General features: G+C 32.1%; 2 protein-coding genes across 2 annotated transcripts; one reads left to right on the top strand and one right to left on the bottom strand.

Annotated features, from left to right (window-relative positions):
• Window positions 1-15,155: 15,155 nt before the first annotated feature.
• On the bottom strand, window positions 15,156-16,014 carry LOC108466221 (uncharacterized). The gene is made up of 2 exons (XM_017766565.1): window positions 15,402-16,014; window positions 15,156-15,343 (listed from the first exon to the last, which is right to left on the bottom strand). Exons 1-2 carry the CDS (start codon window positions 16,012-16,014, stop codon window positions 15,156-15,158), a joined length of 801 nt encoding a protein of 266 aa, XP_017622054.1.
• A 14,102-nt stretch (window positions 16,015-30,116) lies between these two features.
• On the top strand, window positions 30,117-35,949 carry LOC108466220 (uncharacterized). Its single transcript, XM_053021418.1, has 2 exons — window positions 30,117-30,221; window positions 33,642-35,949. Exons 1-2 carry the CDS (start codon window positions 30,206-30,208, stop codon window positions 35,792-35,794), a joined length of 2,169 nt encoding a protein of 722 aa, XP_052877378.1. The 5' UTR covers window positions 30,117-30,205; the 3' UTR covers window positions 35,795-35,949.
• Window positions 35,950-72,089: the final 36,140 nt, after the last annotated feature.

The raw sequence follows: 72,089 nt of genomic DNA, 5'->3' as shown, positions 1-72,089 counted from the left end.
TGGGAGACGAAACGATCACCCTTCAAGCTCGTAATTCTGGCATCACATCGAACAGTGAAGGTAATGGTCCACACTAGTCTACTAAAACTGACAATATGACACAACCTACTTTGCAGAAATTGAGTTTCAAAGAAGTTCACGAGCCATGTTCCAGAAATGATAGAGGACACACTCATGAAGAATGAAGGCTACGGATAAAGGAGCTAGCGAGCACATAAACCAAGAACACACGATAAACCAAAATTACGCCAGAAGGAGTTCAATACCTCTCCAAATCAACTTAAGGTTGGCGATAAGGTCTTATTAGATGCCGCAGATTCCCACATTGTCACTACCACACCGAATAAGGAAATTCCTCTTACGGTACTCAGTATTTTTCCATTCAGTACGGTGGAGGTGAGTCATCCCAAGTTTGACACTTTTAAGGTAAACAACACCTGATTAAAACCTTATTTTGTCAGGACTGATAATAGGAACGAGGAGTACAAACTCCTTGAACCACCATGATTTTTCAACCGAAGAGGTAAGTCGAGCTTAGACTATAAAGAAACGCTTCTCGGGAGGCAACCTGAGTACTAACATTATTAATTTCTTTAAATTTTGGTATTTAACTCCTAACCTACTACTAGAGATCTTGAATACAGGTGTTTCCATAGAGACACGGCCAATCACACGGGCGTGCTTAAGGCCATGTGACAAACACAGATGGAAACATGGCTGTGCGACATGGCCGTGCAAAAATAGGGTAAAAGATTTCCCCAAACACGGGCTAAATAAAACGCCACAGTCGGGCAACATAGCCGTGATCGAATCTACCAATTAAACACGGGCGTGTGTCTAGCACCCTTGGACAACACTGTTAGAATGACACGGGCATGCGCAAACCTACACGACCGTGGGAGAAGCGAACCATGCCAAACACGCCCGTGCGACACGATCTTGTAGCGACATGGCCTATATACACGGGCGTGCGAGAAGTCCGTGTGGTGACATCTTAATTCGCGACAAACACGGCCAAGCTATGGCATACACAGGCATGTGCCCCATCCATGCCACTTGAAAAATTAGAATAATTATCTTATTTTATTTTTCTTTTATTAAGTTTTTAAGATTCATTCGTTTTTAAGATTCATTTGTTTTCCTTTTCAAAAAAACACGACTTACCTTTAGAGTCAAGCTTACCATCCAGAGTTATCTCCAATACTCGATCTCGCCAATCCAAGGATATCATCCGTTCTTAATACAGGAAGTCTCACTCCTCCCCCTATCTTATTTTTATACTCTAATATCTATCTTTGTACATTTAGGGCAATGTACATCTTAAGTGTGGGGGGTATTTATTAATGATTGACTTGTTCTCTTGAAAAGCTCTCATATCATATTTAGGATAAATTTTGATTGGTTTATGATTTTGATTGATATATCTTAAATTAAAACATAGGCATTTATGCATTGATTGTTTAAACTTTAAGACATTTGAGAATCAAGCATGATAAGTTGATTTTTAAGAATTTAAAATTGTAGGTTGTTTCCCTAAGTCTAGGTATTACTTTGAATTGGAATTCACGAGTCTAAACATCAAAAAGCCATAATTCTTGTGAGATTTTTGAGCCTTTTGAGCATCTATTAATCTTTTCATGCTCACTTTTATTATTGCTATGAGTGCGTCAGTATTGAACTGTTATTCTAGAACTTGCTTGATTATGCATGTCGAGACAACACCATTTGATTTGATATGTCAAAATGATTAAGGGACTTAGGATTAACCCACTCATGCCATGAAAAGCCTACCTCCACGATTAACCCTTAGTAAACCCCTATAGCCTAACAAGACCATTTCTTGTATTACCCTTATTGCTAACCCTTAACCTATTATTGTTGAAATCCTCTAAATTGATCCCTATTTTTGTCGAGATTTGAGTTGAATGAATTGCTTAGCTATGTCTTGTTCTTAATAATTAGTTTATGTTTTTTATTTAACTTGTTCCTAAAAAAAAAAAACTATGTATACATATCTGTAATTTCGTATTCTGAGAAGAAGCTCTGTTGTACACAAGTGAAGATTAACTCTTTTTCTAGTTAGGTAATTTTTCAATTCAATCTCGATTCTAACCCTTTCTTTCAGCTTGTGACCACACCCCCTAACCAAGCCTCGTTACAACCCTCTAAAGACCTTTTGATTGATGTATCATCTTAAATTATAGTGGTGGAGATTTGATTTTCATGCAAGCCTATGGTAATGACTTTTCAGTATTGACTATTGAGTGTTTCATTTATTGTCCTTAAACACCTCGAGTGATTTGAGTGAACCTTTAGTGAGGGTGTGAAACTCTGTGATATTCTGAATCAAAGGTAATTACTTAGATGCGGAGAGACACCTATGTTTGCATGGTTAAATATTCAACTTGGAATGTTTGAAACTTTTAGGTTCTTTTAAGTTGAATTCTCAATGTATGATTACCTATGGATTAATGTGAGATATTATCGATAGAAATTCTAAGTTAAGAAGAATTTATTTTGATTATGAGTTGAGAATTTTGCTTGAGGACAAGCAAATGCTAAAGTGTGGGGGTATTTGATAAACTGTAAATTATACATATTTTTTACCCCATGTTTAATGCATTTTATGGATGATTTCTCATTAAAATTAGTGAATTCGATGCTCCTAATGCTTTAATTTCATGTTTTATACTTAAAAGAGCATAGGAGAGCAAAAGGAACGAGAAACGGGCCAAAAACGAAGAAAATGGGCCAAGGTACAAAATCAACACGGCCTGGACCTCCTCACATGGGCAGACCACACGGCCGTGTCAATCTGGAAAAATTGGAGCACGACTCACACGGGTATAGCACACGCCTGTGCCATTCTAACAAGCTCGAACACGGCCTGAAGTAATCGCACACGGACGTGTCATACTGGCGTGTCCCTGTCGAGCCCAAGTTACATCCAATTTAGAAAAGGCCACTTTTGAGGGCCTCTAGGCATTCAAAAGCCTATAAATACACCCTAGAGGAGGAAGAAAAGGGAGACGGAGAATAGGGGTAAGGAATTACTCCAAGGAAGCCGATTGATCCATCTCAGAAGCCGAATTCATCATCAAGACTGAAGATCTCTCCTCAATTTCCCTTCAGGAGTTTTGGGTTTTTTTTATGTTTTGTATTCTTTATTCTTCTGAGATGTTTTCTTATTTAGTTATGAACTAAAACCCCTAAATACCTAAGGGGAATGAAACCTAAGGCGAATCTTGTTATTATTTTCTGAATCGTATGATAAATATTTAACTTGTTCTTACTTATATGTTCTTAATTCTTGTTTTTGATATCCTAGGATACTGATTCAAGACATGCTCTTATTCAGAGGAGGAATAGACCCTGTCTAAGAGTACTTTTGTCATAATTAAGCGGAGTTGATTGTACGCCTAGAAATAGGGTGACAAGATTTTACTGGATTAGGGTGAAACCTAATAAGGGGATCCATAGATCGAGTTAATGCAACCTTAGAGTGTTAATTAGAGAAAATTATCGGTTATTCAATCTAGGGAATAGACGTTATTAGTCTTGAATAGGGATAATAACATAACTTAGGGATCTCTACGGAACAAGTTGAATGAATAAATCGTCCAATTCGGAGCCAGAATAACAAGTAAAATCTAGGTGGATTTTTCCTTAGGTATTGTCTTAAGTCAATCGATTTTCCCCAAAGGCAGTTCCCCAATTCTTTTCTCTGTGCGTTCTTAGTTTAGATAATTAGTTAATTAAAACAAAAACCTCTTTATTTTTAGGCTAGATAATAGAAATACAGTATTACTAGTACTTTTAGTTCTTTTGGGTTCGACAATCTGGTCTTGTTGAAACTATACTACTGTTTGATAGGTACACTTGCCTACATCGCGATAATAGTTAGTTCAAGAACAAGTAATTATAAATTTTTAAAACCTATCACGAAACTCGCGATTAACTGGTTTCATTAGTAAAAGTCTTGTGGAGACATTATAATTCAAAAGAAGTGGCATTGGAAAGAGAGGAGACGATGTGACAACAATATTCGTAGTTGTTTACGTCAGGTAAATTTCGAGGATGAAATTTATTTAAGGGGGAGAGAACTGTAACATCCGCGTTTTAACTCAAGGTTAGGTACAGAGATGGATTGGGTCAAGAATTAGTGCAAAATTCTTGAAATATAATAAATAGGAATTTTTAGTATTAAATTAGGAAGTATTTAGATCCAATAAGAAACTAGAAAATTGTAACATCCTCAAAACCCCCTTGGTCGTAAATAATATGAGATAAAATTTTAGCGAAATAAGGTGTAAAATCAAAGAAAATGAAAGTTACAATATATCAAAAGAGAGTTAAATCAAGAAGCATGACATGATGTATTAAGGAAGGGACTAAATTGCAAATATGCAAAAACTTTTATGGAACAAGCATAAATGTAACATCCCTACAATTGATATATAATAAAAGTAGTAATAAATTGAATAATGTATAATTGATTTTTGGTAAAATGAGAAAATGATATAAAGCGGATAAAAGAGAATATTGAGGAGTAATAATAATAATAATAATAATAATAATAATAATAATAATAATAATAATAATAATAATAATAATCATAATAATAATAATGATGATGATGATGATTAAGAAGTAGATTTTAGTATATTAATTTAAAGTAAATGCTAAATCGTAAATATGTGGAAAGTTTTTGGCTCGTGTAAATATCCAAAATTTAAGGGATCGAAGTGTAAAAACAAGAAATTTTAAAGACCAAAAGTGAAAATAATTCAATTTACTAAGATATGGAATTGGCATGCAGGGACCAAATTGAATAGGTGAAAAATTGTGAGGGACTAAATCGTAATTTTTACCAAATTAAATGATGATTCAAGGATGAAATTTTGAAAGATCATAAAGGGAAAAATGGTCAATTAGCAAGAGGGAGAGTTCTAGAATGTAATGATGATGTTGATGATGTTTTGGTAATTTTTTAATTAATTAGTTAGTTAAATATTATTTTATTAATATTTTGCTTAGATATTTATTATTATTTTATTTAGAAAAATGATAGTATAAAAAGAGAGGAAGGATGAAGGAAATGGATCATCCTTTTAACATGAGTGAAAGGGTGAGTAAAAAAGTTTTCTTTTCTTTACAATTTAGTCATTTACCAAGAAAAGCTTACATTTTTTTCCCAAAATTTTTGAAAAATTTCCTTAGATATTAAACAGAGAAGATGAAGTAGAGATTTTAGAGAATAAGCTCATCAATTTATAAGCAAGAAAATAGTAGATGAAAGTGGAGAAAATGAGAAGAAAAATGAAGGAAAGTGGTGAAGATGAGAAATGCATGGAAATAAAGAAGAAGTGAAGAAATTCTTGACAAAGGAGGTAAGTTTCATACTAAACCTACTTGTATTTCAATAGATTGAGTTAAAGATGTTTTGAGTGAGATGTATGAAACATGTATTTAATCTAAATACTAGAAATAGAAAGTATTTTGATGAAGGATAGAGACTTAAAACACTAAATTGGTAAGAGAGAATGTGATTTGTATGGTGAAAAGTACTAAGATTAAGAAATGAATATGTAATCTACACATAAACATAAGTGTCTAAATTGGATAATAATCAAAAGTATAGCAATTATGTGTGAATGAACGAAAGAGCAAAGAACCATGGAAAACAAAATATTTTTTTCATTAAAACAGTTTGGACAGCAGCAGTGACTTAATTTTGAAAATTCACCAAAAATTATAGAAATTTAGTTAGAGATTGAATTAAATATATAATTAAATCTTATTGAGCCTAGTTTCATATAGAAGAAACGACAAATTTTTGTGAAACAAGGTCGGAGTGGATTAGGGTTCCCCTGTTCTAACTTTGGAAAATCATAAGAAATTGTAAAAAAAAAATTATTAGGGTTTTAAATTTATATTTTTAAATTCTTAATGAGTCTATTTTCAACAGAAAAAAATGGAAACATCATCCAAACCCCGTACTAAGAGATAATTAATTTTTAGTAAAGAAAGGTTGAAGCTGTCAAACAGCAGAACATGGACAAATTTGAAGAATTTACTGTACTTATTTGCTAAGTCATTAATTTTGAAATTTTTATGATAAAAATATATTTGAGTCTAATTTCAAAAACATCAAGCGGATCTTAATTGACTCAAGTGGACAACTTTGATATGAACACATAAGTAAATAGTGAAATTATAGATAATGTTACATATAAGCACGTTATTTACTAAAAGTTAGAGATTCTAACAAATATATACATAAAGGATGTGAAATGGAGAGGAGGAGGAGAAAAAAATATGAATATATATATAGTAGATGAATTTGAAATGTTTCAAAATGGTTGTAAGTGATGGAATGATTAATACATGTGAGTATGGTTAAACAAATAGATAAAATAATAAGTGAATAATTGTTAATTGGTGTGATATTGAATTCTTTGTTAAAATTTTATGAAGAAATAAATATGAAATATACGTAAAGTGGGTAAACTACTTTGAAAGTGCAAGTCCTCCAATGGTCTTACTTGAAAACTTTAATATTTGTGTTAATTTTATATACTTTGTTATCTTTGATTGAATATCATGTTTTTATAAGGACTTGATATTAAAAGTAGATGTAAGTGGATGATATGTAAAATGAAGTGGCGTTATGACACTAATTTGAATATATATTTAGGTAATGATATATAAAAATAAATAAATAAAAATAAAGCATGGAACTTGTAATAAAATAGAGACGACGTCAAGATGGCAAGTTCGCCATGTCACGATGTGGAAACCCCAATGTTGCGACGACAATTCAAAAATTTTTATGAACTTTGTAGTTTGGCCTTTGATTAATTGTGGATATTTTGATGAGCTTCTTTAACTCATTATTAGTTCTAACGTAAATTCAATTATTACTAAAATGAGTTAATGATCTACATTAATTAAATAATATGATAAATGGATATAAAATTTTTAGTAGTTGCTTCGGCAACAAATGTGACATCCTGATGCCTTGACTTGACGATCAGGTCGGGTATGGGGGTGTTACAAAAATACTCCTTAGGTAGGAAAATTTTAAATAGATAAATTGAGTTAATTGAAAGAATAGAGAATTTGTTGTGGCCAAAGTAGGAAAAATAATAGTTTAGGAGATATATAGTAGTAGAGGAAATGAAGGAAGGATAAAAAAATTTTAACCAAAGTATTGTATGAGTCATCCTAGTAAATATGAAAGATGAGGAAGGACAAAGTGGTAATTAGCCAAGTAGATATTTATTAGGTGTAATGATGATGGGTAAAAGTAAAAATATGGATGACTTAAGAACTTATTAGCAATTTGACCATTTTAATTAAAACGGTGAGATATTTTAGTGAAATGGTGTAGAAAGTGGTAGAAAAGATGAAAATATATCATCTTTTCACCAAGCCAAACCATCACTTCTCCCCCCAATTTCCATCCAACTTTTCTTTTAATTCGCTTCATGTCCTTCCTCCATTGATGAACTATCCAAGCTTTAAACCTTCATTTTCTTTGAAATTTCCTTAGTAAAAACCAAAGAGAAGGCTAGTGAACAACTTTATTTCATGAGAAAATTTTCATAGATGGGTTAAAAGAGAGAAAAGCCTGAGTTAGAGTTTTTGATGTTCAAAGAACTAAGGTAAGAGATGATGAATTATCATGTCATACATGTTTATTTTTATTAACTAGCATAGAAAAGTAATATGATTTTAGTTTTAACTTATAAATGATATATGTTTTATATGAAATTGAAGAGAAAGAAAAGAAGGGAGAGGATAAAATTGAAGGAAAAGGAAAGGAGAATGCCAAGGAGTGAAGGAAGAAGAAAATACATCTCATGCTTTTTGTTGTAAGTACTACAAGATTTTTAAATTATTTTTATTTAAATGCTTATATTGTAATATGGAATTACTTAGAATAAAAATGTAGAATATATATTTATATTTTAAATAGATAATAAAAAGGAATTAGATTATGAAATTGTGAAATTTGTAAAGAAAATTATTGGTGGAGAATATGAAATGGTATATTTGTTTGAGCATTAAGTAATGATGTTGTGGCAAAAGTATATGTGTGAAAAAGATGTGATATTTGTGATTTGTGAAATTGGGACTAAATTGTAGATGATGGAGAAATGTGAAATCTTTTCTAAAATACTTATGTAAAGTATTTAAATGCATGAAATTCAAATTTTACGTCCAAGTAGACAAAATTAGAACTACTAGGATATCAGTGGCATGCCATTAAGGGACCTTAGTGCGATCTCCAATTATTAGCACATTAGTGCTCTCCATTTAGCACATTTGTGCTTTCTGTATAGCACTTTAGTGCTTTTTTTTCAATAATGCATAATAATGCACCTCCGTATTTGTTATGTATATCCGGTGTGTTCTATAAAGCCTATTATGGGCTAAGAATATGAGTTGTGAATAAAAGTGAAACATCAATGTGTTGATTAAGTTTGATAACTTACAAAAGGTAAGTTAAAATTTATTAAAGGTATAGTTGAAGAAACTTGTATGTGTGTAAATATGTATTAATTGAATAAGTTTAAAATATTATGTTATGATTCATTTACCTATTTATTCTTGTAGTGCTTACTAAGCCTTCACCGGCTTAATGCGTTTATTTTAACGCGTAGGTATAGTTAGACTCGAAGAGATAAAGTTGGGCTAGGAGATCTCTCATCTCATCACATCCTCAAGAGCTTCAAGAGTAAGTACCATATTTTGAATTAAAATGACATGTACATAGGTAGACCAAATGTGTTCCCATGTGTTAGGGACTAAAATACAAACTCTTGAAACTCTATCTATTTTGGTTTTACTTGAAGTATTTTGATTATATATGAGTGAATTATTGAACCTATAAATATGTTTTCAAATGTGGTTTGTTAATATGATGATTATGATTGATTTGGAGTGGTTTTAAGTAATTTTAATATATTTTGAATTGGTCATAAGTGTTGAGAGGAATATATATATTGTAGGCGGTTTTAGTGAAGTTTTAGATTGTTTTTTGCCAAAATTTACCCAAGGTATAGATATCAAGGGTATAGGTATCGATACCTAGGCTTTGAAATACAAAATTGCCAAAACAGTATGTGATTTTGGTATCATTTTTGTTTTGCTATCGATATTTTTCCCCTGTTTTGTGTAGAAACTGTGTTAAAATCATTTCCAAACATAATCTAACATCCAATAATGACCCCACACGTTTATATCAATAATTTTTTAGTTAAATAAGTTAAAATACTATGTATAAATGTTTAAATTAAATAGTTTCTAGCCAAAATTATTTTGACACCAAATGTCATAGTCTTATACCGGGTCCATACGATTGGATCGGGTATAGGGGTGTGACACATGTATAACAGGTTTTCATTCAATACTTTTTATGGCATTTTACCCAACAAGATTCAGGCATTCAATACTTATTCCAAAATAACACATGCTATAAATACATCAATCGCACATTACAGCAACAAGCCTTTCATATTAGTACCAAACAATTAGCTATTCGATCAACCAAACAATTTTGCAAACATGCCATTTAGTTAAGGCCAGTAATGTACCTAATTTAGCCACTTTAACACATTCACTTAGTAAATTACTAAGCCCGACCAACAAGCTTATTTTTTCATACAAGTTAACAAGTTAAAAAATATTAAAAAATCCAGGTTAACAAGTTAGGACCCACACCTTATTTTTTTGCACTATTGCAGCACACTGATGGAACTCGTTGTTTAAGACATTAAATCGAGCCTAAATTAAAAACCAATATTTTATAAAAATTAATATGCCACCTAAACATCCCTAAAACACCCTCTTATGGGTTCAATCCAAACAATATAAACCATAACGAATTTTCATATCTAAATTAGCTAGGTTTCTTACACTGGTTTGATGCGAAACGTACATGTGAGCATCTAACAGCTTCACTATTGGTTTGGAGCATTTAAGTTGACACCTAACACCATTAAATATTGAAAAATCAGTAGCTATAGAATCATCAAATTCTTTAATCCAATCAATTATCAATTTCCCCATTAATTTTTCATCTTTTGACAAAAGATTAACTTGTAAGTGATATATTGGTGTAGTAAAATTTTGGGGAAAATGAATTTAGTGTAGATTTGGGGAAAAATGGGAAGGAGTAAAAGTTTTCGAAGAAACTAAAAAGGTTTTTAGGGTTTGAGGTAAAAATGTAAAATATTATTGTCGAAACCATTTTTGAAAACGAGGTCGACTTTAGTTTTGAAAATGATAAACAAAAATTGGGAGTCGCCACCAATCGTTTTTGTTTAGGTGTGATTGGATCACCTAGAAATTTACTCACTTTAATAAAACATTTTGATTTACTAAAACAACGATTTTGGTCCACGAAATTTGAGAGAACGGGTTCGGGATTCGGTTACGTACGAGGAAGGATTAGCACCCTCGTAATGCCCAAAATTGGTACCTAATTGAATAATTAATGTCTTAATGTCGAAAATTGAAAAGATTTAAAATAAATTTTGAAATATGATCCCTTTTTTATGAATGTTTGGGTAACTTGAAGTGGATATTAAGATTCTCTTGTTTCGAAGAAATAAAATATCACATCCAGCACATAGGACACAACATTTCAAACCTTCGATATCAAAATCATCTCATAATTTCCAAATTTATGTATTGAAATTTTAAGAAAGATATTCGGTCGTTCGGTCAAACGATAAATCGAAACCCAACACGTAGGGCACAATTTCTCAAAAATTCCAAAAAACCGAATATTTCCCCCCTTTTTTTAAAAAAAAAAGTCTTAAGTAAAAATGCAATAATATGAAACGATCAAGATTCTCTTGTTTCGAAGAAACAAAATATCACATCCAACACGTAGGACACAATATTTCAAACCTTCGATATCAAAATCATCTCATAATTTCCAAATTTATGCATGGAAGTTTTAAGAAGGATATTGGTCGTTCGGTCAAACAATAAATCGAAACCCAGCACGTAAGGCACGATTTTCTCGAAATTTCCAAACAACGGAATTTTTCCTTTATGTTAAAAAAATCCTTTTTTATGTATCGGATAAAGGTTATGGTACGATTTTATTATGCTATGCAGAATGCAATTATAATAGTATACATACCGAAAAATGTAGTAAATGTAATGATATAAATGACGATAATGAGTACAAAATAATTGATAAAATAAATAAAGAATCAATGAAAACAATAAGTAACAAAATTACTTAATAACACCAAAGGAAGCTCAAATGATAATGATAAGAACTAATTAAAAAGGTGAAAAAATGTTGGGCAAAACAAATAAAAAAGGATGGTGAGAATAATAATGATAATAACCATATAATAAGAATGACAATAATAATATTATAAGTGAAAACCTAAGTGAGTTGATTTATAAAAGTATGCAAAGAATGGGTAGCAAATAAATGAATGATTACATAGTAATAATAATAATAATAAATATTTTAAAGTTTGAAATTATTTTAGAAGGTATAAATAAAATGAATGATAAAATAATAGTAATAAGAGTAACAATGTAAAAATATATATGTATATATATTAATTTAAAATATAAAGATACGTATAAAAATTTCAAAATAAATGTTACATATGATAGTTTAAAAGAAATTATCGTATAAAATATTTAAAATTGATAACAATTTAAAAATACGTGATATGCTCAAAAGTAATGACAATAATAATAGTAATAATAATATAAATAAATGCAAAATAAAAAATAAAAATATATATATAATATGACAGGATCAATATAAAATTAATTAGCTTAATAATATGATGATAGCAATAATAGTAATATAATAATAAAAAGTAGAGAATGATAACAATACATTAATAGGAATAATAATAGTATATTGATAATAACAATAATGGAAAATAATGATAAAATAATAATAAACTAAGGAATAATAATAATGCTAACAATAATATAATATAAATAATACAACGTGAGAAATAACAACAACAATAGTAATAAAAGAATGAAAGTAGTAATAATAATAATAGCAAATAACAAGCATGAGAATAAAATATAATTAAGAACAATGATATTTAATTAGTTAATAAAATAGCAAAAGGAACGAAAGTGGACCAATTTGAAATTAAAACAGAAATTTGTGGCAAATTTGAAAGAAAAATAAAAGGGAGAATGACCAATTTGAAAACGCAAATAATATGGGAGGACCAGATAGGTAATAAACTCGTTCTCCAAACGCGTCGTTTTATCAGAGCGGCCGAATGAAATAGTAAAGAAGTTTCAGGGGTAAAATTAAAAAAGAAATGAAAGGGAAATGGGACCACATTGAAACTGGCCTCAAAAGCGGAAGGACTGGGGGCGCAAATAGACCCCCAGTCCAAAAATGCACAGATCCTTGGCGGGTTAGGATCGGATCTCGGGTCTGGGTCGCTAAACGACGCCGTTTTGGAGCTATTGAACTCAGCCCCAAACGACGCCGTTTCAACAGCCTATAAAAGGAAAAAAATTTAAAAAAAAATTCATTCTCTCATGGTTTCTGAAAAAAAAAAGGAAAAAGGGGAAGGGGTTTCTCTTTAGGGTTTCCTTCTCCGGCGATCGGACCACCGTTGGTCTGTCGCCGGTGACCACCGTACATGGTGGCCGGAGGCACGAAATCGCCCCCTTTTCAACCCGGTTTCCTTCCCCAACTCAAATCTAGGTTTAAAAAGACCAAAAACCGCTAGAGAACCGAAAAAAAAAACAAGGGAACTCTTCGGTTCAAACTTCTCCGACTTGAAGAATGTGAGAAAAATCCCCTTTTTATTTAAAGTATGTATATATGTATGCGTTATTTGGAATAAACTTATAAAAAAAAATCACCTTTTCCTCTAAAAAATTCTCTGTTTTGATTGATATGTATCGTAAAAAATTACATTGTTTGTCTGAAGCCTCTTTATAGCCGAATACAATGACTATTTGTTATTGTTTTGCTTTGCTTTCTTCTTTGCTTTCTCTCTTTTTTTTGCTTCTGTTTTGCAGGCCTAGGGGGGTCAACGGCTGTGAAAACATGCTATTTTGGTGTAAGGTCGAAGGCAAAGTCGAACTTTGGGCGGTGTGCATGCCAAGGGCGCACATGGAGGGTGTACGGCGCAAGGGTGATTCAGAAACCCTAAGGTTTCTGAATTGTTTTAGGCCATTGGGCCTTTTGGGCCTGTAGGAATTGGGTTAAATGTGATTTGGGTTTTTGTAAATAGATTGTAATAATTTTGGACTTTTTAATTCTTTGGGTTTTATCATTACTGTTGGGTTTTCTGACGGGCCGGGCAAATTTGGGCCCGTACAGATAATTTGATATTCAGTTTATTAGAATTTGAAAACTCAACTCAATTTGAACTTAAAATTCGAAAAAAATTCGAATTGACTTGAATAACTCAATTTGTTTAATTTAAAATTTAAAATTTTTTCAATCTTTTGAGTCAAATTAAATTTTACTTACGTGTAAATTAAGACAAGATGTTAATCCTTCAAATGAGCTTATGACTTAAAAAGGAGATAATAATAAGTAAATAGTTCTACTAAATATGACTACATATAGGAATAGTCCTCTAAAACAAAAGAAAAAGTAAATTAAAGAAAAGATTGATACATTTTATATATTGTAGATTTTTTCAAAAATATTTTTCCAAAATCATAAAAAAATAAATATTTTTAAAGTGTAACTTTATTCTTGATTTTTATAAAAAATAAATTATCCATTATTTTTAAGGATGACAAAAAAATCGATAAATTCTAATCTACCCAACCAACTAAAATGATATTTAAAAATTAAAATAAATTAAATTTTGATATAAGCCATTTTTCATAAAAATTTCGAGTTAAATTGAGTAATTTTAAGTCTACCCTAACATATCCCTTTTTTCTAATTTTAAAACTATATTTCATAATTTTATGATTATATAAATATATTTAATAAAATTTAAAATGAATAAAATAGATTAGAAAATTAATTTCAAAATCAGATGTAAAAGTCAAGTGGTAATGTATTAGATAAGATTAGAGGCAGGTGGGCGGCCACGCCCATGCTCAGTCTTACTTATTCCTTTGACATTTTTCTTTGTTGTTTTCAAGTTTATTTTTTCTTTTCAAGCTTAATTTAGATGGGTGATGTGTTTAATTATGATTGTATAAAAATAACAGTGATGATAAAATTAAATATTATAACGATACTATAGTGTGGGATAAAAAATAAACTAAATATACTGTATCATACTTAATAACTATGGCTAAACTAAACTCTACCTCAATTAAAAAATAGAAAAAAATCGTAAAAAAAAAAAAGTGGGTTGATTATGTTAACGAGTAACATATAGATATTACAAATATAAAAATTTTATGTATGATGAAACCAAATTTTCTTCTAATCTTTCTTTTCTCCATTGATTTAACAATTCTCTTCATCACCCTAAGCTTTGATGCCATCTCCTTCATTATTACCCTTTTCCCTGAATACTCAATCACTGATCTTAGAGTTAATGCTAGTTCCGCGCTTTTAGCTTTCACAAGCCTCCACCTTCTCCTCATCCTCAATGAACGTATTGCACCTGATTTTTTCTTTTTATATGATTTCCAATAACCCTGGAGTTGGATATTTACTCTCCCTCCAACACATTCGCTCTCTAACTTTAACTTCAAACCTCGTACCAAATCGACAACTGCTTTACCCTATTCTGTAATAAACCGTTTAATGCCTCGCGAATTTTCTAATTCTTGGTGCTTGTCTGCTTTGTTGGATTGTAGTTTGCATCTGGCCTGGGACACCAATTGTTTTAACTCAGGGTGTTGGGCCATGACTGTCGGAGCTGTTGTTTGAAGAGCTGTCAATGCTCCTCCTTTTATCAATACATTGCTATTGCTGTTGTGGTTTGCAAGATAGCAGATGAGAGTTAATCTATGGCACTGTAACTTTTCATCACCATCGTTAAGTAATAGCTTGATTAACAATGGTACGCCGTTCGATTCGATTATCGACTTTGAATGCTCACAAAAGAGGTAATTATTTGGGCAGATAAACTTTTGCAAAGCAATAGAAGCTTACATTGCAACTTCCCGGTCCATATCGCCTAGTCGGGCCACCAGTGGACTAATTACTTGGCACTCTTTCGCTGAAAAAGTCCTTGCCAATGAACCGACTTGATCGCCGGAATTCTCAGTTTCATTTTGTCGAATTCTTTGATTACCCTCAATAGCTCATCGACAACTGCCTTTGCAGCCGAAGAAGAACTCTTAAAGGTGGAATGTCTAAATTCATTATTTGATTCAGGCTGTGATTTCTCTTATAATAATTAAGCAATTGTATTGTAATTCATCTTTTTCCGTTATCAACAACTTACCCAAGCATAGCATTCCTTTTGTCTCCGTCAATGTCTTACAATTTGAAATGCTCCCTTGAACAAGCATCCATAAAGCCCTGGAACAACTAAGTTTCAATTTCGGATTCGGTTTAGTATCACCTGCAGGTGACAACAATGTAACCAGCTGCCATATCACATTCTCTCTGATTAAAGCGTATTCCTTCAATTCTGGGTTATGCTCAGCAATGCCGGTAACCAAATTGGCTGCTTGAATTTGATCAGACATCGCTGATGTTCTTGATAAATGACTTAAGATTGTAGAAACCATTTCCTTCATAATAACCCTTTTCCTGTCCTTCTCGTTAGCTAAAAGGCAAAGTGTTTTGACAGCCATGATTTGAGCATCCAAAGATATTTTCTCTTTTAAAAGCCTTTGTAAAGACGGTTCTCCGTCTTCTTCATAAATAATGTTCTTATACTCATCGTTTTGCTCAGCAAGTGATGCCAGTTGTTTCACCGCCCGGACGCGATCTTCCAATGCACGCTCCATTTTGACGGTGGCGATGCAAGACCACACCTTAACCTTAACTGATTTCTCGTACGTCGGCGTCGACCAACTTTGGGGCATGTAGATGGAAAGCAGCCATTCCATCTAGCTGATAGAAGCATTTAAACAGTTGAAGAGCTCCACAAATTGGGTTGCATTGCTGCAGGTAGTGAAGAGTTTCCACAACAGGTTTCCGCGCTTGCATTTGTGGACAAAGGAGAGGGCGTGCTCAAAGTCAACCTTAACCTCGGCGACTATGCAATGAAGTGGGCGCAAGTAAAGGGAAGTATGAGGTGAAGTAACAAACAAAGCAGGGTTTTCAGCATTTGCTATGGTTGATTAACTAACGATACCAAATTGGAGACTTCCTTCTTGAACGACTTAGCCTTGGTAGCCGCTGTGCAAACATCATCCCCTAACGATATCAAATCCCAGAGTTGCTGAATCTGTGTTTTTGCCTCCCAACTCAACATTGTTTCAGTTCACATTGCTGACAAGCTTTTTTTTTTTTTTTTGGTTCGACATGCTGGCTCTCTTTGTTACCGTTTCGTTTAAAATTAAGCGCCTAAGTAAGGTCAAAATCAAGCAATAATGTTGCTTGATATTTTCGCCACCAGTCAATACCATAGCTAGTCGGAGATGATCGCTCAACAGCGTTCGAGAAAATTAAAGAAACAACAAAAACCCACTTTTGTTTTTTCTGGTGAAGTGAAAAAGGGCCCACTTGACATGTCTCCATATGATTTTGTCTCATTACTGTCTTGGTATATGCCTTCTGGAAAGTCTGATGTTCGATCGCGCGATTGTTAGGTTGCGAGATTGCTAAGGTTGCGTAGTATAACTAAATGTTTAATTTGAAGAAGTTGCATCAGCCGTTCATTCCGATTAGACAGCTTCTTTTTTTTTGTGTTTATCAACAAAATACTAATACGTTTATTTGTCGTCATGGGAACGAGCATTATCAATGTGAGTGTCGGGGAAAAAGAAGACGGAGACTAAAGACATCGCGCGCACTCGTGCGGTACCCTTATCGCATCGCAAAGGCACACAATAATGGACAATTAAAGAACCATTAAGGCAAGCATTAGAAACAAAAGTGAATCATAGCAAACAAATCCAAACACCGCTAACTTTGAAATTAAGTTGTATTATTTTATAAATGTTGCTTATTTTAATAAAGTTTAAAGGTGAAAAAAATTTAATTTTTTTTAATTATGTTTTTTTATTTAATTGGGTATTTGAGTTTTTAAAATGCATAATAATATTTTCAAACTTTTAAAAAAACAATTAAACTCATTTTTTTGCACTAAATTTGGTATTTAAACTGTTAAAATGCATAAAAAAAGGCCCTTAAATTTTTTTTAAAAAAAAGCAATTAAGCCCCTACTCTTTTTTTTCACTTAACGGGTAATTTGCCAAAATGCATATAAAAAAAGCTCTCAATCTTTAAAAAAAATAAGCTCATGTCTTTTTTGCACTCAATTACCAAAATGCATCAAAAAGACCCTTTGACCGTTAATAATAGTCAACCGTTAAAGCTAACCGCTCCTAATTTTTTTAGTTAAAGTCACCACGTGTCATAATCACAACATAACATGTGGCAAAAAATGATAAAAATAAAATCAATAAAAGTTATAAAAATGTAAATTTAAAATATTAAAATTTTATTAAAATTAGAAAAATATAAAAATTGTAAATTTTATAAAGTCATAAGAAAATTATAATAAATGTAAAGAAATATAAAATTCATAAAAATTATAAAATTATCATATCAAGAGAAGTATTTTATAATTTTTCTATAATTTTATTAATTTATTTTTGATCATTTTTCGCCACATGCCACGTTGTGTTGTGACACATGATGACTTTAACTGGAAAAAAACTAGACATCATTAACTTTAATGGTCAACGATTAAAATTAATAATTAAAGTTCTTTTTTTGATGCATTTTATAATTTTTTATAAATTTTACAACATTTTATATTTTTTTCTAAGTTTTAATATTTTTATTAAAGTTTAATAATTTTTATAAATCTTATTGATTTTTATTTTTTATTAATTTTTTTGCCACATGTCTTGCCATGATTGTGACACAGGGTGACTTTAACTGAAAAAAATTAGAGACAATTAACTTTAACGGTCAACTGTATTTGCTATGTTGACAGCAAAAATAACCCCCACTCCACCCCCGAGTAAAAAGAGTATCAAGTTTGGTAGCATCGACATCATCTACCACGATAAAATGTTAGTCCTTTTATGTAATTTAAACATCATATAACTTCATTAACAGGTAGTGAACCATAGCTCAAATAAAGAGTTAGCAGTATCCTCTTAAAAAGTATTGACAAGGTCACGAGTTATTTTATGTAGGACAAATCATTTAATCATTGATATAAATTTTTTATTATTAAAAATACAATACAACCTTGAGATAAAAGTGATCAAGCTAAATAAACAAATATAGATGTAGTCTATATCTAAGTAACTATAATTGGGGGTTTAGTATTTTTTAGGTGTGGCCAACTAAGAGAGAAAAAAAAAACTAAAATTAAGGTTCTTTTAGTTCGATGTTTCAAATTGGAGCCTACTTTCCAAACATGAAAGTGTTCTAGATTAATAGAAAATTCTGTCTAGTCAAATATCAATTCAAATTGATTGGAAAGTTTTAAGACTTTTTCATGCCATTCCTACGCTATCCTTATCTCTTCATGTGATATCTATAGAGATAAGTCTCGTCAAATTTAGTACTTGTATTTTCGAGTTAGTGAAACTCATTGAAATCTAGATTTAATGACTAAACCTTTTTGACTTTTGACTGATTGATATTCTCCACTATTCTCCATGATAATCAAAATAAAAAATTGTAACCACAAATTTGAATTATTGCCAAAGAAATTACAATTATAATCTCACAAATTAGTATTTTGGATATATTTTCGACTAACCCATCCTTATATAGAATAAAAAATCACAAAGAGCTTTACTAGAATAGAAATATAAAAAATAATATTTTAATAGAAAACTTAGAGTTCCACTAAAATTTTAGTGTCACAAGTTGCACACACACTAGAATTTTCAACTATAAGTCATTTGAATAAGATTTGAAGCCTATATTTCAAATAGATACCATATATAAATCTTACCTAAATTTAATTTGATCTGGCTCATACTTATACTTGGTATATCTTTTTCTTTGTACATCGATAGATTTGACAAATCTATTTGCTTTTTGTTTCTTGCAAACAACATCATTCAATTTGATTAGCAACTTTGAAGCTCTTGAATATATTTGACAGAGACAAGTATCATTCACTATTTGTGTAGATGGCTTAATGAAAGCGCCAATAAAGTGCTTTCTGCCATTAAAACATGAGAAGAGTAATAGCTCAACAATCCAAAGAAAGAATTGTATTACTCAAATTCATAAAATTAAGGAAAAATATAGAAAAGGTGAGAAAAATAAGAGAGAATTTGGAGATTAGACAATAGAAATGACTTTCCAGAATAAGCATAACCAACTATTAATCTTCTTTCTCCATAATTTCTTATACAATACAAGTTCAAATTTATATATCCATACGCTATACTATCACATAGGGGAACTTGAGGATCGGAACCTGACCTCAAGTATGAATGAACCATTACTTCACTGCTAATGTGGCTTCCGTTATTGGTTAGTTGGCTCGTATGCTCCTTATTGGCTCAACACGTTCATCATCTATTTTCACATGTATCGCTTGGGTCCCTTTAGAATGATTCACTACAAACTTAAAGATTGATGGGTCTGAAAAGGGTAATATTCCTATTGATATGCTTACGTAAAATTCTTTTGACAATACCTGCTTCTTGTTTTCTCCAACCCCATTAGTCTGCAACTGCATACAAAAGCTTTTCACCAAAAAAATCATACAAATTTGTTGATCTGCCAATTCTGAACGCACGTCGCACAATATGGGTTCTTTTTTGGCAAACATCGCGCGAATACATTGCTAGATCTCTAAGAACACCACCAAGTCTCGCCGGACAGGACAAGGTAGGTCCCATGTTTGGAAGACAAGTTTCAAAACTTGAATGATTAATATTTTAATCATTAAACTGTTAAATTTATTGACATAATTATATTTGTTATATAAAATTTTAAACTGATTCATTATATGAATTAATATTTATTGAACAACTAAAAGCTTTTTACATAAAACAAATAGTTAGAAAATTTAAATTTATATCAAATTTGATATATGTTGAGTAATTTTCTTTCATTTCTTATTAATAAGAACATTCGAGTATTTATACATATTGTTAGTATTCACGACATGACTTCACTGTTCATGACTTGACCCCGTTATTTCTAAGATTAACATTCTGAGCGAACTTTAGGCATACTGGACATGTGTTTCACTTTAGGTTGCCTGCTAGATCACGCAGTCTTCCTTTTGCGAGCTCCTTAAGTATATGCGAATTGAGAACGTGACCTTCCCTTGGTTCGTGCGAACTCTCCTTGCAAGCTGGGTCCACGAGTTCCCCGCGTTGTCCTCTCATGGTTTGCCTCACACTCAATTGTCCGGTAGGACCTATTCAGGTTGCAAGTAGGCGACTCGAATTATCTGAGATCTGGGTTGGTGAATATTGATGTATAACAATTTATATGAATTATATAAATAACATATGAAATATGACAGTTGAATTATTAAAATATTAATAGAAAAAAATATATGAAAGGATATAAAATTATTTTAATATTAATTTTACATACAGAAGAAGATTCACTTTATTTAATCTATTAAATATAACTTTGCACATTACGATAGTGACTTTTGAATGGAAAGGATAAACGCGAGTCACAATAAAAAATAAAAAATAAAAACTGTAGCAATATCGCGCTACCCATCGCCATTCGCCAACTGACAAATCTTTCCACCCATTTTTCTACTACTTTATAATTAAATAAACCTCCGATCCTGGACGAAATATAATACAAATCGCGCGGTTGGGCAGGAAAATCGAGCGCCCCGGTACCCACAGGAGGAAATTAGGCTTTTTTTTTTTTTCTCTATATTAAGCCTCATCGTTCCTTCTCGCTGAAGTAAAAAAAGCTTGAGGTTATTCATCAATGGCAACCATCGTCTCAAAGCGTCTTAGGAAGACTGATATTGAGAAGCGAATGAAGATCCCAAGCAAGTCCCTTAACTGTTTCCCTGCTTTAAGTGGGAATGAGCATATGGTGGATTTTGATGTGAGAGACGAGTGTGGGCGTGTTTGGAAGTTCCGAATTTACACTCGTAAAAGCAACAATAAGTATCGGAAGCCAGTTCTTACCAAGGGATGGCGAGAGTTCGTTTGCAGGAAAGAGCTCAGTATTGATGATGAAGTTGAGTTTTACATGGATAAACAACAAGCTGACGGTAGTGTTGAGTATCGTGTCACTGTGCAGAAAGCTGTTAAAGTATTTGGTGCCGTTTTTGCTCATAAACCATTTCCTGGCGAGGTTTCAAATGGTATTGTATAATCTCTTGGTTAAAAATGTTTTGTAAGTACACTGATTAGTTAACCTTTGCACCGCTGATTTTGAAGCATTTCATAGTTTGTGATTGCGTTTAGCTTTACTGCCTTTTCGCCCATTGTTGATCAAACTCATCACCCCACACAAACAATCCAGAGCTTTTATATTCAGGGCTCTAAAGTAAAATGAAACCAGAGCAAAACAGAGCACCAGCATCTTGTGTTGGGTTAATTTACTCTTAAATTATTATGATAAAATTTCCTAAAAGTTAAAATTTATCAATTTATGAAAAAAATTGAAAAATAACAAAAATATTCTTTAAAAGTTATTTTTATATTATTATTTTTGAAATTATAAAAATATAAGTTCAAGTTCTTATCTCTTCTTTTATTTATTTTACTTGAAGTTTGAGGAATTTAGCCTCTCTATATATTAGGTTTAATAATGAAAGTCCAATTGTTAACAATTTCATGTTTATTACAATATCATTTTTTTATTACATAGTTATCAAGTGAGTATTTTTTATTTTAGAATATCATACCATTAAATTTAAAAGAATAATTTTAATATTATTATGATTAAAATTGAATTTTGAAGTATGAGAAATCTAGGAATTGCATTCTTAAAAATAAAAGTAGAATGATTAAGGGCCAGTTTTGCATTACTTTTCAAAATCACTTACGGCTCCAAAAGCACTTCGGAAGAAAAGTCATCTGAGAACAATTTGCTTTTAATTTGAATTTTAGCTTTTCGAAGTGCTTTTGAAAAACACTTCAAAAAAAAGAAGCTAAAATTTTAGTTTTTCCTCTTCCAAAAGCACTTTTAGTGCTTAATTACTTTTTCACCCTTCAATAACATAGTATTTCTCCTTTTTTTCTTGGTACTTAATTACAAATGTGTTAAAATCATTAATTAAAAATAAAAAATATTTTTAAAATACTAATTGCAAATATTTAATAGTTATATTTAAATATTTAAAATATAATTTATATATTCTAATTAAATTTTATAAATAATTAATATTTATTGCTTAAAAATATTTAAAATTTATATTTTATATATTAAAATATTAACAAGAAGTTATAATAATTTTTTATATTCTTACTAAAATATAATAATATTAACTAATTTAAATATTATTTAAATGTATATTTGTTACTTGATAATAACATGTCTAAAATGGACATTTTATTTTTCAAAAGTACTTTTGACAAAGCAATGCTAAACACTCAAATTTTAAATCAAATTTTTTCAAAAGTACTTCTTAAAAGCATTTTTCCACAGCACTTTTCAAAAGCATTGTCAAACTAGCCCTAAATTCAAAATTTATAAAGAATATATTGACCTAAAGCATATTTTAATTAAAATATGAAATTACTAAATTTGCATGTTTAGAATCAACCTAGATAAGTAACTATCCAAATTCTTATGCATTTGGACATACATTTGTCCGAGTTTCCTAAAATTTTAAAATTTTTAAGTACGTGTCACTATTTCATTAACCGAAAGTACATTTTCAACCTAATACATAAAAGTAGTAACTAAGTGCACGTTACCAAATTCAAGAGTTATAAAGTTTAAGAAATGGATAAATATGAAAACTATACATAAACTATAGTTTAATGTGTAATTGTATATATGAACTTTGATTTTGTGCAATTTTATACATGAAATTTTGATTTGATCTAATTCTTGTAAATTATTAACACAATTATTGATATAACATTATTTTATGTTTATATATTGCATACATTAATAGTGATATTTATCCAATATAAAAATAAATTGATGAATTTGTTTCTTTGAATGTGTTAGATTAAATCAAAATTAAAGTGCAAGTATATATTTAAACGTTAATTAAAATTTTATGTGTATAATTACATCAAATTAAAATTCATATATAAAATTATACATTAAATCAAAATTCGAAACCACCTACACTTGCACTTACAGCTTACAATTTTCAACAATTTGTCTTTGGAACGCGCGTCAGCATATGTTACATGGGTCTTTATTTTTGGCAAGTATCGCACGAATACGTGCTAGTGTCACGGGCCGCAGTTCAAAGCCCGTGACCATTGCACCAAATGCATCCGATGGAGGTCTATTGTGTAGATGGGGATCATTTGGCCCGCAAGAACTGGCCCGATTCAGTAACCTATTGGAGAAGCCTGTTAGGTTGAAGCCTAGTTGGCCTGATAATGAAGAGATGACACCTTAGGCAATCTTGATAAGCATGAGAACTAATCTTTAGAGATTGATAGGGAATCATATCTTGTAAAGATTAGATTTGATTTGATTTAATGTAATCTTGTAAATCCCTAAAATCAAGGGATAGGCTAATCTCGTCCGTCGATATAACTTAATCTTGTCCGTCGGTTTTGGGGGAGCTCAACTGTAAATAGAGAGCCTCCCCCTCACTTGTAAATCATTCCATTGTATGTTGAATTCTTAAGAGTAATAGAATTCTGAGAGCATTTACTCAAACACCTTGTGTGCAATCTTTTCAGTGGCTTTCTATTTTTCTTTATAGCTTCTTTTGGCATTGTTTGCTTCCGCTATATAGGACTTCTAAAGGAATCCCCACTTGAATAAAGGCTGACTAGGCAAGTTTGGAAAAATGGATCACCTAAGGTCGCACAGATCGTAAGATGAAAGATCTAGCCCCGTGACACTAAATAGGACAAGGTTGGCCTCTTTGGAACTTTCTAAACTTATCTTTTTCTCATATTTTATACCCAAAATTTACATTTAATCTCTTTACCATAATTTAATCATCTATTTTTCTACCAACATAAAAAATAAATTAAAATATATCATAAGTCATTATATTATTCAAAAATTTAGAATTAAGTTCCTATATTTTTATTTGTTGTTAAGGTTGTTGGTGTGATATTTTGAAATAAAAAAAAACTCACTTAATAGCAATATAACTAAAAAATGACATTGCAATGAACCTGAATGTAACAAGACATAAATTTTGAAAATTAAAAAGTAGAGGGACTAAACTCTTAGAAATAAAAATACAGGTACTAAATTCTAAATTTACAAAGAGTAAAAGAACTTATCACCTTTTTAAAGAAAAAATAAATCCAATATAATGAGTTGGAAAGGATATTTTTACAAAAAAAAAATACATATTATAATTCTTTTTGGACAACAGGATGGACAAATGCATAACTAGACTAAGCGAGGCTAAGTCATTCTAGAGCAGTCATCATGTAGTTTTTGAACAATATTATTTAGGCCTAGAGGTTTTGAAAATGCCGTTGCTGTCAGTCCATCGAAAGGTCCATCGAAAGATTCATCAAGGAAATTAAAGAAAATAGGCACTTACGCAAGCTAGAAGAGAGGGGCGGCAATGGAGTTTCTTGGGCAGCAATGGGGATAGTTCTTAGAGGTCAAAGATTTCAGATTTATGGCTGAAAAAAATGGAAAAATGGCAGTAAGAATGAGAGGAGAATGGTACAAGAACTTGTGGCAAAAGAAAAGAAAAAGAGATGGTGGTTTTTGGCGGTTTGGGTGGCGACAACAAGAGGTAAAGAATGAAAAAATTAAAGAGAAGAGAGAAAAGAAAGAGGGAGGGAGCGGACGTAAAGGAAAAAGTGGGATTTTTGCAAAATTGATTTATTTTTCAAGGGGAGGGAATTGAACTTGGAACCTTAATCTAATTTTTATGTTTTTTCATTTTTCATTTATTCATTAGGCTATTTTCTCATTCTTGAAATAATTTTACATTCCTATTAAATTAAAATTCAGGATGTTACAATATATAACTCACACGACCGTGTGATCCTTGTTTTCTATATTTACCTTGATTTTGTGTTATGTATCGATTTAGTCCCCACTTGTTTCTAAATTGATTTTAGAGTTTCATAACCTTGATTTAAGCTCCGTTCTTTTACGAATAGTATGATTATTGACTGACTATATATCGATGATTGTTTTAAGATAAATTTTGAATTGAAATAATATATACTTGTCCTGATAATTATCATAGCATCCCATAACCCTAATTTTTTTCTGCACAAACAATATATAATTTAAAAATGTTATAATAATAATGAAAAAGGGTACAATAAGCCTCTCCAAAATCCAAACAAAGCATGGGCATATCCACAGTTTCGATTATCTAGCCCAAAAGGTTAAAAATAAGATATAGCAATATAAACATGTAATGAAATAAGGTTAAAATTAAAGTAAAAGGCTTAAATATCAAAAGGCCTAATACACTTTAAATCCATAAAATGACCTTAAACAAAACCTAAAAATTAAAATGCCCTAATGGCTTCAATTTCAATTTTAGAGAGCCCACAAATTAGCGTGAATTCAAATTGAGTAATTTTTTGGGCTCTTAAATTTCACTATTAAACCCCGAGTTAAAAAATTTTTATTACAAATATTTTAGTTTCATCTTAATATATTTTTTTATGAATTACAAGAATAAGATAAAGTCTAAATAATAAATACGATTAGTACGATTCAAATCCAAATCACACCTTAAACAGTAAATATCGACCATTAAGTCATCACATAAGGTTCTATCCAAACGAAATTTGGTGTCTACAATATGCATATAAATACTTGTATGTACTACCATCAAAGAAGGTTAAAAAGTGATAGTTTCCTTCCCCACAAATATCATTTTATTTAACACCACTTTTAGAATAAATATTTTCGCGTCACATTGCATTTAAAATAAAGTATTACTGAGTATTAATGTAGTTGGTACTTTGTTGCAATAATTTGAAAATTGTGGGGTTAACATTTTTTTCGATTCAAGGGTTTAAGAATTAAATAAAGAAAATATAGCTTTTAAACCCCTTTCTCACTTTTCTTCTATTTTTGGATAAATATATTAAAAGAAAAGTTAGGCTATTAAAATTTATGAAATAAAATAAGATGATTGCTATAAAAATAAAAATAAAAAATAAAAATGGTATCATTGTATTTGTAGAAATATATTAATAATAATGTAAAATATAATATATACATTAGAATTAAATAAAATAATTTTTAGTTTAAGTTTTAGAGAATTTTTATTTTTACGCGGACATTTAGAATCTTAATTAAATATAGATTTATTGTTACAATAAAATCTTGAATTTTTTCAAAAAACATTCAATTAAATTCCTCTAACCTTTTGCACCCAATTGAGCCATTGAATTGACAATTTTAACTAACAAAGTCCTAGACCAATGTTAACCATTTAAAACTAACAACAATATTGCCGTGGCCATTAACAAATGCCATGTCAGCCAACAAATGTAGACGTGACGATCCACATCAACGTTGATTGCTGATGGTTCAGTGCCCTGTCAACAAATAAAAATTTAAATTAAGTACGCAATCCGTTTTTCAGTGGTTTTAGAATCTCATTTTCGATGTTCGAGTATGTAAATATTATTAATGAATATCTATGAGGTTAGTATAAAAATATATTAAAGTTTGGTTCTTTAATTTTATTGAATTGATAGTTAATTATGATATAGGGACTAAACTATAAAAGTTCACAACTAGAGATTTAGAATTGGGCCAAAAGTTTAGGGACTTATATAGAAATTAATCCAAGGTCTGAAATGGAAATATATACCGTTTTAGTTATATAGCGGACGGTTCGGTGTAGTTTTGTTTATAAAATTATATTTGGACACCATATAAAGAAATATTATAATATGTATATTAGAGTTGTGTGACCCAAATTCTAAGAGATTGCTTGCAAGTCAAGTTAAACAAAAATATATTTTCTTTCTAGAAGATTTAGTATTTATTAGTATAATATATTTAGCATTTATTAGCATAGTTTATTTGACTTGCTAATTTAGCCTATAAATAGGCTCTTTTACAACCTTAGAAAAACACCCATTAGATATTAGAACTTATAACACATTTAGAAAATTTTGTGTTTACGTTTTGAAGGTTCTTTGTTTTCGGGTTTTCGGGGTTTAGTTTTTATCTCCATCTTTTGTACTCTTCATTCTTTTTCCATTATAGTAAAATTATCTTTGCTCGTGGTTTTTATCCTCTTTGGAGGAGTTTTTCCATGTTAAATTTTTGTGTTCAATTTCTCAATTTATTCTTTTTTTTTTTTTACTTGTTCGTTGCTTAAATCGGGTCGATCCTAATAAGTGGTATTAGAGCTAGTTCAATTTTTATAGATCAGCCCGTTCAGAGACGGTAGCAACAAGGTTTGAAATTGAGAAGTTCGATAGTGAGACAAATTTCAATTTATGGCAAGTTCGAATGATGACAATTCTAGTTCAAACAGGCTTGCAAAAAGGTTGTTATAGAGAAAAAGTCTGAGAATCTAAATCAAATAGAATGGGAAGAGCTTGATGAAAGGCCTTGTCTGTAATCCAGTTGTGCTTCACGAATACGGTATTGCAGGAGGTATTGATGGAGAAGACCTCATCCGCATTGTGGAAAAGGTTAGAAACTCTTTATGCGACTAAGTCTTTGGCTAACCGTTTAGTGTTGAAACAAAGTCTATTTACGTTTCGTATGAACGAATGTGAGCTTCTTAGAGATCACATCAGTCAATTCATTACTCTTTTAAATGATTTAAAGAACGTTGAGGTTCATATTGACGATGAAGATCAGGCTATGCTATTATTGTGCTCTTTACCCTCTTCATACAAGTCTTTCAGGGAGACACTGATTTATGGTAGAGACAAACTCTCGTTCAAAAAGATGTGAAGGGTCATTGTTGAGTAGAAACAAACTCGAAAATGAGTTTGGTTTGGATAGGAAGGTAGATAGGCAACCTTCCGTTTTGGTAGCATCAAAGAAACAAGACAAAAGGTGTTGCTATTGTAAAAGGTTAGGTCACGTCAAAGCAGATTGTTATAAACTGCGAAATAAAAGAGCTGCTGAGTGTAACGAGGAAGATGTAGTTGGTGCTAATTTGGCCGATGAATGTGGTGATGATTTCTTGTTAGTGTCAACGAGTGATAACTCCAAGCTCACGTCCGAGTGAATTCTAGATTCGAGATGTTCTTTCCACATGTGTCCCAATAGAGAATGGTTCTCCGCATACAGTTTAGTTGAAGGTGGAGTTGTGCGCATGGGAAACAATTCATCCAGTAAGGTAATTGGTATTGGTACTGTTAAAATTAGGATACACGATGGGACGATTAGGACACTCTCAAATGTCAGGTATGTACCTGATTTACGAAAGTCCTTTGACCAACGTTAACCATTTAAAACTAACAACAATATTGCCGTGGCCATTAACAAATGCCATGTCAGCCAACAAATATAGATGTGACGATCCACATCAACGTTGATTGCTGATGGTTCAGTGCCATGTTAACAAAAAAAATTTAAATTAAGTATGCAATCCGTTTTTCAGTGGTTTTAGAGTCTCATTTCCGATGTTCGAGTATGTAAATATTATTAATTAATATCGATAATGTTAGTATAAAATATATTAAAGTTTGGTTCTTTAATTTTATTGAATTGATAGTTAATTATGATATAGGGACTAAACTATAAAAGTTCACAACTAGAGATTTAGAATTGGGCCAAAAATTTAAGGACTTACATAGTAATTAATCCAAGGTCTGAAATGAAAAAATATACCGTTTTAGTTATATAGCGGACGGTTCGGTGTAGTTTTGTTTATAAAATTATATTTGGACACCATATAAAGAAATATTATAATATGTAGGAATTTAATCTTCAACTATCTATTTTAATGTATTTTTATTAAATAATATCAATAATATTTTTTATTAAATACTATTCAAATTCAATTTTTTCGACACCATATAAAAATTCGGAGAAATCAAAAGGTTCGATCGCTTATTGTATCAATAATAGGAGAAGAGATTATATAAAACTGTGATTCCACGTCATTCATATCATTTTGCAATAGGAAAATAACAAATCAGATATTCTTCCTGATTTTCAGCTTTTTCCTCCTGAAAAAAAATCAAATCCAACTAAAAATGCTAAAAATAAAGAGAAAAATTTAATTTATCATTCTCCTATTGAAAAAAGATAAAAATAACGTGAAATCACAATTTTTTTCTATTTATTTTCAATAATAATTTTTTTAAGTTGTGGTTAGAGATTGATTTGATTGAATGTGTTACTCATTGTAACTTGCAACTCTTTCTCAATGATAGAGATTATTTTCTTTTTGGTACAAATACATTTAGAATCTTAATTAAATATAATTCTTTACTTGTTTTTAGAGGTTGATTTGATTCGGCGTGTCACTCATTGCAACATGTCACCCTTTTTCATCTATATTATTATTATTATTATTATTATTATTATTATTATTATTTAAGTCCCTTTAGTCCTTTTATTTAAAAGAATAAAAAATTGAAATTATATTAATATATAAAATTTTAAATTTATCACTTAATTAAAGTTTTAATTTTATTATACATACTTTATTACCTTCATCAATTGTATATCGTACTATTATTTAAGCTTTTGGTGAATTGATATAACGAGTCAATCGGTATCAACTCGATTGATGAAATTACGAATATCTTTTTCCATAATTAAAATAAGTTATATTACCTAATAATATTTTAATCTTTTATTTCAAAAAAAATGGGTAAAAATGTTTGAATATGAACTTACATTATTTACGTCAATAAAACATTAATTTTTTCATTGTTTTGGGATACAAAAGCATTTAAATATAATTCTTTACTTGTTTTAAGAGATTGGTTTGATTCCATGACCATGTGTATAAAAAAACATGTTCCCAACTTCAATATTTTGATAACTCAATTGTTTTAGGCTGTGAAAGCTTAACTTGGTTTGGACTTTGCAACAATGACACTCTATACGGGTATTTCTTTTCTTTTTTATCTTTACTGTGTAATTGAATTTATTGTAACAGCCTAATTTTTAGTGGTGTCGGAATAATGATTTGAGATCACTAAATCCGACAAATGAGTAGGAAATATTATTAATTTAGTGAGTATAAGTTAAATGTGAAGTTAGGAAAAATTTTGAAATAGTGAAATATACTAAAAATATATATATATATTAAAATAATTAAAATTGAAAACGAGGTATCGAGACCTCATGAATTTTAAATCGAGCCATAAATATTTTTAGAAATATTTATGGAGTGTTAATAAGTTAGTATTAAAGTTTAGTTAAGAAATTTTAAAGTCTTGATAGCTAATTGAACAAAAGGACTAAATTGTATCAAATGCAAAATTGTGGGAAATGATTAAATAGCTTAAATGATAAAAGAAAGAGGGTTTAAAGGAAAATAGACCCAAGGTCTATTTGGGCTGGACAACAAGAGCATGAAATCACCAAGAAAATAAGGGAATTAAGGGCAAAATTGGAAAATTGCAAAATTTACTTAATAAAGCTAGGACTAAAGTGGAATTATCTAGATTTCTCTTTATTTTCTGCATTCTCATCAGCAAAAACACCATGGAAGAGTTCCTTAAGCTGGTTTTTCATATTTTTACTGCAATTAAGTTCAATTCTTGATTATTTCTTGAAATTTTGTGTTTTGTGACTTTTACAACTAGGTCCATTTGTTGAATTCATTAGTTCTTGATTCTATGAAAGAAATTGAAAGTTTCTATGAATATGTGCTGGAATTATATGATGATTTGACATAGAATTAGAGCTTTAAATTGTTTATATGCTGATTTTATTAGAATTGAATAGAAAGTGAATGTTTGGGACCTAAATTGTAAAAGAGTTTGAGGTTAGAGTTTTATGTGGAAATTCTGAATTTCAATAGTTATGAAATAACTTATAATGTCTATGAAAAGTATTAATTGAGAAAATTAGTTTAATTGAGGGGTTAATTAAGTAAGGACTGAATTGTATGAACTGTGAAATTTGGGGCAAAATGAAAATCAACATTTTGCACTAAAACAGTTTTGGACAGCAACAATAGTCTAACTTTGGAAAATCTCCAAAAATTGTAGAAATATAATTAGAGGATGAATAAAATATGAAATTAAAGCTTATTGAGTCTAGTTTCTTATAGAAGAAACGGTGTAAGCAATGGAATTGTAAATCATGAGATATAATAAGTTTTGTGAGACAATGTCAAAATGATTTCGGGTTCCCCTGTTATGACTTTGGAAAATCATCAAAAATTGGAGAAAAATAATTAAGGGATTAAATTTATATGTTTAAAATCCTTAAAGAGTCTATTTTCAATAGAAATAAGCGGGAACATCATCCGAATCTCGTACGATGAGATAATTAATTCTTAGTGAAGAAGGGTCGGAACTGTCAGACAGCAGAACAGGGGTAACTTTAAAGAATAAACTGTACTTATTGGATAAACCAAAAATTCTGAAAATTTTATGGAAAAATTTGCGGATCTTAATTTTGAGTTCTGTAGCTTAAGATATAAATAATTTTGTGACTATGACGCAAATGGACAGTTTTGAATATACATAAGTAAATAGTGAAATTATTGATAATGTTACTTGTTGCATGTTATATAAATTAAGGATGTGGAATGGAGAGGAGGAGGAGGAAAATATATATGAATATTCAGCTAGCATGGCTAATTTGTATGTTTTAGACTCATGGACTAAATTGAATAAAAGTAAAATTTTATGGGCAATTTTGTAAAAAAAGTTAGAAATGACCAATTTGCATGAAATGGATTATTTTATTATTTAAATTACAAAATTGAATGAAATTATTAATTTAGCTCAAGATCGGGAAAAACATGTTTTAAGGATTAAATTGAAAAGTGTTGAAATTATGGAAAATTCGACATTTTATAGAATTCATAGGTTGTTATCAATTTGTGTGAGAATAACGGCTGGAAATAAGGATTAAATTGCAATAATTTTATTTTATTTTAACCTAAGGATGAAATCGTCATTAATTAAAAGTTTAGGGTAAAATGATAATTTTGTTTAGAGCATTAGTTGAATGTATTATAACATGAAATAAATGAAAATGACGATCAAATTTCTTTATAAAGATCCGGATGACTTGAATACGAGACTTGAACGTGGAAAAGAAAAAATATCGGATTAATGAAATATCTGATAAATGAATCGGTAACTCCGGTAATACTCCGTAACTCTATTCCTGTGACGGATTCGAGTTAGGGGCGTTACATTTATGTCATGAATTATTCGAATATTAATTAGATATATTATTTTTGTAATATAATTTATAACACATGATTACCTTACCTCATTTTAATGTAATATTAAAAATATTAATGAAAAATTATTGGAAAGCTAAATGGGTAAAATACTATGAATTTTATAATTTTACTTTAATGAAGAATTACACCTATTAGTTTTATTGGAATATTGATTTAAATTTTATACAATATTTAAAAAATACTACTAATTTTTTTAAAAAATTATATATTATTTAATTGGTCATTTAATTTTTAAAATATTTATATGTATTTTAATTCTTTTAGATACTATTAAAAATTTTAAAAACAAAATCGAACTATTTAAAAACATTATTGAAAAAATATATATATGAAATTTAAAATTATCTAAAAACATGTTTTAAAAATTAAATACTTTATAAAATATTTAAAACTATTTAAAATTAGAAACCCTAAAACAATCAATAAAAATATATTTAAAATTTTACATGAAATTTAAATTTTTAACATTAATATAGTTTAAAAATTATGATAATGTTACCAACTTGAAAAATATATATTTACTAATTACTTATTTTTTTATATTTTTCCTAACATATCATTATTTGCATTTTGTTACATTTTATCTGAACAGTTAACCTATTTACAAAAGGAGCTGTAATTATAGCATTATAAAATTATATTTATATTTATAATATCATAAATATTTTATATTATAAAATTATATACACAATTAACTTGTGCGAGAAAGAAAGCTAGTTCAATAATATAATATACAACAAAGGTTATATTAGTCTATTCAAAAAAATTCTAAACTCTTACTTTTTATATATATATATATATAAGTTTTAATGGCACGTGCATTACATGTAATTTTATGCATTTAATTCTAAAATAATGTACTTTTAATTTTTATAATCAAATTTTAGTTATTTAAATTATTAAATATAATTAGAATATATTAATTTATATAAAATTATAATATAATAAAAGACATTTTCGAATATTATATTAAAATATTGATATTTTGTAGATGATTACTTCTTTAATAATATTAAAATATTTAGTTTTATAAATTTCTGTATTAAGATTTCATGGAGTTTTTCTAATTCCACACGTGTTTGAAAATCTTGTCAGTTGCTCTGTCGCTTGTTTACGTGGAGATTAAAAATTGGGCGCTGGAGAAACTTCCATCCTCCCTAGAGTTGAAAGAAGCATGGAGCGAATGGGAAGTTCGGTGTTTGGTTCTCTTGAGTCTTACTCTGCAGTTTCTTCTCATGATATCAGCACACGTTCGACAAAAGTACAAAGGAAGACTTTTACCTTACGTAGCAGCGACCGTGTGGTCAATATACTTGGGAGCTGATTGGGTTGCAACATTGGCTATGACCACCATTCTTAGGGGCACCTTGGAAAAGGAAAGTGCAGTTGTGGTGCTCTGGGTTCCATTCCTTCTGTGGCATCTTGGCAGCCCAGCTAACATCACGGCTTATTCTTTAGAAGACAATGAGCTGTGGTTGAGACATTTTCTTGGACTAGTCTCCAATGGTGCAGAGGCAGTGTACATCTACTTCAAGTTCCGAAAAGTTGGTGTCCCGATTTATGGAAGCCTCCACTACCTTGATGTTATGGTTGTTCCGCTATTAGTCGGCGGAATTCTCAAGTACTTGGAAAGGATAGTAGCGCTGAGATTCGCATGCAGTGAACAGCTCCGGAGTGAGTTATATTCTGAAGCAGAACACAACCAGCTTAAATCAAAGGGAAGAGATATGATTAGAACGGGATTGTACGAGTCGGCTGGGACGGTAAAACTTTTAGAGGGCCCACCGGTCAAATTTCTCGGAGAGGCACGCGTGTCGTTTGAAATATTTAAGCCCTTGTTTTTGGACCTCCCATTTAAGGTTTCCAGGAAGTATCTCGACGAATATGTTTACTTGAAGGACAAATCCGCGAAAGAAGCCTTCCGATTTGTAAAAATTGAACTGCAATTCTTTCATGATTTGTTCTTCACCAAGAATCCTGTACAGCACCGTTATCGTAAACTGAATGCATTTCTTCGCGGTTTCTACATTTTGTCTGTTCTGTCCGTACTGATAGTTTTCTCAACACAGAATAATATTGGTGTGAGCAAGAGAGACATAGAAGGAGTTGACATCGCCGTGACCTACTTGCTGTTGGTAGGGGCTATTTTACTGGATGTTTTGGCAGCTCTTCTGCACCTTTGGTCTTATTGGACCATGACTGGATTTGGCATTGCTGGTGGCACGCTGTATAAGTTGTACCGTTGGCTGGTTGCGTCCAGGTTGCGTTCAATTAAGTCTATGGCTGGAACACCAAAAATAGCACGGTACGATGTGCTCAAGGATTTTTGCTCAAAACCCGGGATTGGGATTTTCTCTGGGCTAATAAATCTTATTGACACCAACGAACTTCGAAACAAGTACAGTATTATCAGTTGGGTGGAAGTGGATCATTATCTCGAGGAATTCATCTACACTGGCTTGGAAAAGGAACGCCTCAATTCTTCATCAATTGATGAGGTTCTCAGAACAATAGATCTGGATGCTTCTTTGCAGCCATGGCTGGAACTTGGAAAGGGTGCAAGGGAAGGAATGCCCGCAGGTTTAACGCGCACCATCTTTATTTTTCATATTGCTACCAAGCTGATTTACTATAATGCTGTTCAAAGAGGACGACCTGTTCGCTCATCATCGTGTCGAATAAGCAATATCTTGTCTGATTACATGCTATACCTTGTTCTAGTGCGTCCAGCAATGCTACCCAAAGACTTTGGCGAAACGACAAAAGAAAGTTTTGTACCTGACAAAAAAAAACCTGATCTGATCAGAAAAGAGAGCCAAAGAATGGCTTTAAATTTTTTTGAAGTAGGTGATCTGGACACAACTGCAGCAACCAAGCTCCTTTCCACTGGACTACTTGCCATTGCGGATCCTGAGGTTTTTTTCTATTTCAAAGTTAATGATAATGATGGTTCTTTGATACGAGCTAAGGAGCCGGAACCTGATGTACTAGTCAGGGGACATATTGTTGCCCTAGAATTGCTAGAGCTTTCTGCCAAATTCAGGTATGATTATGATACCATATGGGAAATAGTATCTCATATATGGATGAAAATGCTGATTCATGCAGCCAAACACTGTTCGTGGGAGGAGCATGCACTAGCGTTGCGGCAAGGTGGAGAGCTGCTGACTTACGTCTCCCTTCTTTTAGCTCATTTTGGCTTAAGCCACTACATCGAACCGGAACAATCATCCGACGCTTTGGTTTAATTTTTATCTTACAGATTTCATTATAATACTTGGAAATTTTATCCTTTTACTGCTTTCATGGTTGCAAAATTAGCCGTACATATACTAGTTGTATTTTCGTGCTATTGTATTTTATACTGAAAATTATAGAAATAATTTTTTATTTAAAAAAATAATCGATAAATAAAAATAGTAATAAAATAAAAGCCTTAATTATTTGTAAACAATTAATAAATAAGTAAAATATTACAGAGTAATTTGCGTACTGCAAGTTTTGATAAAATGTTTGACAAAAAAAGTTGCTACAAGAAGTGCTTATGAAGAAAAAACTAATTTAACGAGGAATATCGTAAATTTAATTAATAATAAATTTTAAATTGAACTAATTTAATAGTTTTAACATCATATTTATAGTTTTCATTTATTATTAATATAATTTATTCAAAATTTAAAATAATAAAATGAAAAGTTAGGAAAACAATTATCAATTAGTATTCAACACACCATACCTTTTCAACTAAAACTTTATTTTAATATTTTTATACATTTTAATTTTATTAGTTCCATTACTTGTATATCTATCTTATTATTTAAACTCTTACTTGAGCTGGTGTCACCCTCAACTGGGTCACCAACTCGATTAGGAAACTACGGAAATGTCCTTTCATAATTAAAATAAATAATATATTCAAGGGTATTTATTATATGTTATTTTTAAATAGATATTTGTGTTGTAAATTTGTAGTTTCCACACGCATACATGTGTAATAAAATTTCTAGTATCATTTAAGCCATTGATTGAGTTAGTGTCACCCTCAACCAGGTCACCAACTCGATTAAGAAATTATGAGAATGCTCTTTCGTAAATAAAATAAGTACTATTATTTGAGGATATTTTAGTATTTTAACTTTAAAAAAATAATCAAAATATTCATATGATGAGATTTGAATGAACCCACGTCAATTGCATTAGTAAAACTTTTAATTTACTACTCGGCTAAAACTTTATTTCAATATTCTTATACATTTTAATTTTATTTTGCACATTTTATCCCTTTCATTAGTTGTATATAGGGGTTTGTAAATTTCGGGTAAAACCAAATTAATTCGATTAATCGATCGGTTAACTGAATTAGTTCGATCGGAGGTCGGTTAATAATTTTTTTAAAGTTTGGTTAACGGTTAATTCGGTTCAAAATTAGTCGGTTAACCGAATTAATTGAACTTAAAAAATAATATTATAATATATAAGTATTCGGTCGTTTCGGTTAATTTTTTGGAAGTATAAATTAATCGGTCGGTTAATTAATTCAGTTAATTTTTTATATGTTTTATACTTGTTTTAACAAAAAATAACCGAATTAACCAAAAATGTTCGGTTCGGTTAATTTTTTTTTGAAAAAAACTTGGTTTGTTAAGGGTTTAAAAGGGTCCATTAATTCGGTTAATGGTAGTTTGGGTCGGTTAATCGATTCAACACCCCTAGTTGTATATATATCTATACATATCTATCTGTACTATTATTTAAGTATACTGAGTTGGTGTCACCCTCAATTGCGTTACCAACTCAGTTGTTAAATTATGGAAATACCCTCTCATAATTAAAACAAGTTATATTATTCAAGTGTACTTTAATATTTTTCATTTAAAAGAAAAACAATAAAACCACATTGATTGCATTAGTAAAACCTTTAATTTACCACTCAACTAAAGCATTACTTTAATATTTTTATACATTTTTTATTTTATTAATTTCATCAGTTGTAAATCTATACTTATATATATGTATGTGTAACATCCCTTACCCGAGACCGTCACCGAAGTCGAGCACGAGGCGTTACCGGACTTAGCTTACTAATTCGGGGCATAAAAATTTACTTTTAAAATTAATTTAGTTTCATTCATTCAATATGTCCCTAAAAAGGGTCCTCGAGACCTTAAAATATGAAATCGAAATGGTTCGGGAACAAACCGGAATCAATAAAAATTTTTCGATCACTTAAACAAATCAAAACAATTTATTTCATCTTTCATAAATAAACTATCCATCTGCGTCATAGTCACTTAATAAATCATAACTCGAGTTACGAAACTCGAAATTCAAATCCGTAAATTTCTCTGAAACTAGATTCATATATCTTATTACTAAATTTGTTTTAGGATTTTTTGGTCTAGCAAATTAGTATAGTTTATCAGTTAAATTTTCCCCTATTTTAGTGTTCGACTGCTCTAACCTCTATTCACTACAAATTAATTTTCTCCCTGTACAGAATTCAAATAACCATGCCGTTTATTTTATTAAAAGTATACTCAATAAGGAATCTATACATATAAAGTATAACTCCTAATTATTTTTGTACAATTTTTAGTGAATTTCTAAATTCAGAACAGGGGATTCAAAAATGACTCTGACCCTGTCTCACCAAAATTTAAATATCTCATAAAATACAACTCCTTTATTTACTCTATTTCTTTCATATGAAAATAGACTCAATAAGCTTTAATTCTATATCTCATTCACTATCTAAATCCATTTCTAATATTTTTAGAGATTTTTCAAATTCACATCATTATTTTTGTCCAATACTGTTTTAAAGCTAATCTCACATTTTTCATGATTTCCATGGAATAACTAGCATTTAGGCATACATAACACCAAACATGTCCTTGATTAGCCATTCCAATAGCTAATCATTATCAAGCATTTACATACCATTCATTAGCCATATCATAAGATCATACACACAAAATGGCTACGATGCTATACATGCCATACTCAAAATGAAACGTCTAGCTATACCAAAATATTCCTTGTGATAGTGTGTCCAGACCTCCGACGTACTTTACGATCCCCGAGTTAGCTTGAAAAAACTATAGAAAGAAGGAAAATAAAGGGGGTAAGCATTAAGCTTAGTAAGTTTGCATGCAAATAAATAACAACATTCATAAGAATTATCTTACTACTTGGCACGATACTACTTAATGCAACTTCATTAATTGTCATAGACATATCTTAAACTTCTTCACTTACTCACTTACTTAAATACTTACTTACTTAATCAAATTTAGTAATACATTTTACTTACCTTTTTCCTTGTCAAGCATACATGAACATTATATACTTACCTTTGCTCTTCTAGCATGAACTCGCCTTACCTTACCTTACCTTGATATTCCCTTTAAATTTTCCCGTTGAACCACTTGGAATACTAAGGATACACAGGTACCTTACCATTGCCATGACTTGTCATGGTCTTACGTGGTATCCTTTTGAAACTTACCATTGCCATGTCTCGACATGATCTTACATGGTATCCTTGCCTTATGAACTCACCAATGCCATGCCTTGGCATGGTCTTACATGGGACCTTTGCCTTATAGTAACTTATGAATGCCATGTCTTGACATGATCTTACATGGTATCCTTGCCTTAGAAACCGTACCAATTGCCATGCCTTGGCATGGTCTTACATGGTATCCTTAAACCCTAATGTCATGACATTTGTATCCTACACATTCCTAAGGTTCAACTGGGACTTTCTGAAATTACTTCTCCGTCAATTCATGCTTGAGTCTTCTTTGAATAATTTCATAAAATAAATATAAACATGCTGTAAATTAAAAACATTAACATGAAATAATAGAATATTGCATTTATTTACCACAAACTTACCTCGAAACAAAATAAGATCAACTATATCGATTTAGTCCACTATCTTTTTCTTTCCCCAGTATAACTCTAGATTTCATTCTTCTTGATCTATAATAACAAATTTAGCTTATTTAATACTCACATTTATTAAAACATTCCTTCACTCAAACTTTGGAAAAATTACACTTTTGCCCTTAAACTTTTATATATTTATACTTTTTCCCCAAGGCTCGGCAATTAAACTTCATCATATTTTCTTATGTTTTATAACATGCTGATCATTTTCCCTTCTATGGCAACATCAAATTCTCACTCTAACATGTGCTTATGAACATTAGGTATTTTTACTGATTATGTGGTTTTACTCGTTTTCACGTAAAATCGCTTAGCAAAATTTTTTTAACATAATTTCAAGCTTCATATTCTACTATAAAACATCAAAATAAACACATTTCACCTATGAGTATTTTTTCAAATATAAACCCTAGGTTAAATTATTGCTAGAATAAGCTTAATCAAGTTACCAGGACTTCAAAAATGTAAAGAACATTAAAAACAGGGCTTGGAATCACTCACTATAGAGCTTGGAAGCTTGAAACAAACTCTAGCTATGAAGATCCCTTGAAATTCGGCCTAAGGAAGAAGATGAGCACATTTTTGCCATCTTTTTCCCTTTTTTAATCTTTTAATTACCAAATGACTAAAATACCCTTCATTAAAATTTAAGTTATTTTTATCTATGTATGTCCATTTTTTTCCATGAAAACCTAATGGTCTAATTACCATTTAAGGACCTCTACTTCAATTATACTCTTCAATTTAATCCCTTAGCATTTAGAACTCATATTTACCAACTTTTGCAATTAAGCCTTAATATGCAAATCGAACATGCAATCACTGAAATTTCTTATCGGTATTCTAACACATGCATCTAATCACTCGGTAAATCATAAAATTAATCGCAATAAACTTTTCTATCCCGAATTCATGGTTTTGCAACCACTGTTCCATTTAGGCCCTATTTCGAGATGTTACAATATGTGTATATATAATATTACTTAAGTGTTTTACTGAGTTGGTGTCACTCTCAATCTGGTTGCCAATTTACACTATGTTTGGTTAAAGGAAATTGCTATGCAGTTACATCCAAATTATGAGGGACCACGATTCCATTATTTGGTTCAAATCATCCCATAGGATACGTAATCTTCATTCCCTCTCTATTTGTTGAAAACATTAAATGGTTATTCAGCGGTAAACTCATGAAATGGTTATTCAGCAATTTACAAGTTCATTTAAAAAAAAATTCTTCCCCGCGTACTCGTCAAAAACCACAAATTTACAAATTCATTTGGTAAAAACTTGAGACAACTTTCTTTCATCATTTTCTTCCAAACTTTCACTTTTCATCTTTTTTTATCAAATTGAGTGAAAGGAAAGGTCAAAACGTTGATTTCGTCTCTAGGTAAGCATCAAAAATTTTTTTATTTGGATTTCTAAAATTTCTTTCTCAATTGAAATTTTAACTTTCTTTTGGCTATGCATTTACGTCTAAATTATGAGAGGATCACCATTTCATTGTTTGGTTCAAATCATCCCATAGGATACAAAATCTTCATTCCTTATCTATTCGTTAAAAACATTAAATGTTTATTCAACTGTAAACTTATGTAATGGTTATTCAGCAATTTACAAATTCATTTAAAAAAATTTCTTTCCAACGTACCTATCAAAAACCACAAATTTACAAGTTCATTTGGCAAAAACATTGAACACGTCTCTAGGTAAGCATCAATTTCCATAGGTAAGATTCAAGCTTCTTGAAAACTGAATAATACGGGTCTTTGATACTTGAGCTTGATTTAAGTTTTTGAGTTGGTTTTTTTTTCTTAAACTATTCAAAAACTTGAAAATTGAAAAATATGAGTCTTTAATGCTTGAGTTTGATTTGAATTTATGAAATTTCTTTCTCAATTGAAAATTTAACTTTATTTTACTATTAACTTAAACAAGAAAGGTAATTTGTTTCTTCTTCTTCTTTTAATTTCTTTTCTATGTTTTGATTTTAATTTTCTGGTGATTTTGGTAATTAATGTTTGTTGCAAATCCATTTTGTTTTCAATAATGTTCTAATGCTGATCATGGATGACAAATTCTTTGTTTAAATATATAAATCTTGTCATTTATACCCTAAATTGTACATTGAATCCTTTCTTATTTCCACTAAATGGAGGTTTCTAGCTTGAATGGATTGCAAAATGATGAGGAGAAAGCATTGAACAATTTGCTCGATGCTTTCAGATCTGTTTTCTCTCTTAATGACATTGCTTCTGTTTATTGTGATGTAACAGTCCATTTTTTAGTGGTTTCGAAAGCAGTAGTTTCGGGACCACAAATCCGACAAGTAAATTCGTATAATTAGTATTTAAATTATTTGAGTCAACAATAATTTTATTTATTGATACTGAATTTTGATTTAATGAATTTAAAACAATTGAATTAAAATTTAGTATAAATGGTTCAGTTCAAAAGTCAAATGGTTATTGAAAACGAGATATTAAGACCTCGTTTCTATAATTTAAAGCCGTAAATATTTTTATTAAATCATTACAGAGTCGTAGTATAGGTGAATTGAAGTTGGGTCCGGTAATTTTGATGGTTTATTGCTTAATTAAGGTAAAAAGATTAAATTGTAAAAAAGGTAAAATTTAATTACTATAGATTTAAAATAGTGAAGGGACCAAAAAGGTTATATCAAATCTGTCCCTTTGGCTAATGGTTCGTATCCATGAACCAAACCTATGAAAGTGGACTCAAAGGAGATGCCAATATCTTTGTTTTGGGGTGAAAAACTTGAATCCAGTAGTCAGAATGAGGACTTTATGTACAAGGATATGGAAGATTTTCTTTTCAAGATGCTAGGAAAGGAATTTCAATTGGAAAGGGACGTGATTCTACAAGATCTAGTAAGCCTACATCTTTCAAATTCATACGAAATCATATATCATTGTTAATTGAATTTTAAGTCAATAGTACGTTTGTTTAACTACTAATCAAGTTTTAATTTTTTTTAACATGTAGATAGCAGTGGATACAAATGCAAAAGGTATGGAACTATGGACAATGTCCTTATTTTAGAGGATCTTAAGTTCGTATTAAACATATATACAATTACTAAGCTTTGTTAGTGCAATTTATCTTGCATTATTTGGGAAAATGAAGTTTCTAATGTTATTTTATTATTTTTCATTGGCCTTTTAATGGTGGTTTACATTGCGGAACATGATAATCCTGAAGGTTTCTTAATGGTTGTGAATGACATTTCTCTATTTACTATGTTACGTTTGAACTTGTTAGAACTGATGAATATTCTTTTCCTTTCTCTTGACTTATAAGAGCATGGAGAAGCTTCTTGACCGGTCGATGTTTACTTTATATGTGAATTCTAGTTTATCTTGTTTCGATGTTTACCTGTATATGAAAATGAAGAAGAAGAAAAAAACGAAGAAAATAGTTTCCAAGTTCTTCGAAGAGTCGTGAAGGAGTATAGGGGCATAATGAAGGAGAATATTATAAAGCTGTAAGTCTTGAGTTTTCAAAATGCCAGTCCTTTGTATTTGCACAATGTCACTTTTCTCAAATGTCTGATGCCGTTTATACAATACCAATTCCTTTTATATTCTTAACTTTTATATGTTATTTATCAGGCTGTTGATGCTTCTGCTAAGGGGGATCAAGATCAAGCAAACAAACTTCTCGAACAGGTAACATATATATGCGTTCCGTAGATAATTTTTGCTTCCAAAAGGATTGAGATACAAGTTAAATTGACCTATTTTTCTTGGGAACTTACGGATAAAGAGTGTAGTAAACTGAGTGGAAGAAAGTTTTCCCAATGCTAAGCTTTAGTGTCAAGTGTTCAACTTTGTTACCAATACGTATCTGGCTGTAGGAGCTATATTTTTTTAAATTTAAACTTAAAAATACGAGTTCTGATAGGTATTTGGTGTTAAGTAATTGGGTGTTAATATACAAGATAAATGACTCCAATGAACAATTTTGGTGTGGCAGGGATAATTTTTTCAAGAAAAGGCTCACCAAGAAGATAAAGAATCCAATCAAAAGATTTTTGAAACTCGATTAGCTTCTTGTTCTTCGATCATGTTTGCAAAAGAACCTTGTTGGTTCTTTCATTCGCTCTCACTCTCTATTGTCATTTTTCTCGATTGTATTTTTCAAGAACACCAACGAAATGTTGCTTGAGTTGCACAATCATGGCACAAGGGAGGCAATCTAGCTTTTGAAGTATCAGTTATCTTCACTAGTCGACATCCTATGTAATTTTTTGATGTTGTAAAATATCAGGTAACTTTTTGTTAATGTATGAACATTATGTTTTGATGTAAAATATAATTCTCAAGCTATTTATTACTTCTAATATTTTGCTTTTTAGTTTAAAGGATAATTAAATTATTTGTTTCACCAATGATATTATAGCACATTAAATATGCATTACAATTTAAAAATAATAAAGTACGTTGTATATTATTTTCTAATATTATATATTATATATTTTTATTAATTCATATTTTAATAATAATTATATTAAGAATGTTATTAAGTTATATATTCTGTTATTATTAATTTATATTAAAATATGATTAAATTATTTATTATTAAATTGTATTTAATAATAATCTTATTAAAATTTAATAACAATAACCATAATCATTTACTTAAAAAATTATGCTAGGGATACTTTAGTCTTTTAAGTCTTTTTCCTTATGTTAGTACAATATCAGATTGAAACTTGGTTGGCTCGATAATAAAGATATGACAACTTAGGCTATTTTGGTAACTAATCTTAGAAGATTGATAGAATCATATCTTGTAAAGATTAAATTAGATTTGATATGGCATATCTTGTAAATCCCTAAAATCAAGGGATATAGTTAATCTCGTTTGCCGATGTAAATGTATCTTGATCATCGGTTTTAGGAGAGCTCAACTATAAATAGAGAGTCTCCCTTTCATTTGTACTCACTCGATTCATTGTTTCATTATTCTTTGTGAATAAGAAAATATTAAGAGCATTTACTTAAACACCTTGTGTGCGTTCTTTTTGTTGTTTCTTTTGGCATAAATCACTTTCGCTATACAAATTGGTGCCTTGGAGGACTTCTAAAGGAATCCTCACTTAAGTAAAGGTTGACTTAGGTGAGTTTGGATGAGCAGGTCACCTAAGGCCATACGGATTGCAAGACGAAAGATCTAGCCCCGTGACAAGTGGTATTAGAGCTATTGGTTTGAAGGCACCATTGAGATGCAGAAAGAAGAGTTCAAACAAATATAGGCCAAAAAGTCTTTGAGGAAGATGTTGTTAGCAGTACAGGAACATGTGGGTAAACTCGAGGGATCCATAGAGAACGTGAAGGAGTCACTCGATGGGGTCGAGGATCGCATAGATAACTAGAAAGAGCAGTCTAAAGACTATGTAAAGATGTCTCTTAATTCCACCATGGATAAGGTAAACGAGTTGTTTAATCCATACAGGGATAAACTAATGGAGAAGAACAATGCTCTCAAGGCCATAGTTATGGCTTTGAAGGAGGAAACAATGGCCACGACAATGGCTCTAAACACAAGAATAGAAGAGCTCGATGGAGAGCTGGCCTTGTGTCAAGCAACCGTGGGGAAAGAGGTGTCAAGTGCAGCATTCAATTACGAGGATGTCTCGAAGTCGAAAGAGTTTGTGGGGACAAGGTCTGCATGCGATGTGGATAATTTCTTGTGGAGGATGGAAAACTACTTTAGTGCCAAAGGCATTATGGATGATGCGGATAAAGTAAACATTGCTTCAATGTTTCTTACTGATGTTGCGCTTTTATGGTGGTGAAGCAAGACCACAGATAAAAGGCATGGTGAGATTGGGACGTGGAAAGAGTTCCAGTGTGAGTTGAAGGGACAGTTTTACCCAGAATTATCGAGGAAAAAGCTCGGGCAAAGTTGCAAGGGATAATGCAATGGGGCACAATGGGGGAGTATGTTTGAGAGTTCAAAGAACTCATGCTTCAAGTTTCAGATGTGACCGAGAAAGAAGTATTGCTTGCTTTTCAGAATGGTTTGAAGTCGTGGGTGTAACACCCTGATTTTGGGCCTAGTCGAAACCATTAATCCGAGGTCAAAGAAATTATTTTTTTATTATTTTATGTGCTATAGCATGATTATATGAGTGCACGAAAATTTTGGTGAATTAATTTTAGCGATTTCGTGCTTAATTGCGAAAAAAGACTAAATCGCATAAAGTGCGAAAGATTTGTTCTACAAGCTAATGTTGTTAAATAGCTATGGAACACTAAATTAGAGGTCCTTAGTGATCAAATAGACCAATAAAAGTTAGTGGCTGAACATAGAGACAAAGAAATTGAAAAGTCAAAGTTTGGTGGGAATTAGGTGACTTATTTGGTAATAAAATAAAACAAAAAGGAAAAAGGTTGTCATCTTTTCATCTTTCTTCTTCACCCATCGAAAATGGTGGCAAACATAGTGGGTTTTGAGAGCCCAAACTTTCAGCCACTTAGTTCTTTTGCAAGTAAGTGTTTTTGAAGGTCTTTCTTGATAATTTTTGTATCTTTGGGACCTTTGTAGCTTAAGCTAACTAATGGAAGGACTAGTTTACAAAATGGTTAAGAGTCTAGGGTTTTTCCATGTGAATACTCATGCTGATTTCTGAATTCTTATGAAAGAAAATGAATCTTGGTTGTTTAATTAACAACTTTTGTGAAAGGATTTTTCATGAAACCACTTAAAAAAATGGACCTTTTTTGTAAAGGTTATAAATAGGTGATAAATGTGTGGAATAATTGAAATTGAGAGTTGCTATAAACTTAAATCAGTTTTGGCTAGGCTTGTTTAATGAGAAAATTCGATGAAAATTGTTTTACAGGCATAGGGGCAAAACTGTAAATTTGCTAAAGTATGTTTTATGGGCAACTAGTAATAATTATAAAAATTCGGCTAAGCTTGGGTTGTGTTTAATTTCATGAATTTGCACTTTTATGTGATAGGGACTAAATTGCAAGAATGTGAAACAGTAGGGGCAAAAGTGTAAAGTTATCCTAATATGAATTTTTGGACTAAATTGTATAAATTGATGACTAAATAAGTAAAAGTTATTATTATATATGTAACACCCCTTACCCGTATCCATTGCCAGAATAGGGTACGAGGCATTACCGGAGTTTACTGAACATTTTCAGATAATTCTGAGTCATTTATTATTCAGATTTTGAAAATAATCATAACGTCTCTCTATTGGGCCCTCGAAGCCCCAAATATACACTAGAAACCAAATGGAATTAAATCGAGATTATAAAAAAAATTCGCAAAATCTTAAATTTTATTTTCATCTAAGTACTTATCATTTCAATGCTTCTTGTAATTAAACATATTACCATTCAATCAATAGCTTGTCCTTTGTGTAAGTGTCAAGCCACATTATTGTTAGTATACTTGCATATATTTCATATAAATTCAACATTGATATACTTATTTTCTCGACATGTCACACTTGAATTTAATAATTGTCTTTACTTACATAATTTTCTTGTATCAATATATCAAAGATAATCATATATGTACATGTCATGAAACATATCATTCTTTTACCGTTTCTTCATAAGCATATATCATTCATTTCATTATATCAATATTTCATGCTCCATCATTTCTATATATTTTATGTATATTTATTCCGGTAATAGCTTATATCAAACTTAACATAAATTTATATTCCATGTACTTATACTTATTTCGTTTATCTATCTTCATAATTATTTCATATAACCATTCGTTATCTGATACATATTACCTGAATATCAATTGTTCAACAGATGCCATAGCGTCTCCCATCCACGGTCTTATTTATCTTTGACATGATGCCATAGTGTCTTTCAACTATGGTCTTACTCATTTTCTGTCATGTTGCCATGGTATCTTTCAACCATGGTCTTACACATTTCATATCAAGCTGCCATGGTATCTTTCAACCATGGTCTTACACATTTCATATCAGGTTGCCAGCGTGTCTTTCAACCATGGTCTTACACATTTCATATCAGGTTGCCATGGTGTCTTTCAACCATGGTCTTACACATTTCATATCAGGTTGCCATGGTGTCTTTCAACCATGGTCTTACACATTTCATATCAGAGAGCACACTCCCGTGAACCTCATCCTTACAGTGGGATTACCGGTCAGGCTAAATCCAGTAATATAAACTCATAGAGTATTGTCGGGATTACGGTCCAAAGCTAAATCCTCGCAACGACAATTACTCTAATGAGCTTGGATCTAAATTACCATCCAAAGCTAAATTCAGACCCTAATTGGATTACCCTTCCGGCTAAATCCATTTTCCACATATTCTTCTGGAGGGCTATATCAGATAGGATCACCCGTCCTGCTAGATCCTTTTTACCGTCAATTCCTTTTCGTAAATCCATCGAATTTTCCTTTCATTCAACCAGATTTCTTCCCATCAAATATGTCAATGTTTCATAAATTTCATATAATGAACATTCAAATCATATTCATATCAAAACATGCATTTCAAGCATTTAAGAATATAATTCAAGTTACACGAACTTACCTCATTGCTTGTTTGTATTTATAATTTCATTAATCCGATATCTTTTCTTTTCCACGATCAAGTCTCATATTTGAGTCGTCTGGATCTTTATAAATAAATTTGATCATCATTTTCATTCATTTCATATTCTAATGCATTTAATTAATGCTCTAGGCAAAATTACCATTTTGCCCCTAAACTTTTAATTAATGACGATTTCGTCCTTAGAGTCAGGAAAATAAAGTTCTTGCAATTTAATCCTTATTTCCAGCTATTATTCTCATATATATTGATAACAGTCCATGAATTCTATAAAATATCAGAATTTTTCCATAATTTCAACACTTTTCAATTTAATCCCTAAAACATGTTTTCCCCCTATCTTGAACTAAATTAATAATTTCATTCAATTTTGTAATTTAAATAATAAAATTAATCCATTTCATGCAATTTAGTCATTTTTGACATTTTTTTACAAAAGTTTTACTTTTATTCAATTTAGTCCTTAAGCCTAAAACATGCAAATTAGTCATGCTTGCTGGATATTCATATATATTTTCCTCCTCCTCCTCTCCATTCCACATCCTTAAATTTATATAATATGCTTATAAGTAACATTATCAATAATTTCACTATTTACTTATATGTATATTCAAAGCTGTCCATTTGAGTCATAGTCACTAAATTATTTATTTCTTGAGTTACAGAAGTCCAAATTAAGATCTGTAAATTTTATCTGAAACTAGACTCACATATATTATTACCATAAAATTTTCAGAATTTTTTGTTTATCCAATTAGTACAGTTTATTCATTAAAGTCACCCCTGTTCTGCTGCCTGACAGTTCTGACCCTTCTTCACTAAAAATTAATTATCTCCTTGTACAGAATTCAAATGATGTTCTAGTTTGTTTCTAATAAAACTAGACTTATTCAGGATTATATAAATATAAATTTAAGCCCCTAATTATTTTTATTCATTTTTTTATGATTTTTCAAAGTCTGAACAGGGGAACCCGAATTCATTCTGACCTTGTCTCACAAAATTCATTATATCTCAAAATTTACAAATCCATTTCTTACACTGTTTCTTCTATGAGGACCTAGACTCAATAAAATTTAATTCCATATTTTTTTAATCTTATAATTCAATTTCTAAAATTTATGGTGATTTTTCAAATTTAGAATACTACTGCTGTCTAGAACTATTTTAGTGCAAGATATTAATTACCATGTTAATAACACCCTTATTTTCTTTCTCTACACTATTTCTCTTCACTTTCTCTTATTTTCTCTTCATTAACATATCAAGAACATAGGACCATATGTAAGGAAACTCTACATTAACATCAATCCCAAGCTTTTTCAATAATATCAAACTTAAAAATATATTGAAATCATGATGTTCTTACCTTGTTCTATTGATTCCAACCTTCATCTTTATTTTCTCTCTCCATCAGCCTCCATTTCTTCAATCCAACTTGATACTTTAACTTCCCATAGCCTCCTTAACATTTTTCTCTCTTGGTAGCTAAGGAAATTCTTTTGATTTTTGGGTGAAAATGGTGAATTTTTGGTAGAAGGACCAAATTGTAAAGAAAAGAAAGTTTCTTTCTTCCTTTTCTCTTCATACGTTGGGTGCATGGGAAAAAGATGATGATTCTTCATCTTTCTTTCCTTATATATACTAAATAAAATAATAATAAAATAATAAAATATCATTTAAAAATTAAATTAAAATATTAATAAACTATTATTTATTTATTTAATCTAAAATATCTACATCATCATTGCTTTCTAGATTTCTCTCTCTTCCAATTGACCATTTTGCCCTTTATTATCTTTTAAAATTCCATCCTTGAGTCATCATTTAATTTGGTAAAATTGCAATTTAGTCCCTCATAGTTCTTCACCTATTCAATTTGGTCCTAATTCATCCATTTTCCTTAGTTTCTAGATCATTCCACTCTTAAAATATTTACACTATTGGTCCTTCAACTTTTTCATATTTACACTTTAACCCCTCAAATTTTGAGTATTTACTCTTGTGCAACAAAACTTTTCCCACTTTTACAATTTAGTCCTTTCTTGAATTAATATATCATAATATACTTCTCAATTTTGACATAACTCAAAATTTCCCTTTTTGTCACTTTATTTCCTTATTTTACTATATCAAGGATAATATCTTACTGTAAAAGTTTTCGGGGTATTACAATATAGATTGGGGAGAGACGAGATTTGGATAGAGAACGAGAGAAAACAAAGTATTGGGTTAGTCGACTCAATTCGTTGTTTCAGCGAATGAGGTAAGTTCATATGGTTAGTTGACAGTGATCAATTATTAAATTAGAAATGATATAATGTATTATTATTGCGTACAATTTTTGTCAAATCATGATAATATGAGATTGAATTGAAAGATCAATCTAAGAAAAATGTAGGGTCGAGTACAATCGGACTAAGACTTGTGACGAATTAATGGAAAAGATCATGGTTAGACCATGGCGATATGAGAGCCAGTGTAATACCATGTCTAGGACATGGCATTGACACTGGTTTATAAGAGCCAGTGTAAGACCATGTCTAGGACATGGCATCGATACCAATTTATGAGAGCCAGTGTAAGACCATGTTTGGAACATGGCATCGACATTGTTATGTGAGCTAGTGTAAGACTATGTATGGGACATGGCATCGGCCTCAATATGTGAGCCAGTGTAAGACCATATTTGGAACATGGCGTTGGCATTGTTATATGTGTCAGTGTAAGACCATGTCTGGGACGTGGCATCAACACTGATGTATGAGAGGCAGTGTAAGACCATGTCTCAGAATGGTATCAGCATTTTACCCTTTTGTATGAGGCTTATCGAGTATCCTTTAGTATTTCAACTGGTTCAACGGGTGATTTAAAGATTGTGCCATGATTGAGAAAAGTTATGATGATGTTACAAGTGGTACAGGTATGTGTGCAAAACTCATGAGAAATGATTTCGGTTTATGATGCACCTTGGGTAAGGATGCAAATAAGTAACTCATTCTCATGAGAATAATTTTCTGATGACCTTGTGATTATGGGTCTATGCTTATGATGTATAAATATGTATTTTTACCATGATGGTTGAAATGATTTGTAAAGGTGTTATAAACTTAGTTATCATTATTTTACACTAAAACAGTTTGTAACAACAGCAGTCGTCCAACTTTGAAAATCCACAAAAAATAGTGGAAATTGAATTATAAGTTGAATAAAATATGAAATTAAAGCTTATTGAGTCTAGTTTCACATAGAATAAATGGTATAAGAAAAGAACTTCACGTTATAAGATATTTGGATTTCTCTGAGATAGGGCTAGAGTGATTTCATGTTCCCTTATATTAAATTTGGAAAATCATTAAAAATTGTATAAAAATAATTATAGGTTAAAATTCATATAACTAAATCCTTAATGAGTCTATTTTAAAGATAAATAGATGGGAACATTATCCAAATTTCGTACTGTGAGATAATTAATTTTTAGTGAAGAAGGGTTGAAACTGTCAAATAGCAGAACAAGGGAGACTTTAAAGAATAAACTGTACTTATTGGCTAGACCAAAAATTTTGAAAATTTTATGGTAAGAAGATATGTGAGTCTAGTTTCAGGAAAATTAGTGTATCTTAATTTGGATTTCCATAGCTCAAGATATAAATAATTTAGAGATTGTGACTCGAGTAGACAGCTTGAGATGAACAAGAGTAAATATTAGAATTTTGTGCAATTATGATTGTATTAACTTGAGAACATGTTGTGAGAATCTGGCAAAAACATGTCAATAAATCTCTTATATTTTTCATATGGACTTACTAAGCTATATAGCTTACCCCTTCCTTTTTCTTCATTTTATAGGGTCTCTAAGCTAGCTCGGGTTGGAGATCGTTGGAGATTCTATCACACTATCCAGCTATTGAAGGGTATAAATGATTTCAAGCACTTTAAATCTATGGCATGTATAGGGACTTAGTCAATTGGGTATGTGCCATTTGATTTGGCCAAATTTATTAGCTCATAATGGGAATATGATTCATTTTGTATATGGCTATGTAATGTGGCTCATATCGGTAATTGGGTTGTAAACCTATCCATATACGTATGTAGGTGCTAAAGGTTTCATATGGTGTGGTCATGTGTGTTTGTTATGGATAAATTGTGAATGTTCCCTAGATTACTTGATGGTTTTAAAAGTGACCAAATTGGCCTATGGATAGACCTTAGCATAAGTATGAAGTGTAAGAATGTGTTAACTATAATTATGGCATGAAGTTGATAAGTTTAAACTAGGCAAAGTATGATGCCTTATGCATGAATAAATCGATATGAAATTGCCTCGAAAAGTGCCATTGAAGTTATGTTTAAATAAGTGCTAACGAAGGTGCCAAGGGGCTTGGTAAATAGCCATTTTCTGGGCCGCACGGGCAGATACACTGCCTTATGTCTTATCTGTGTGGAGGACACGGTCTAGCACACAGACGTATGACTTAGCCGTGTGATCCTATATCGTTGCTGACGTCATAAACAGAGAGTTACATAAGCTGAGGACACTGGCGTGTGTGACCACACGGCCTAACCCATACAAGCGTATGACTCTCCAAAACTAGAAAATTTTTTAAGTGTTGTAAAAAGTTCATAAGTTATCGATTTAGTCCCAAACCATCCTCGATTTATGTTTTGGGCCTCGTAAGCCTATATAAGGGACATTATGAATATGAATGAATGTTTTTAATTTGAATGAAATTTTTATGGCTCAGTTTTACATAGTTGTGTACGTTTAAGTTTGAAAATGCCTCATACCCTGTCCTAGCCTCGGACTTAGGTAAGGGGTGTTATAGTGGGTCAGACAAGAAGTGGAACAACGAGGTATCCAAAAGCTGACAAAAGCCATGATGGTAGCGAAATTCGTGGTCAAGCTTGGTCCAAGCTTAGGTCTTCCAAGTCCGAGGAAATGGGCGTATGTGAAAAGAATCACAAGGAAGATAAATATGGCAATGGCATCGGTGACAATGGTGGTAATAGGAAGCCACGAGTTGGGAAGAAGAAACCCAACAAGAAAAGGGACAAGCTGAAATCCTTTCTTTGTGATGGTCCACACATGTTGAAGAAATGTTTGAAGAAATCCTCACTTTATAAGAAAGAGAAGCCAGTGGGTAAGGCCTTGGGACTTGGTTCGAGCGTAAAAGGTGTCGAAGCCAAGGAGGCCGAAAGCAAGAAGAAGCTAATGGAGTGCTTCTTATGTCATGGTCCGCATAGGTTGCGGAAGTGTCCAAAGAATTCTGTCATCGAAGGGAACGATGGAGTAGACAAGGAGCCGAAAAAGCTTGGTTCAACCAAGGGAAAAGTCAAAGCCAAGAGGGAAAAGAGGAGCAAAAAGAAGTGAGTAAAGTCCTTCTTGTGCCGTGGTCTGCATGAGTTTCGAAACTGTCCAAAGTAAGCCGTAGTCAAAGGAAAGGCAATGTCTGAGCTTGGTGAGTCATCGGAAGGGCTTCCACCTAAGAAAGATGTGAGTTTGTCATCGAACTTATGGGAAAAAGTTGTGATGAAAATAGTGAAGTAGGGACCAATAAGGCTCAATGTAACACCCCTTACCCGTATTAGACACCGAAATAGGGTATGAGGCATTACTGGACTTAAACTCAAATGAACATTCAAAACCTAGACATGAATTTCCACCGAAATTTAAAACTTTTCAAAAACATTCATATCGTCCCTTAAACGATCCTACGAGGACCAAAACATGCATTTGGAGTGGTTCGAGACTAAACTCAGAGCTTTAGAAATTTTTAAAACACTTACAAAAGTTTTCACCAAAATAAGGTCACACTTCCATGTGGCTTGGAACACGCCTGTATGGGTAGGCCGTGCAACATCCCAAATTAGAGCCTAGTCAGAACAGTGGTTTCGAGATCACAAATCTAAAGTAGAAATAATTGTTTTATGATTCTCATGAGGTCTATGATATGATTGCATGCTTGTGTGAAAGTTTCATGAAGAAATTCTATTGATAAAGAGTCCAATTTGATATTTAGGACTAAATTGCAAAAGTTGCAAAGAAGCTTTAGGCATGAAATTGCCATGGATTATTAATTAGAGGTCCTAAAATAGTAATTTGCTCAATTTCTATTTTTATGGACAAAAATGGACATGAATAGGAAAAATTTGAAAGAAAGGCCTTGCGGGCATTTTTGTCTTAGTAAATAAAAGAATAAAAAGGGAAAAATCAAGACAAAATTGTGTCCATCTTTCTCATTGTGTGCCAAAATTTGCAAAGGTTCCATAGCTAGGGTTTTCAACTTTTCAATCTTGATTGTAAGTGCTCTCTAGCCCTGTTTTTGATGTTCCTTGCATTTTTTAAGTCCTTGAAGCATGATCTATCCATTTCTAGCCATATTTTGAGCTAGGGTTCATGTATGAAATTTGAACCATGTGTGACATGTTTGTATTTTGATGTGTAATGGAAGACAATGAAAGTTTGATGTATGTTCAATATCTCTTACTAAGTGATTTTTGATAGAAATGCATAAAAATGACTTATTTGTAAAACGTGTAAAAATGAGTAGTAAAAATGTGAAATAAAGAAAAATGTGGGATGGTATGGGCATGGGCATGGTATAGGTTCAGCTAGGCTTGGGTAACAAAGAAAATGAACACAGTTCATTTTACGAGCCTAGGGACTAATTTATAAATATGTGAAAGTTTAGGGGCAAAACTATAATTTTGCCTAAATATAATTTTTAGACTGATTTGAATAATGTGATTATCAAATGAGCTGAATTTGCTATTATAGATAAAAAAAAACGGAGTCCGGACCTAGACTGGGGAAAGAACAAGATTTTGGACTAAATCGAATTAATTGTCCATATTTTCTACCGAGGTAAGTTCATATGTAAATATTGCAATGTTGAATCATGTTTTAGTGCTTTAATAATGTAGGAATTTCTATGTTTAATTATTATGACGAGTTTATGAATGACTTTATGGTCAATGAGAATGACATTGTAAATAAGTTCGACGAATACGAGTTATCAAGAAAATCCCGTTTGAACCTTAGGAAAAATGTAGGATACAATGTGACATGTCACTGAGAACTATGTGATTATGAGCTTACGAGATTATGTGTATATGTGACTATGTGAATCCGGCTGCTAGTCATGTACGTTCTATCGGTGGTTGGGTAGCCTGGCATGTGTTTCGAGTACCTGTCAACTTGTGTGAGCAACTCGAGTAGTTACGTCTTGGCTGTCAGCTTGTGTGAGCAGACCCATGATTAGCTCGAGAGCGAGCAATGTGTGATTGTGATATGAGGTAGCATGTGGCTACGTTTGAAGCACTATGTGCAAGTCCTCTGTGTATCTGATAGTTCCGAGTGTTCAACGGGTAAACCTATGAGTTATTCGACAAGTAATTCAATGATGAGGAAATATGACAATGTGTTACCAGTTGGTACAGGTATGTACGAAAAACTCATATGAATGAACTCGGTATGTGACAAACTTTTGCTAAGATTGAAAATGTGTAAGTTATGTCTTCAAATTTAAGCTATGTTTATGAATTTATGATAACACATAAGTAAACTATGTTATGTCAATGGTATTTATATATATGATTATGTTGCTATTTATTTGCATGTGAATTACTAAGCTTAATGCTTACTCCCCTCTCTTTTTCATTTTCTTATAGTATCGCCAAGCTAGCTCGGGGATCGAAGGACGTCGAAGGCTCGATTACACTAGCAACTGGACATTGGGTATAGTTAGCCTCAACATTTTAAGTATGACATGTATAGGGACTTGGTACTTTTTGTTATATGTCATATTGGCCTAGCCAAATGCGTTGGCTTATGGTAAAATTTGATTCATTTTGTATATGGCCATGTGATATGGTTCATATTGATTACTTGGGTTGTAGCCCTAATCAATTATGCTTGATGTGATTGCTTATGGATAAAATGTGTGACGAATGGAACATGTGCTAAATGAATGAATCATGGCTAATAAGTATGACCAAAACTATGGTATAATTAAGTAAATTGAAAGTAGGTTTAGCATGATGGATAAATCTGAAATTGGTGTGGAATGCCATATGAAAGCATGATGGTTTGGATAGGAGATATGTTGACATTACAAAGGCATGGGTTAATCATGTTTATGAGTATTTAAGTGATTAAATATACTATGTTGCATACTATCAAAGATGAATGAGTGAATGAGCATTTAAGGGTGTCAAATGGCTTGGAAAATAACCTCAAAGTTGTCCACACAGGTAGACAAACGAGTATGTGTTTAGGCTGTGTGTGACACATAGTTTGGCCCATGGGCGTGTGATCCGGCTGTGTGTCCCCTGCACCCTAATTAATGCAAAATACAATGCCTAGTAGTAAACACATGGGCAGAGATACGGACGTGTGTCTCTGTCGTATGAAGGGCACGACCTTAGGACATGGACGTGTGCCCAAGCCGTGTGAAGTCTGCACCTGATTTTGGAATTTAATTCGTCGCATGGTCTGAGCACACAGGTGTGTGACTCGGCTATGTGACCTTATCTTGGTTGATGATGTCATAGTCAGAGAGTTACACGGGCTGAGGACATGGGCATGTCCCAAGCCACACGGGCGTGTGTGACCACACGGCCTACCCACACGGGCGTGTGACTCTCCAAAATAAGAAAAATTTTCTAAGTGTCAAAAAGGTTTCCAAAGTTCTCGATGTAGTCCCAACCGCTCCTGATGTATGTTTTGGGCCTCGTAGGCCCTTTTAAGGGACAAATTGCATGTGATTGAAAGGTTTCAAATTTGGATGAAATTTTACGGCCTAGATTTGTATGCTTGTTTACGTGTAAGTCCGGTAATTCCTCGGGGACCTTCCTCTAGAAGTAGTATTACTAGGTCTTGCACTTTGAAATTTCTCTTTCTCTGCCATCTCCGGGCAATCTCTGATAAAATGATCTTGAGAACCACACTTAAAACAAGCCCGGTCATTCATTCTACACTCATCAGAATGTCTTCTTCCACATTGTTGACATTCGGGTCTGTTAGACTTTACATTACCCACACTTGCCATAAAAGTAGCCTGAGATTTAAAACTCGAATGTTGCTTCTCACGATCTATGCGCGAATACCCAGCTGAAAAATTCAAACGGGAATACATTTCTTTAGACTTCTTAGACTGAGATGGAAATGACTTACTCATCGGTCTCTTCCTCGAGTCTCTAGCTTCAAGATCAGTTTTCCTCTTCTCTTTATTCAATTCTTCGGCCTTACAAGACCGTTCAACCAATGCCACAAACTCTTTCAGCTCTAAGATCCCGACTAACACACGAATGTCTTCATTCAATTAATCCTCAAATCTCTTGCACATGATGGCCTCGGTGGAAACACACTCCGAACATACTTAATCAGTCTAAAAAATTCTTGCTTATACTCTATTACGGTCATACGACCCTATTTCACCTCAAGAAATTCTTTACATTTTTGATCGATGAACAGTTGGCTAATATGCTTCTTTTGGAATTCCTCTTGAAAAAAGTCCCATGTGACCCTTTCTCTCAGAACTAAAGATACAAGTGTATTCCACCAATGGTATGAAGAATCTCTCAGAAGTGAGATAGCACACTTTAAACACCCATCCAGTGTGCAGGACAATTTATCGAATACTCTAATGGAGTTTTCGAGCCAAAACTCGACTCTCTCGGAATCATCATCCACATTAGCTCTGAAATCCTCAGCCCTATGCTTTTGGATCTTATCAACCGGGGCTTATTTAATCTCATGAAATCCATACCTTATGGGGCTTTAGGAATCGGTCGAGTAATAGGTGGGGGTGGAAGAGGTTGGGCATTCGGATTTGTTAGAACAAATTTTGTATACCACTCAGTCATCATATAAAGAAAGGCTTCCCTGCCTCCTTCTCCCTGACTAACCGTAGGTGGTCTACTATCAGACGGTGCTGCCCCTTGAGCGGGAGCTGGCGCATTACTTTTGACTTCATCAGCCTCAGCTCAATTGGGATCCATTACTATATGAAAACACAATTTATAATTGTCAGAAGTCATCACACTATCACAGTTCATTTATGGCATGTATAGTTAGACTCTTACACACGCTACGTTAGTCTGAGAATTGACTAAACCATAGCTTTGATACCACTAAATGTAACACCCCTTACCCATATTCGATGCCAGAATAAGGTACGAGGCATTACCGGACTTAAACTCAAATGAACACTAAAAAACGAGACATGAATTTCCACCCAAATTCAAAACTTTTCAAAAATATTCATATCATCCTTTAAGCGAGCCTATGAGCCCAAAACATGCATTTGGAGTGGTTCGGGACTAAACCGAGAACTTTAGAAATTTTTAAAACACTTGGAAAATTTTCAACCAAAACAGGGTCACACGGCCGTGTGGGTAGGCCGTGTGGTCACACACGCCCGTGTCCCTAACTCGTGTAACTCTCTGTTTATGATGTCATCAACAAATTGAAGCTACACGGCGAAGTCACATGCTCGTGTGCTTAAGCCGTGTAGGCGATTTAATTTTTATAATTTTTCATAAAATAGGTGCAGACTTCACATACCCTGGGTACACGCCCATGTCCCTGGGTCGTGTCCTTTACACGGTTGAGACACACGATCGTGTTTCTTCCCGTGTGACTAGTTTGAAGCTAAAATTCAAGATACAGGGGACACACGGCCGGATCACACACTTCCCGTGTGTCACACACGGCCTAGACACACGCCTATGTGTTTACCCGTGTGGAAAAAAATAAGGCTATTTACCAAGCTTTTTTGCCACCCTTACTTGAACCAACCTACACAACAACAAGCAACACCAATCCAACCATATACATACAACCAATTCAGCCACAACCAAGTCATCCACACATCAATTACATGCTATTTTCTATCACATACAACATCTCACACTTATCATCTCAAACCATGGAAAATCCACATCCATGAAAGACGTCATCATATGTATATATACTTAACCAATATTATCCAATATCAAATGGCCATTTACAAAATGAATGATCAATCATTAAAGCCAACACATTTAGCCAAATCAATTATGATACATAACAAAATGACCAAGCCCTTATACATGCCATAACTTAAAATATTGTAATCATAAGTACTTAAAGTGATAATTTGATAGTGTGAGTGGATCTCCGACATTCTCCGGTCCCCGAGCTGGCTTGGTGACACTAAAAGACAAGGGAAAAAGAAAGGGGGTAAGCTTTAAAGCTTAGTAAGTTCCTATGCAAATAATAGGCATCATAAACACACTTTAACATATATTTAACATGAAGTAATTTAACATAAATGTCGTTGTAAATTTCATAATCAAGCTTATCGTAGATATTACTAAATCCTTAACATTAAAACTTACTCAATCAAACCATATCGAGGGTTCATCACATATCGAGCTCATTAAGCATGAGTTTCGTGTACATACCTGTACCAACTTGCAACATACCATTGTCTTTCACAATATACCATAATCTTTCATAACTTTAACATTGCCGTTAAGTTTCCCGTTGAACCACTTAGAATACTAAAGGATACTCGGGATATCTCACACACATAGTACTATACCCATGCCATATCCCAAATATGGTCTTACATGTAATCTCGTATCAATACCAATAGCCCAGCTATGGTCTTACACGAAATCTCATATTGATGCCATATCCCAAATATGGTCTTACACGTAATCTCATATCAATTCCATATCCCGATATGGTTTTACACGTAAACTCAAATAACCCTAACGCCATTACATTTGTATCCTAACTATTCCTAAGGTTCAACCGGGATATTTCTCACTCGTCAACTTTGTCAACTTCATCCATAGAATCAATCATAATTTCACACAATATTATGGTATTTAAAACATAAATAAACAATGCATTATTTACATACGAACTTACCTCGGTAAAGGTCCGAACACATTATTCTTTCCCCGATCAAGGTCCGAACTTCATTTTTCTTAATCTATAATAGAAATTTTAGCTTATTTATTATTCACATTACTCAAATCAGTCCAAACATCACACTATGGAAAAATTACCTTTTTGCCCCTAAAGTTTCACATTTTTACAAATTAGTCACCAGGTTCGTAAAATGAAATGCATTCAATTTCTTTGTTACCCAAGCCTAGCCGAACCATATACATGCTCATATCAGCCCACATTTTCCATTAAATCAGATTTTTACTACCCATTTTATAACTTTTACAAATAAGTCATTTTTATACATTTTCACTAAAAATCACTTAGTACAAGTTGTTTATCACACCTTAAACATAAATTATCTTCCATCAAATATCAAAATACATGCATGTCACACATGGGTAAATCTTTAAACATGAACCCTACTTCAAAACAATGGTAGAAATGGAAAGATCAGGTGAATACGACTTCAAAAACGTAAATAGCATTAAAAACGGGGCTAGGATGGACTTACAATCAAGCTTGAAAGTGGCCAAAACCCTAGCTATGGACAGCTTGTAAAATTCGGCTATGGTGAAGAAGATGGAAAAAAATTTTGACTTGATTTTCCCTTTTTATTCATTTATTTACTAAATGACCAAAATGCCCTTTTTGCCTTTCTTTGAAATTTTATCTCACCATGTCCATTTTTGTCCACTAACTTAACAAATGGTCTAATTACCATATAATGACCTTTAATTTAAGATCTTATAGCAATTTTGGACACCTTTAACATGTAGAACTCAACTTTTACCCTATTTATAATTTAGTCCTTTTTACTAAATTGAGTGTCCAAGTGTCAAAATTTTCGAACGGAATTTTCAAAAAATCATTCTGTAAAACTATAGACCATAAAAAAGTAATAAAAGTAAATTTTACTGTGACAGATTTGTGGTCCTAAAACTACTGTTCCGACTAGCCCCAAAATGGGGCTGTTACACTCAATTCGAGTGAAGCGTTGGAGTTAGCTGAGTTATCGAAAAGGTTTCCACCTATGGGATAGTGCATCAAACTCTAAGGAAAAAGAAGTGATGCAATTTGGACAGTTGACCAGAGTAAATGCAACGAGTAGGAAGGTTCGAGTTAAGAAACGACGTAAGCCGCGGCAAAAGTCTCAAAGGAAGGGAAAAGCTAAGGCATCGAGATGAGACCGAGGCGAATCAAGCCAATGCCATTCAAAATTCGCAATGAGGGCATTGCGAGAATGGATGGGGGAAAATGTTACGGGCCATAGTTCAAAGACCGTGACCATCTCACCAAATGCATCCGGTTAAGGTCTATTGTATAGATGAGGATCATTTGGCTCGCAAGAACTAGCCTGATTTGGTAAGCAGTTGGAGAAGCCTGTTAGATTGAAGCCTAGTTGGCCCGATAATAAAGATATGGCAACTTAGGCTATTTTGGTAACTAATCTTAGAAGATTGATAAAATCATATCTTGTAAAGATTAGATTAGATTTGATATGGCATATCTTGTAAATCCCTAAAATCAAAGGATATAGTTAATCTCGTCCGTTGATGTAGATGTATCTTGACCGTCGATTTTAGGGGAGCTTAACTATAAATAGAGTGCCTCCCTCTCATTTGTACTCACTTGATTCATGTTTTATTATTCTTTGTGAATAAGAGAATATTGAGAGCATTTACTCAAACACATTGTGTACGTTCTTTCTGTTGTTCTTTTGTTGCTTCTTTTGGCATAAATAGCTTTCGCAATACAAATTGGTGCCTTGGAGGACTTCTAAAGGAATCCTCACTTGAGTAAAGGATAACTTAGGCGAGTTTGGACAAACAGATCACCTAAGGCTGCACAGATCGCGAGACAAAAGATCTAACCCCGTAACATATACACGTGTGATAAAAGCGTATCTAGGGGTTGGCAGGGACCCCGATACCCCCTAAAATGGAACTTTTTTCATTTAGTCAATTTAAAATTATTAGTAAAGGTAAAATTGCAATTTGACTCCCTAAAAATGATAAAATTTTGATTTAATCCTTTAAAAATTATAAAAATATAGACTATTCAAATGGTGAAATTACATTTTTACTATCGTAAAAATTAAAATTTAATTTCGCCCCCTAAAAAAATTTTTTGGCTTCGTCGCTGCGTGTCATAGGATTTCTAGTATGTATAATAATTTGTCATAGTTATGTAGTATATTTATTTATCGTCTATTATAGTTAGCTATTAAAATCGATTTAACTAACCAAATCAAGCCAATTCAAGCAAATTGATTGATAAATTCGAATTTGATTTTTGACCAATAATTATAGTTATATATATTGTAACACTCCCTGTAACACCCTAAACCTAGTCTAGAAGTTATGACCGGATGTTGAGGAATTACATTAACTTCTTTAAAAGCCTTTGTTTCGACCAAACTAAAAGCGCATTTCGAATAAATGAAATTTGACAAAACTTTTACAAATGTTTAGAAAAACTTAAATTTGGAATCACTTATCTCAATCCCAAAATTTGAACTCAAACTCATGTTTTGAAAATAAAAATTTTGGCAAATCATTTCTAGCTTAAGAACAAACACTCGTTAAAACTATTCGTTTATTTATTAAAAAAAAATTAGGGGTTACTTAATTTTGTAATGGAAAACTTTTAGAGTTTTAATTTTGAAAATCAAGTTTTAAATTGTTAACCCGGAAGGCTTTGCCGTTTCATGAAGAAATGCTCAAAACCAAACCAACAGAACAAAACCCAAAACGAAGTGTAAACAAATTTATAGTCCAAAATAATTAAAAACATAACTATATTATTTAATTATCCGTGAATGATTTCGAGCTCTCACACGCCATCTAATCCTAACCTCATCGTTTTCCTGGAAAGTCAGAAATAAAACAAAGGGGTGAGCTATAACAAATCAGAAACTCAAATTGAGATCACACACAATATAATATACAAATAAGAAAATCACAAAAAATTTCATAATGATCAGTCAACCAGAAGTGAGTATGCATGATTATTCTAATGTGGTATTTTTTTAGAAAATCATATTGCAGATTTTTTAGAAAACGTCCTACCCAACTCTGTTACACACCAAAATAGAGTTCCCCAGAACTCATCCAACCAAATCACACCGATAGATAGTTGTGGTCAATGCCACCAAATATTGCAGATAAACTGCTAGATAGGACATATGTGATCAAACCACTGTATTGCAACCCAACTACCAAAATAATCATGTGTGGTTGAGCCACCATAATTGCAGGTAAGCTACTAGACAGAAATATGGATAAACCACCAGAATATGTAGATCATTAAACTGTCAGAATCTTCCTCCTTTCAACATTATCTCAAACCTCATGCAATGTGTCATGGCATGTATATACAGAATCAGAATGATGTGCATGTAGGACATGTTGATGCACAACAATAGAAAACAGAAGGCATGGAAGTCCATGCTTTGCAGAACTGATTTATCAAATCTTATAGAAACACATCAATTTTGCCATGAAATTACATGTATGGTTATATAACAGATTCAAAAATACAAATTCACATAATCGTACCTTATACAAACATATAGACATAGCAAATCAAAACATACCATTAGAACTACCAGTATCATATCATACAAATATATATTTTACATATACTTTAAACACATCATCATAGAAGCATATTCACATATACATTGTTTTCTAGTTTTATTTAAGTAGTATGGACACTACAGAGAGGTTAATTACGATTCACGGATCAAATTGAGCCTAGACGAAAATTTTCAAAAAATGAGCCCACATGACATTACACATGCCCGTATGACACACACGGCCTGGCACATGGCCTACCACACGGCTGTATGGCATTGACAGACCAGTTTTTGGCTTTCTACTGTTCACTATTTTTTGAGTTTTTCGATATACACTGATCATTTTTGAAATATGATGCTCCAACATATTCACAGACAGCCGGATTATAGTAGAAAATCTTAAGCTCATTAATCAACGGAGGAAAATTCATCTCACAATCTTCTCTGAAAACCAAAACCACAACTCAATAATCCTACCAAATACAACCAACACCAAAAATTGGATTGACCAAAAAGAAATCAACATGGGAATTCACACTACACCAACGTAGGATTTGAAATAATAAAAGAAAGAAAACATAAAAGTTGTGTGCAGGAAAGAAATTTCAATAAAAGATAAGCAAAAATGGCGCAAATTGAAACAGGAAAAAATGGTGACAGTGGAAGATTGAATGTCAAATTTAGGGAGAGTGGGATGGTTGTGATTGAGGAATTTTAGGAGAAAATCCCTCACCAAAAACTTTTAAAACTACCCACTAACTTCCACATATTAACCACATCATCTTTTTTTCTTCTCTACTTTGCACATACAAGATTCAAACACAAGGCCCTAGGGTAAAATAAAAAATTACCCTACCACCAAACCACCAGGCTCATTCTTTCATTAGTTGATTGAAATTAATATATAAATCAAATGTTCAAATGTAAGGCTTTAGGAAAAAATCCAAGAAAAAAATTCTAACCCAGAACCTCACACACACAAGCATAACACTTATCCACTAAACTAGATTAACACACTTAACATAATTTCACAGTCCAATTCTTCTAACTTGGTTTTCGAGATATGACACCCTCAACACGACCTAGGAGTTTCGACTAAGTCAAAGGCGTTACATTCGATCACTGGAGTGATCTCATAAAGCCATTCTTCTTACTTGAGTTGATTTGTTTGAAAATCGTTCTTTTGTTTTTAGGAAAACATTCATTAATTTAAACATGTTTTACCTAATAATTCAATTGCAATTTCATTGATGTGGAGTTTTGAAAAAATGGTTAGGGTTTTCAACAAAAGGCTTATCAAAACTTTGAATATTTTGTAAAGTAGCAAAAAACATATGATAGTTTTCTAAACCGAATGACATGTAAATATTAGAGTAATATTTAAATGTAATGCATAAAGTAAATAAGCTAAAAAATCTCAAACCTTGTAACGCTCCAAAATTCTTATTTTTGCTTTTATGAAAATGTAACACAACTTCAGTGGTTAAGTGTTTTGGGTGTATGTGAGAGGTCCTGAGTTCAAGTCTTACCTTGGGTAATTTTTTTTTATTTTTGGATAAAGCCCTATCTTTGATCAGCGGGCTTATAGTTAATTGTTTGTTGAACCACATCAGAATAAGCGTACTAACTCGAGTGGTAAGAGAGTCTATGTCTTGGCGTGTTTGAGGTCCTATGTTCGAATCCCTGCGTGAGCGTGGGAGTTTATTTTTGCTCGTTTGACTAAGAGAGAGCTTTGGTCAAACAAGAATTCTGAGGAGGTTGGGTAATGGGTTTAGTAGGAAAATTTGGGGGGATTAAAGAATATCCCATTTTATTTTCTTTTTATCAATTTTTCTCTCTTTTGCCTAATTTTCAGTCAGTTTTTTACGTTTCTTCTCAAATTTTTCTTCTTTCAACTCTTACTTCTGATCATCGTTCCTTTTGCTTCCTATTTGTTTTTCTCTGTCTTGCGAATCTTCGCGGTTGGGTCCTATAGGTGTTGCTCGAGGGGCTGGAAGCTATTGATCGACACTCTTATTGTGCGAAGGCTTCATTTCTCATTTAAAAGGTTCTAGAGGCTTGAGATTATTTTAGCATCGAAATAGTATCAGATGTGTACCCGAAACACAGAAAACGAGGTTTCAGTAAAAGCTAAAAAAGACCACTATCGACGCCAAACGGGCGTGTGGTCACCCGTGTGGTAGGCCGTGTGTACAGTACACGGCTGTATGGTGGCTCGAGTGTGGTCGTGTAGGCCCACACGAGCATGGCACACAAGTGTTTCAATTATGGGGCCAAGCCATGTGGGCCATACGGGCAAGGCCAATCTGGGCATGTGAGCGCACACGAGTATGTGGGCCTATTTATCTAAATTTTTCCCTAGGTTACAAGGTCATCCTAAACGACTGTGGACCTACAGTATGGTCGGTAAGGGCTAACTAAACCCTGAATTGTATGATCTGATTAACTGATATTCTACATCGAGCATGTCTGATTACTAATCTATATGACTATCTGTTTATTAAGCATGATTATCTATTAATTCTGGATGCATGATCTAATTCTGTTGTTGGGGTAGGATGATACATATATTTTTGGAGGAAGTGTTCTGAAAGGCAGAATATGCCTATTATCTGGCAGCATGGTTGCATTAAATCTGATATGTGCCGCATCGGTACAACATGGTGTGTAGGGCTGGGTGGGTGTTTTAAACCCAGATAGTGTGTAGGGATGGTCAAAGATTGTGTGTAGAGGATGGGGGTTGGACATCTGATTTTTGATTTTGATCTGTATATCTACATCTGTATCTGATATGGGCTTAGGCCCAATTATGCATCTGTATCTGTAATGGGCTCAGGCCCGACTCTGTATCTGAGTGACTCTGATTTATTGTTTGTGTGCATGCTTAATTCTGTGGGGTTACACACTGAGTTTACGTAAACTCACCCCTTTCGGTGCAGCAGAGGACTCGACGGTGACCACTCTTTTATAAAACTATTTTAAATTACTAGATGGGTTATTTTTATTCTAGATACCATTTGGGGTAGTTGTAATTTCGAAGACACTTTGGACTGTTTGGTTTTTAATTGGTTATCTTTGGTTTGATATGACTTTTAAAATAATTTGTGAAAAATGTTTTATTGAAGACGACGGTTTTCACCCAATAATGGTTTTCTAAAAACTTGTACGGTTTTCTAAACACGAACGATTTTATTTGAAAATAAGCTTCCACTTAGATGATATGTTTTGAGGCAATGGACTAATTGAAAACAAGTTTTGAATTTAACGAAAGTAATAAAGAGGTTATGAGTTTAAGGTTTTTTGTCAAGTAAGATGTTTGCAAAATCCTTTCCATGTGCATCGCCAAATTTGGCCATAACGTCTAGGCCAGGTTTGGGGTGTTACAAACCTAAGATATTCTACAAACCCAAAAATAAACGATTAAGGAAATTTTTAATGAAACTATTAAAAAAAATAAGCTGCAAATTCGAGGTTCATCCGATGCCATTCTTAGTCCTAGTTTTCTATGCTACCTGAGAGGCAAAGAAATGGGGAATTAATTTACAACGACTCAGTGTGAGACTAATCTTAAACCATCATTTATAATTATTCAAATAGTAAAGCATAAATTTATAGCATAATAGTAAATTTAAGCATAATATAAGGGACATTTAGTAAATCAATGCATGTACAATTATTTTCATGATGCAAATGCAAATGCAAATGCAAATTAATTTTTTAATTACCTACTCATCCATCCTAGTCGCTCTCGAGCATTGCTCGACACACCATCCTACATATCAAAAATTGACAATCACAAATTTGATTTCCGGTGATGATGTCCATTCACTTGTCATCTATGATGATGAATTTTACTACTATAACAACCCAATACAGTGGTATTGAAAAATATGATTTTGGGTTTTGTTTTAATGAGTTATTTTGGTAAAATGTTTAATAAGTTAAAATAAATAAAACCAAAATCATTTAATTCATCATCTTCCATCTATATTGCCGAATTTGAGAAACAAAATAAGGGTTTGAAGCTTCCATGATTTCAGCACACTCCTAGCTTGATTAAGATACGGTTTTAGCTCGATTTTTGATGATTTTTACATTTTTGAGATTGTTGCTTCGTATATTAGCTAGCCCGTACTTTAATTTTTTAATTTTTTCATGATTTTGAAGAGTGCCATTGTTGAATACTTGAGTTCTTTGATGTTTAATGATAGATTATGGAAGTTTGATGATAGTTAAACTAGTTTTGTAAAATGATTTTTGACAAAAATGTCAAAAAGGAATTAAATTGAAAAATGTGTAAAATTCATGGATGAAATGTGAAATAAATGTAAAATATGGACTAATAGGGACCCTATTGAAATTCGGCTATCATGGGTTATGGCCTAATTGTGAAATTTTGCATTTTTATTCGTTAAGGACTAAATTGCAAAGTAGTCAAAAGTCTAGGGGTAAAATTGTAAATTAGCCAAAATGAATGTTTTAGACTAAATTGAATTGAATGAAAGTTTGAATGAGTTAATTTGATATTATATAGATCAAGATAAGCAAATATCAAAACTAGATCGGGGAAAACGAAAAATGGATGAATAGCCGATAGTTTTATCTGAGGATACGAGGTAAGTTCGTATAATTGGAATCGAACTTCTATATATTTGAAAATATTTGAAATGAATATTTGTGATTGAGTAATTGATATATTTGAAATACAAATGCCTTATTGATATATTATACTTGTTACCGAGCCCCGTTTGAACTGTATGAATTCATAGGATACGAGTGACATGTCACTAGGGTTACCGATCTGGTCGAGCTCCTACATTTTTTTAGACTCACTACAGCTCGTTTGAGCTTACTGATATATCAGTTCGTAAGAGCTTACGATTTTCAGCTCATTAAAGCTTACCATTTTAACTCGTTTGAGCTTACTGTTTAGCTCGATAGAGCTTACCGTTTCAGCTTATTAGAGCTTACTGTTCATCATCTTAGGAAGAGCTTACTGATCATGGCTCGAAAGAGCATAAATGATAATGAATTGACGAATTACTGATGTTATTCGCCCGAGTATCCTTTGAATTTCTAATAGGTTCAACGGGTACAAATACTGTTTATACGGATGAGTTACGGTTTATAAATGTTACTAATGATATATGATATATGAAATTTGGAATGATGCAAAGTATTGTATTAATGGATGGTTTCATGTAATTTTACAATGACTAACATGTGATGAATACTTGTGATTAGGTGTTTGTTAATTGAATTGGTTGCACTTTAAGTATTGCTTTGATTATGTATAAATGGTAAGTTTAATTCTGAACTATACGGGCTTACTAAGCTATAAAGCTTACTCTGTTTCTTTTTCTATGTTTTATAGAGGCTTATTAGCTTGCTTGTTTCGGACAAGCTGGAGTTGCACATCACACTATCCAATTTCTGATTGGTACTTTTGAACTTGAGAAAATATGTAAATATGGCATGTATAGGCTAGTTTAAAAGATGTTAGTTATGTTATTTGATATCATGACTTTGGTATGTTTTTGTGTATAAGTTAAGCCATGTGATTTGTCTTACTTTTGGAACTATGTTCTGGCTGAATTAAGTGTTCAATTATGGTATGTTTTAGCAAGGTAATGATGGAATTAAATTATGCAAGTGAAGTCTTGATATGTAGTTGTTAAATGAATGGATTATGCATGATGTTAAATAGGTATTTGGGTATGTAATTGTTAAGCTTTGATATGAAAAATAATGTGTATTGAAATGGTTATCCTGGCTGCCTATTGAGTTGTAAAAATGTGGTCATTATGCTTGTGAATGCTTCTGTTTATAGGGTGGAAAAATGGCTTTACAAATAGCCTATTTTTGTCCACACAAGCAGGGACACGGGCATGTGTCTCAGCCGTGTATGACACACGGTCATGTTACACAGTCGTGTGTCCCCTGATGTTAAAATGATATGGAAGTCAGTATGCTCCACCCAGCCTCACACACTAGTGTGTGACCGGCCGTGTGGTACAAGTTAGTATACCCCCCTAAATAGCACACAGCCTAACGCACGAGCGTGTGACTTGGCCGTGTTGATAAGTCAGTATACCCTACAGTTTTGGCATGGCCTGATACACGGGAGTATGTGGCCATTTCGAATGGCACACTGGCGTGTGGTTGGCTATGTGACCCAAGTCAGTATACTCTCTAGTTTTCACACAGCCTGGCACACGGGCGTGTCCTCGGTCGTGTGACACAAGTCAATATGTATGCCCTGTTTCCACGTGGTCTAAGACACGGGTGTATCTATTAGCCGTGTGAGGCACACGGCCTGTTCACATAGGCGTATGATACTTGAAATGTTGAATTTTTTTCTAAGTTTCTAAATTTTAATATGTTATGATTTAGTCCCGAATGCATGTTTTAAACTTCGTATTCTCGATTTTAGTACTCATTGAATATAAATAAATGATAGTTACTAAAATGAGATGATAATTGATAAATGATTTTTTTCAACTGAGTTACAAGTCCAATAATGCCTCTTAACCTATTCTGACGACGATTACGGGTTAGGGGTGTTACATGTAAATAATTAACAAAAATGTTTATAGAGTTATGTTATAAATGTTATAAATAAATTAAATCAAGGATAAGTAATTTAGTTGATTTGAGAATTTTTTCTAGTCCAAAGATTAAATTATGAAGTTAGATCGCTATAAAATTCAATTTGGAAATAGTTAAACGGACTAAAATTGCTAATAGCCCAAAAATTTAAGATGAAATTAAGACATGCCAAATTTGTGGCTAAAAAAAGGGCTATTATGTCATAATTATTATTTATTAAAAAAGAAAAATAATAATGTGAAATTGTTTAAGTGGAAGGAGAGAGAAGATGTCTTCCCCATCCTTCTACACACGAAAAAAACCCAAAAAAGAAACAAAGAAAATTGCTTAGGGTTTCAAGATTTAATCCGCAAATTGGCAAGTGTAAATTATTATTTTTCTTATAAATTTTATGTTTTTAAGATTGGGGAATCATAATTTAACTAACATGTGTATCAATTTATAAAATTGTTAAGATTTTAGAAAGTTGGCATTAATGATTTTTTTATGTTTTTTATCTTAAATTAATAGATTTTTAGTGTATACATGAAAATGGACTAAATTTTGAAGTTAGATGTTAGATTTTTCATTTGAGAAAATAAAGTGGATATCAAATAAAGTTGTTATGAGATTTTGTTAAAATAAATAATAGAGGATCTAAAATAAAAGGAAATGAAGTCGATTATAAATTGACGCTTAGAATGGAGAGTTATGTATATTCTGGTTTTAAGAATTTAAATTGAATGAAATGTAAATTTTTTTTGAGATAATAATTGACTATGAATTGGGTGAAGTATTGATGTTATTGTTTATGTTAATTCATGGCTACCGACAATCTGATTTCTTCAAAAACGAAGGAAAAAGCTAAAGTCACCAAAGAATAGTTCAAAATTCCTCGCAAGTATCACCATAACTCAACTTATTATTTATTTTCCCTTTTAATTTTATTTTCATGTAAGTTGGCAAAATGAAGGAAGTTACACATGAGTGGTGGACTAGAATACAATATTGAGTTTGATTATTGTGATAGAGAGTTAAAGTGTATAAAAATTTGAAATAGTATAATTTAATAAAGTTGCGCATTTGGCTTGAACATGAGACAAATCATGCCATGTTTTATATGAAATAACATTCAATGGAAGATTTGTTATTGGGATCAATAGAACGGAAATTGAACTTAGAATAAAATTAGAGTATAGGTTGTTGTAGTAATTGTTGGGCAAAGTTGAGAACAATTGATGAGTTATAGAATTGAGTAAAATAATAATAACTATTTTGACTATAAGTTGATGAGCGCTGGCGTATTTTCCTTCGAACACCCTAACTGTGGCTTTCATAATTACTATTTCGGCTGAGCCGATGAGCGTAGGGCGCGAATTATTTATGTCAGATGTATCGAAATAAAATTACATTGACTATAGGTTGATGAGCGCTAGGCGTACTAACCATCAGATGTACCAACGAGGTTGGGCACAATCATTGCTTCGGATTAACCGATGAGCGTTGGGTGCAATTTATTTAGTTTGGGACATATCAATGAGACACTGAGGTTGAATTATAGTATTAATAGGATCTGTAAATTAGCTCGGATCAGAGCTATGTATTAGCGAACATCAATATTGAATAAAAAGAATGGTATGATTCAAACTGGTAATGTAATACAATATGACAAAATAAGACAAAATCGAATAACGTTGCATTCGAGGTGAGCATGGGTCGGGCCATCTGGCTCGGCCTGAAGGCCCTCTCGAAATGTGGGAATGTTTCGACAAAAATATAGGCCCGAAAAATGGGCTCGGACAAAAAAATAAGACCTGTTTAAAAAACGGGTTGGGCCTCAGGTAAGGTATTTTTGGCTCGGGCCCAGCCTAGCCCGA

This window comes from Gossypium arboreum, chromosome 2, assembly GCF_025698485.1.
Source record: "Gossypium arboreum isolate Shixiya-1 chromosome 2, ASM2569848v2, whole genome shotgun sequence".
NCBI classification, from domain to species: Eukaryota; Viridiplantae; Streptophyta; class Magnoliopsida; order Malvales; family Malvaceae; genus Gossypium; species Gossypium arboreum.
The sequence above is the reverse complement of the archived record's forward strand: the minus strand, read 5'-3'. Positions and strand labels throughout refer to the sequence as shown.

What these genes read in the sequence shown, in the direction of transcription:
- LOC108466221 (XM_017766565.1), bottom strand. Translation starts at nt 16,014, where the DNA reads ATGGAATGGCTGCTTTCCATCTACATGCCCCAAAGTTGGTCGACGCCG. An exon ending in AAAAGGAATGCTATGCTTGG is followed by an intron (nt 15,344 to 15,401) that starts GTAAGTTGTTGA and finishes AATTATTATAAG; the next exon opens with AGAAATCACAGCCTGAATCA.